Here is a 72,089-nt window from a genome sequence, read left to right as displayed (position 1 = left end):
GGTCACTGAAAATGACAGTAAAGCGGCCAGTCCACCAAATACGCTGGGGCATGAGTTTGAAGAATCATTGACACTGCCTTTTCGCATCAGGGGCCTTAGGTGTGCGTGGTCATTGAAAAAAGAAAAGAATGCCTTTTAAAATTGTTAATTGCTTTCAGTGCAATTAATGAGATCTTTTTGAGTGTTGTTTTGCCGTTCATACTCTCAGATTGATTGTCCAATGTGTCACACAATTTGCAGATGAGACGGGCCAGGGGGTGATTGTTAACTGGTCAAACTATGCAGAATGAGAGAGAGAGAGAGAAGAGAGAGAGAGAGAGAGAGAGAGAGAGAGAGAGAGAGAGAGAGAGAGAGAGAGAGAGAGAGAGAGAGAGAGAGAGAGAGAGAGAGAGAGAGAGAGAGAGAGAGAGAGAGAGAGAGAGAGAGAGAGAGAGAGAGAGAGAGAGAGAGAGAGAGAGAGAGAGAGAGAGAGCAAGTACTTGAAAGAGAAAAAAACAGGCAGGACAAACATCCATTGTGGTTAACAAGCTCATGAATGACTACATATTGTCACAGGTCAGTGCATCCATTTAAGGTTAAGGTCATTGCATTTGTGGAGCTGTTAATACAGCAGGTTTAAATAGAGCTTACAGGCAGTGGATTAAATGTCATCAGCATGCCACAGCTTTTTGTCAGTAGGCAATTTAATACCTCTGAAAGCCAGGCTCACAATACGAGTTTGCCTACACACCAGAATCACATTTAATTAGCTAATCTTCGAGACACCTGTACAGTGGCGGATGCTGAGGTGAAATGTGAGGAGGCAGAAAACAACCCCTTAAACCGATTGGTCTCTTCAGCTGTTTTCAATTATTTTCCTCGATTAACAAGTTTGCCAATGATCTGACTAATCCAATGGCATGTAAACACACAACTTCTTTCTTCACGCCATGTGAGGGAGATTCAATTTTTCAGTTTTATCAAGAGAAATGTTTTATTCACTAAGTACACAAAAATGATAAACTACTATTTTAAAGGCATTCTCTGCAGGAATTCTACTGGAATCACGTCTCATGATATACAAAACTCAAAATACAGCTATAGTGTCAGCTCATTCATAGCAGTAAAACAGTCAACTAACATTTCTGAGCAGCAAGACAGCAAAAACCACCAATTCGCTGTCATGTGAAAACTATTTTATTATAAATCCAACCACTAAGCTCTTAATTATCATTTTATATCTTCTGGCCATTTAGCTCATAGGCTGGATGATAACATTGTCCCAGATAGCCCAGCTATAGGAACCTCTTTCAAATAATTTTGTCTTAGTGAATTGGCTTTTTCGATGTAGCATAAATACTATGAAGTCAGTGGGAGAAGACGATCTCAACCCTTGCTCATCTCTTCTAAGTGCTCACATAATTACCAAACCACTTATATTTTCAACCAAAATATTTTTTCTGGTAAAATACCAAATTTGGAAGGCAGCTCAGGTAAATCATGAGCATAATGGTGGTGATACTCGTAATCTAAACAATTATGGCATTTATATAGCTCCTTCATCCAAAGCGCTGTGCTTCTCATTCTCACACACTCACACTCCAATGATGATTGCTGGTCATGCAAGGCACCAACCAGCTCTTCAGGAGCATTTGGGGGTTATGTGTCTTGCTCAGGGATACTTTGACACACCCAGGGCGGAATCAATTAATCCACTGCCTGTAAGCTCTGTTTAAACCTCCTGTGCCAGTGTCGCTTATTTTAAATTCAGACAAAACAATTGACAGAAAACAATTGGAGAATTGTCACGTTTCATGTTTGTCACGTCATGTTTCATGTTGAGTCATTGTCTTAGTTACGGTATTATCACGTCACGTATTATGTTTGTCTAGTCTCGCCCTGCTGTTATGCTTTATTTCTTGTTTCATTTTATTTTCATGTCATGTTACTTTTCATGTTGAGTTGTTATGATTTAATTGGTAGTCTTGTCTTGCCACGTTATGTCGTTTATTCATGTCATATTTTGCAAACTTATGTCACGATTTATGTTGTTTCATGTTATGTTGTTCTGTTCATTGTTTAGCATACACTTTTTCCATGTCTTTCTGCAAACCTCTCTCCCTTTCTGTCACTCACGCTTCCCTAATTGTTTCAATTTCCCTTGTCTTCTTACGTATCTACTAACTTTAGATCAGGATTGGGCAATACTTACATTCTAACCTTCTAATTCTAATCTTGAGCATGTCATTTACTAATTTACTAACGCTAGGGCAGGATAGGTTTATTACTAACGATTACTAATTATCTCGTTAACTTGTCAATTCTCCACACCTGATTTCCATTCTCATGGTGCTCTCAAGCTAATTATCTACACCTGTCTACACCTGCATATACAGCTCAGTTCCATGTCATCTTTTTGCGAAATCGTTGCCTCCTGTTCGTCAGTGCATGTTTTAGCAGTTTTGTCAGCAGTTTTTAGCAGTATTTTCTACCCGTTAAGCGCCAAGCCTATTTATTGACCATCGTTATTGACTTCTGTTTTGTTGACTATTGCCTTCCTGTACCACAAACTTTCCCTGCTGTCTTTGTGCTTCTGCCCCGCGGAGCGGACTTCGGTCTCTTGCGTCGTCATCGACCCCGAGCTTGCCTGCCGTCCATCTGCATGCCTGCCCCGCTGACAGCTTTCCTGGTTACTGGACTTTTTGCATGGTTTACCGATTTCGAGACTACCTTCTCCCTCAGTACTGTACTGGATTTCAGTGTATGAACTTTGCTTGTTTTTTGACTATGCTCACTGGACATTCCCTTTATTACATCCCTTTTGTCTGGGTCGTGCATTTTTGGTCCAATCCCCCACGCACCCGTCTCAAGAACACTTCTAATATCTGCATTCATACATACCCAAATTGAATCAGTAAAATATAATATTTAGGAATTTGGCTGGATGGTAGACTGTCCTTTAAGATTCATGAGGGACATTTGTCTCATACTGTAAGTTAAAAGCACAAAACTAAAGCACACTTCCCTTCAGCCAAGAGCAAAATAAACATTGTATAATCAACTGCCTTTTTAATATTTGATTATGGAGACACGTCTATGCATGCTGCGCTTTCTATTTTAAAGACTCATAGTGCATTGCAGTTTCATAAGGCATACTCATTTCTTACTCATCACTGTATTTTATATGAAAATGTAGGATGGTGCTCCTTAGGGAAAAGAAGGGAATTGCATTCTATTTTGTTTCTCTATAAGGCCCTACTTAAGCAACTTCCACACTATCTCTCATCTTTAGTTATCTTTAAATCCAGTAAATAGGTCTCAGGTCTTTTTAACGTTATATACACCACACGTAAACACTGTGCTATGCCCCTTACATGTGGAATTCATAGCAAAACAATACTGAAATTAGAATCTCTTGTCCTCTTAAAGCATTTTCAAGTATTAAACAGGGATGTTCATAATGTTGTATGTCCTTGCTTACAATAATCACTGTAGAGGCTTTCATACATGAATGTAAACGTGTGATTCAATTGTACTTGTATGTTTTTTTAGACATGTTTTATTTCTTCACAGGCCTCTCCTGTAAAATAGATATTGATCTCAATGAGACTTCCGGTATAAATAAAGGATAACTAAAAATAAATAAGAGCCGAAAAATGTACATTGAACATTTTGTGTTCCTGTTACCCGTTGATTTCATATTTTCAAATGTGTTACATTATTAGATTAGTTTGTGGAGGTTATGTACATTTTTATCAACTCTTTGGGCTCCAAACCTTACAACGAAAGCTACATGATGTTTATTTATTATTATTAGTATTAGTATTAGTATTATTATTATTATCACATTTTTTGTCCTTACCTCACTGAGAGACAGATGAAACCATTTGAGGTCCAGATGGAGCAGGTTCCCAAGGAGAGGCAGAGGTCTGGGTCCCGGTGGGTCGTTTCCATGGCCAGGGGTGGAGGAGAGGAGGTAGAGCAAAACCAGCACCAGCACCACCCCCAGAAGGGTCAAGGGTGGGGGCATCTGAGGTAATAGCCCCTCCAACATGGCTCCCCCTGAACTGATCAGCCCCAAACACAGGAGAGAGATAGAAAGGGAGTGATGAGGAGTGTATCTTCTCTTATTTGCTACAGAGGGAGGGAGAAAGACAGAGGGGATTTTACAAGCAGTAATAATAGCAGCGATTCTGTTTTGTTCTCGAAGGGAGAGAGGGAGGGAGGGAGGGAGAGAAAGTTTCAACAGCAACAACACTCCTAAGCAACAACGTAGCAGTGTGTCTCTACAACAAGGATCCTTCAACTCCTTCTGGAAGTCACAGCGTAAGAGAACTTCTCTCAGGCCAGTGGGTGGGACCAAAGCTGACAAATGACAAATCACAAACAAACTGCCTACATTTATTTAAGTCTCAAATCTGCCATCTACCTGGCTGGGATTGGATAGAAGAATATGTTTAGTAAAGAAAATCTGGGGACAGAGGAAACAAGTGAAATTGTTAAATTCCCACTCTTAATTTGTCACGTCCAATTATGCGCAACTGCTGCCGCGCTCATGTGCAAGCCCCATTGCCGATTTGGGAAAGTGTAGACATTTGTGGTTCACCTTCAAATTAAGTGTTTTCACTTGAAAGCATGAGGGGCCAGGGCGTGGCAGGAAGGGGTGGACATCACATTTCCGCGGAGGAACAGGTAGATCTGCAGGGGGTTACTGGAGATTACATTAATGGCATTTAGCAGACACTTTTATCCAGAGCAACATACAGTTGATTAGACTAAGCAGGAGACAAACCTCCCTTGGAGCAATGCAGGGTTAAGGGCCTTGCTCAAGGGCCCAACAGCTGTGCGGATCTCCCGAAGGGGGTTTTGCGTGCTTGTCCTTCTGGCGTTGCTGGGAGAACATTAGTAGGGTTAATTATTATCCTCCGTACAAGAACAGAGCACAATTATGTTTAAGAATATACTGGGTCCGTTGCCATGGGTCGGATATGGATTGACCTGCCCCATATCCCGCTTACAGCTGGCCAGAAACGGATCAGTACAATTCTTAATATTCTCCGTTCTCAAACGGGGCCGTATTGTACGCTTAGTGGTTACTATAGTTTTACTCGTTTATCTGACTCCATTTAAAATATAATTTAGAAATTTGGGTTTGCAACTTACGCGGACCTCGGGAGTGATTACATTCGACTTGTACCTGCGCCACCATTACTCAATATATGCTCTCGCAATTGTAAGCCAGTCAAAAGTAACATTTGGTCTCATGCACTGGTCAGCCTCCTGGAGCATACATTGTTAGCCCCCACCGTTGGCACACATGCCTGTGGGGGAGAGCTAGAGAAGGATTCTTAGAGGCGCCTTCTTGGGCCCTGGGGGCCCCCTTTTCTCACATTCCAGAACAGGAATATTGAAGATGGTAGTCAGCAAGCTGACCAGCGCATGAGACCAAATGTTACTTTTGACTGGCTTACAATAGGGTCCAAGTTACATGCAAAAATAAGGACAAAGGTTCCAGGACCTTTGTCTGGATATATGTAGGCTCCCTTAAGGTATCTGTCCACATGAATGTATGTTTTGGGAACATTCCAAAGGGCCCTCGCTTATCTTGTTTAGGTTCCCTGTCTCCAGGGAGAGATACTCCCCAGATCAACACTCTGTCGACGCAGAATGTTGATGATCTGTGAGAATCACAGGCACCAGCTCCTTCTCAAATAAACAGATACCATGCTGTTTCTATGCCTCGTGGTGCCTTGTGGCCTTCAAAGCCCGCAGGGCAGAGAAGGAAAAGAGACATCTCAACTCACACAGTTTCCAGAAAATAGTTTCCATTAATACAAAGCAAGTTATGATACTTTGTGTGTATGCTCTGGATCACTCCAGCATAAGCAACCAATAATAGTATAAGAAATTAGTAAAGGATAAGCAATTAATAATATGATAAGCAATTAATGATGAAATAATCACATGAATATATAATTTCAACAACACAATGAGTTTAGTTTTGAATATAATCTGTGCGTTTTCATGCAATTGCTGTTGTGTTAATGTTATTTCAATATTTTTCTATTGTTAAACACCAACAGATCCACATCATTAACACACAGAAAGCAAACATGCATGTATTTGCATGCATGCAACCACATAGAGATACATTTTTAAAAAACATTTTATTGTTATGATGCCTTATTCAACTAAAAATGAGATTTTTAGTTGAATAACACATCATAACAAGACTAACAGAAGAACATTTGAAACTGATTTTGAAAACGTCTCACAATAGCACGGTTATTTATTGTCTCTCCAGCTGTCTAGAAAGTATAGAGCTGTGTTCACTGTACACTTGGGCCCAAAGAAGGTGGTCGTCCTGGCAGGCTACAAGACAGTCAAACAGGTGCTGGTCAACTACGCTGAGGAGTTTGGAGACCGAGACATTGCACCCATATTTAGAGATGCTGAAAAATGCTGTGGTATGCAATCCATCCATATTTTATGTTGACTTGCTCCATGTACAGTGCAAACATAGTGACCAAGAAGATATCCGTCTGGATGTAGTCCATTAAATCTTACATGTTGAATTTTACTGCTTGGATCTTGCGTACATTGAAATGTACAAAAATAATAATTATTAAAGATCTGCAATACGTTTTTCTGAATGCATTTGGGATCCCATCCCTGGAACATAATTCAGGTCTGAAGCGTTTAATTAACATTTTCAACTGAGCCAGTCTCCCAGCTTGTGCCATCAACTCCTCCAGGTGGTCCAGAATGCTGCAGCCCACCTGATCACCAGTCAGCCCAGGTTGGCTCATGTCACCCCACTCCTCATTGGCCTCCACTGGCTTCCTATTGCCCCACACATCCGATTCAAGGCTCTAGTGTTGGCATTTCAGGCTGCTAGGGGGACTGCCCCACCTTACATACAATCCTTAATCACTCCCTACTCCCTAGCTAGACCACTCAGTCTGTCAGCTCTGGTCGCCTTATGGTTCCCTCAATACGAGCACCTAGCGGTCGAGCTGCACGTTCACACCTGTTTTCCATTCAGGTTCCTCAGTGGTGGAATGACTTGCCTATCACTGTCAGGACAGCAGAATCCCTCCCCCTATTTCAATGCAGACTAAAAACACACCTTTTCACCCCCCCCCCCCCCCCCTTCCGATATCCCTATCCCTCTTGTCTAACCCAAAAAATAATAATAATAATAAATTTGCACTTATTATGACTGTATGTTTAGAACTGCTTAGTTATGGATGTGATGCTTTAACATGTGGAAGAACCCATGCACTTGTAAATCGCTTTGGATTAAAAGCATCTGCCAAATGATTAAAATGTAAAATAGCTGTTTAGACTGACAGGAGAAATTAGGGGGTCTTAATTCCTAAATTTACTAAAAAAAATCAGTGACAAAGCAAAACTACAACCCAAATTGTCATTTTGAAAAGTGTGAAATGATTTTAAAGGGGGAGAAAAGTTATTTAAAATGCATGTTTTCAGCCGAAACTGATCCGGGTATTTGTTTTAACAAATGGCACACAGTGGGTCCTCTGTAATCATTGCATTGAATTATTGAAAAATATTGCGGAGACAGCAAGGATTAGTAATTCGATTTTTACTTTCAGTGCTTTCTGGGGGAAAAACTGTATTTATTCTTTATTTGGTCTTTTTACTTGGTGTTTAGGCAAGCCTTTTTGACACCACTGGGCCAGTAAATTACTCTGTCTCTAACATAATCTGTGCTATCATGTACGGCAGCCACTTTGACTACGCTGACACTGCCTTTCAAAAAATGGTTGACAGGGCCAGTGAATCTATCCAGCTGTCTGGTTCAGCTGAAATACAGGTAAAGGTACTATTCAGTAATCATCTGATCATAAATGTAAAAACTTTAAAACTTCCTGGGCAAGATAGTAATGGAACATTGGCATAGTGACATAGTTGGGAAAGGCTTGAGCCAAGCTGGACCCCATTGCTATTCCATGACACACTCTAGCCTGGGTTCTGGATTGTTAAGAACCTTTTAACTGCCAGCTCAGCTGTATTTAGTAACTATCATCTAGAAGTTCAACATAATTCCAGGATTAATGCTGGAATAATTCTGGAACTCTCCATTGCGGATTATTTAACCCCTTAAATGCAATGGTTAATAGTTCTAAACACCTAATTTCTTTCAATATTATCAATGATTTACGGGATGTTATTCTGGTGTTTATGTACTGGGTGGGGCTGGGTGGGGGTTAAAAGTGTGTTGTAGTCCTGATCCTGAGCTGTTTTTTGGTTTTGTGTTGGTTACTGCAGGTGTACATGTTCCCCTGGCTGCGCTGGTGTTGTGGCCGGTGGCTGGTGAATCGGACTTGAAGCACGTCAACAACAACGTTGAGGAGATTAAGAGGCTGGTGCAGGGACTGAAGGAGACTCTCAACCCCCAGGACCTCAGGGGATTTGTGGACTAGTTCAGCAGCAGGAGGTATGGAGCAGGAGAACTGGACCGGGACTCACCTGAACTGCACTCAGCTTCATCCTTTGCTACAGGCTTTCATTACACTACTTGGCAGACACTCTGAATGAGTTATTGAAGTTGATGCTGACTTATTGTCGTGTAATCGTATTATATTGGATTGTGTGTTGCTCTCCTGTGATTACTTATCAGAAACAACCTTTAGTGGAGAGTTCTTTTCAAGGTTTACTTGCCAGTGCATACAGAACGTGCAGTGCCTATTGCAGCCTCTCACCTCAACTCCTTTCTTTTGTCCTGGCTGCCCCAATCTATCCCAGCACACTGTCTTAGGCAACCTCAATCACAGCAGAACAGCACAGAAAAGCCGAGATTCATAATCAACATATTTTCTTATTCTTCTTTTCTTACTGGTATATTCCAAATGGATGGGATAGGCCTAAAGAGAAATGGGTGCTGTATTTATTTATAATGGTGAGAGTGATGCAATGCATATTTAAAATATACACTCACCGAACACTTTATTAAGAACATTTTTATTACATACTTTATTACACCTACTTATGTATGTACATGCAATTATCTAATCAGAAAAAAGCAGCGCAATGCATACAGTCATGTAGATTCGGGTCAGGAGTTTCAAATAATGTTCACATCAACCATGAGAATCTAAGTGACTTTGACTGCGGAATGATTGTTGGTGGTTTGAGTATCTCAGAAACTGCTGGGATTTCCACACACACTAGTCTCTAGTGTTTGCAAACAAAAACAAAAAACCCCAAAAAAACCCAGTGAGCAGCAGTTCTGAAACAACTTTTAATGACAGACATCAAAGGAGAATGGCCAGACTGGTGAAAGCGGACAGGAAGGTGACTGTAAGGTGGACAACTACACATTAGAACAGTGGTATGCAGAAGAGCATCTCTGAACACACTTCGCATCATAACTCTAAGTGGATAGGCTACAGCAGTAGAAGTCTAAAAAAATAAGTCAAATACCTAATACAGCGCTCGGTGAGTGGATATCTGTTGTCACGGTCAATATATCTATCCTCGGCGAAACAAAGAGTCTGGTTATTTTCATGTTTTTAATGCAAGTGGAGGTGGCACGGATGGTGCAATGGGTAGCACTGCCGCCTCACAGCAAGGAGGTCCTGGGTTCGAATCCTGGTCGGCCGGGGCCTCTCTGTGTGGAGTTTGCATGTTCTCCCTGTGTGCGCATGGGTTTCCTCTGGGTACTCTGGTTTCCTCCCACAGTCCAAAGACATGCAGGTTAGGCTGATTGGAGAGTCTAAATTGCCCATGGGTATGAGTGTGTGACCCACATACGAGCATATGCATACAGATACCAACTTGTAAATATTGTTGCTGGCCCTTGGATTGGTGGAGAATCTTTCATTGCTTATCTTTCTTTCTTTGTGCAGACCAGGTTCAGGAGGAGCTGAGTCGGGTCATTGGGGACCGGGAGGAACCTGCCCTACACAGACGCCGTGATCCACGAGACCCAGAGACTGGCTAACATTGTACCTATGGCCATGCTGCACACCACCAGCTGTGATATCACCTTCCAGGGATACTTCATCAAGAAGGTTCTTCTCCTCTAATGTCTATTTTTACATCTCTCCCTCCTCTCTCAATCACCTCCCTTCATCTATAGCCTTTCCTATCTCCTTTCCTCCTCTCTCAACTCCCTTCTATCCTTCACTCCATTTTCTTATTTCTGAAAGTCTATTGAACTTGAGTTTAGTGCTGGATTTCCCCTTTGCAAAGGGTGGCTTCCTGCACAAATTGAATTCCTTTTTCTTGATTTTGCTTATTTTGGATGACAGTGGGCCCAACTTATGTTGCAACTCTGTTGAAAATGCATAAAAATGACAGGAATGTACACCCAACCAATGTCAGCAATCTGCTACAAAAGACAGCACCAGATCGGCTACATTGCTAATACATGTTAACAACTAGAAGATCTTAAGAATATACAGTGGCAAGAAAAAGTATGTGAACCCTTTGAAATTTCCTGGTTTTCTGCATTAATTGGGAATAAAATGTGATCTGATCATCATCTAAGTCACAAGTGCAGACAAACACAATGTACTGAAGCTAATGGCATACAAACAATTATAATCTGCCATATCTTTATTGAATATATCCATTCATTGTGCTAGAGTTTAAAAACTGGTGCCAAATCTCTTGTTGACATCCCCCACAGACTGTGCATAGCACACAGATAGGAGTTGCGTACAGTGTGTATATTTTACCTATCAATTCCGCACAAAATTTTAAATATCTGTGTGTGTTACAGGGAACTATGGTGATCCCACTCCTGATGTCAAGCTGCAGGATGAGGAAGAGTGGGAGACCCCCCACAGCTTCAACCCTGGCCACTTCCTGGATGAGAAGGGCTCCTTCATCAAGAGAGATGCCTTCATGCCTTTTGCTGCAGGTACAGTACATGAAACCGAATAATACAGATATGACACATCATCAGCTTCCTGATCCACAGGTCATCCAGAGGAGAGACACTATGGAAGGATTCAAGGATTTCTACGCTTTCCTTTTGGTGTGAAAAAGCAGTGGGATTTTGTCTCCCCTAGTGCTGTGGAATTGCAATAACATTTTCTTTTCTGTTTTTTTCTTTTTTTATTACCATGAAAAACCTAACCCAATTTGGCAACAAAAAAAAACACCAAAAAAATTTCCGAGCTACAAAAAGTTTTCAATTTTTGTGATTTTAAATGAATGACCTGCTTAGAGACCAGACCACTGAGGGAATTTACAATCCCACTGGCTCTGTTGCATACTGGAGTATTGCCATAGTCATTTTCTTCCAGGATTCAGGCTCCAGGTTGCCACCTAGGTGCGGTGCTCTCTCCTGTAGCTGCATTTATGTGCTGTGATTATCTCTCTCCTGTAGCTGTATTTATGTGTATGTATCACAGCTGTGTGCTGTGAGCCGGGCCTAAACCCCACTCCAGCTGTGTGCTGTGAGCCGGGCCTAAACCCCACTCCAGCTGTGTGCTGTGAGCCGGGCCTAAACCCCACTCCAGCTGTGTGCTGTGAGCCGGCCTAAACCCCACTCCAGCTGATGGGTGTGAATCTCACCTTTTCTGTTCTTCACCAAACCTTTCTTGGTCATGAGTTACAACAAATGTTTGTAAGTCTCTCTGGATATTTGTGTCTGCTGGATATATGTTACTAAATACACATTCAGTGAGCACCTGTGTGTGTATGAAGTTCATGCCATTTGGCATTGAATTGAATTTTGGCATTGAATTCTGTTATTTTCCTGCGTTTTAATCAGGTTTAATTCAATTTGTTAAATGTCAAATCATGCAGATTTTCAGAGATTTAAAGCGAACGGTGAAAACTGTTTATAAACTTAAGCAAATAAATGTTGAAAAAGCCAAATGTCTGTATTGACTGATCTCGGGCAACTCAGTTTTCAGGCGTAATCACATGAGCTGAAGTACCTGGTAGAAAAACTGGAAGAAAAAGTCAAGCAGTTTCTGTTATTTTCTTTTTGTGATGTACATGTTCTTCTCGGTCCAAAAGATGCATTTGTTTTCCATAGTGTAAAGATTAGCACCATTCTTTGTAGTTGACAAAAAAGAAAATGGAGCCAAACACATTTCACGGGCCTAACGTGTATACAGGCCTAACAATAGGGGTTGATCTCTGGTGAAACGAGTCTCAGTGAGTAAATGAAGAAAGAAAAAAATAAAGCCACTCTTTATGGTGAAATAAAGGCATGATCTACTCAACAAAGACTTAGACAAATACTTCTTCAGGGAGTGGAAGATATTACATTACATTACATTATTGGCATTTGGCACACGCTGTTATCCAGAGTGACATACAACAAAGTGTAAAGTGCATACCCATAACCAGGGACAAGTGCGCTGAAAGACCCAAGAGGCAAGTACAATTTCAAGTGGTAACAGTACAACAAAGGACTAGGGCCTATTTGATTTATCTGATTAATAGATTATATATATATAGATCTAAAAACTGTTTTTATACAGCACAATGTAAATATATTAACAATTAACATCTTATCTAGCCAAACAAAACTAGCAATTCCATTTTATTTGTTTTTGGGTACCAAAGTTGGGTACCACTGAGTGTGTAGCTGGTCTGAACTGGACAACCAGCTCCCAGCTGTTTCAAAACCTAGCTGTTTTTTAGCTAACTGTCACCAGCTGGCACCCTGCCACAACGTTGTTTGCATTCCTCAATTACTGCACACACTACAGGAGATCTAAAGGTGATGCTACACAAATAGAGTAGTAGGCTAAAGGCATCAGTTGCCAGTACCTACTTTTGCCTTGATAATTACAGGTGTTGGGCAACTTTTTTTATCCAGAAAACGGCAGCAACTTGATGGTAAATGGTGAATGGTTGGCATTTATATATCGCCTTTATCCAAAGTGCTGTACAATTGATGCTTCTCATTCATAGACACACTCACACACCAACAGCGATTGGCTGCCATGCAAGGCACCGACCAGCTCGTCAGGAGCATTTAGGGGTTAGGTGTCTTGCTCAAGGACACTTCGACACAGCCCGGGAGGTGGGATCAAACGGGCAACCCTCCGACTGCCAGACGACTGCTCTTACTGCCTGAGCCATGTCGCCCCTAGATGAACAACTTTTGTGAATCATCCAATCACAATTCCGATATTTTGTCATGTGATCTCCCAGTCTCAAAAAGAAACATTTTTTTCAATCATGGCTGCCATTCAGTGCCTGTGAAAGCTTGCCATGACAACGTTTTACTCTGGTAAGGTGGTGATAGTATGAACAAGTGTTGTGGTACTGTAAAATGGATTTATATGCACAGAAAACACATTGGCGACAAATTATTCCAAGTGTGGTTGATGTTAAATGAATGTTGAAAGGGAAAGCATGTCAAAAGGAAAAATATGTTTTTCAAATAAGTGTCATGCCAACACTACGCCCTGGTTCATCTCCTGCCACCGCCTTCGATTCTTCCTCTTTCTTATCATTAACGGATGTTTTGTTCAGCTCATCACCATGAAAAGACATTCAGTACTCACTCCTCAGGTAAGATATCGTTGGACAACTCAACTCATAAAACCTCAAAGTAGAACAGAATGGTTGCCATTTTAGGAATCTGCACAAGGGGGTTTAACTCAGGTCTGATATCCTCTTGGTATCACATGCCATGTGATAGTTTGTCCCATGCGGGCTACAGGGCAGTTGGAAGCGATAGCACTGTTTGTTAACTGCTGTTAGCTGCACAGTGAATGTTGTTTGCATTCCTGGATTAGATTAGGTTATCTCTGTAGAATGGAGCCGGCTCCAAATGGGCAATTGAAATCTGGTATCCGGTAATCATGTATCTTGGGAATTCTTAGTGATATCGGACCATAAATGTGATTTTTTTTTTCTCCACATTTTCAAGGGGACATATCTAAAAAACTAAACACATGTAGAAGCCATTTGACTAATTATTTCTAGTAGGTTATTGTAGTTGTATAGTTTGATTATCTTTGGGCACTAGGGGACGCACCTTAAGCACTATAGGAGAGGCTGTAATTGGTTAACCAAATGCACCTGGCGGAGACACACTTTAATCAGGCAATATAGGTAGTGCAGGAGAATGGGGGAGGTATGCTTGTGGCTGGGAGAACATATGGTTTTTACCAGCAGCAGACAAAGCCAGCAGCAGCAGAATACAAGACATGTATGTTTGTTAATATGGATTATTTGGTAAACAACCAAAAAAGGCAAACTGGTTTGGAACTGACTTTATTGCTGCGTACAACCTGTTTTCGACCATGTGCATCAAATGGCATAAAAAGGAAGTAAGTTAGTCAAACAGAGTGCCACTACAACACATTTTCGCTGTCCAGTTTTAACAAATTCTTGTAATTGTTATAAGATATTGTTCTTCCTTCATGAATTCAAATACACCAGGTAATAAACAAGGAAGATATATCTAATTAAAAATACAATGAAGTTAATTTAGGCATAAGTTGATGCCCCAAAATGGGGTGTTAGAAGTGCGCCACCATCCTAAACTTTGGATAGGTTGACTCAAGATAAAAAAATAAATTGTTTGGTATAGGTATAAGACCGCAATGGTTGAGGTGATATGCAAGCTAGGGACAAGTCATTTCCATAGCTGTTCATTGTTCTACTATGTTCTATAACATTCATGTTTGTGATAAAAAAAATTGTGTTATATTGTTTTGTTGTTGAAAATAAATGGTTGACATTTATATAGTTGGCATTTATAATGGGGCTCTCCTTTTGGGGAAAAAAGATACCCCTTATCGGTCCCCTGATAGCATTCACCTAAAAAGAAGACGAAAGGTTAAACCTGAAAAAAGAATTGTAGAATTGATGTTAAGGTCAAATAGGAGGAAAAAAAAACAAAACAAAAAAACACACAAATAGATTTTTTGAAGTGCTATTTCCTAATGGGTACCATAGAGGGTTAAGATGAGGTCGATGAGAATAGTCAATGCAGACAGGGAACACAGACAGATTTAACCCTTTATTTCCTTACGTTCAGACACAGATTGCACAGTTCATTTTTACATTGATGGTCGTGAATTTAATAATAGTGTCTATTACCAAATTGACAGAAATGATAATTTCCTTGTGGTTGCATTTTTGTTGAGAGGAGCACAAGGGTTTGTGTGTCGAGAACGAGGGAGGTGAGGCCTTGTTTCCTTTGGTTTGAATCTGAATCAGCTGAACCCGTTAAATACTTATATTTATCATGATGTGCACAAGGAAGTGCAAATTGAACACAGGGACAAATTCGATGGAAAGTACAGTTCCGAGTCCTAGCGTGGCCACATGGATTTTGAACCCTTGAAGAACACATCAACTAACTTGGAGAATACATCAACGAGTATACGACAGTTGGCACCGAGAATATCCAGAGTAAAACAAGAACTGTATATGAATGCTATTATAATCTATGGCATATGGCATAGAAGTGCAGGTGCGGCGAGGGGGAGGTGCCAGGCATCCCGAAGTAGCGGAACTTCTGATTGCAGTGATTGAATATATGCAGGGGCTGATCACTTACGGAAAACATTAATACTTTGCATTCCAAGGGTCAGTGGAAATGACACTAAAATGCAAAATGACCTCAACTTTATCTCTATTTTAACCATTGAAGCACTTTCTGAAATAATCAAAGAAAGTCGACATGTAATCTACATGTATCGTAAAGAATTTAACATTTCAGTCTCATTGTTTCAAATTTGGCAGGAAGAGGATGAAAGTGCATATTATCCCCATGGTAGGGATGATGGTGAGGTGGAGGGCCATAAGTAACCCAAGGAAAGCAGTTTAAGAATTGAACAGATTGGTTGTGTCTTGGGGTCACCAAGTCAAATAAAAACCCATAAAATTGTACCTCTGTACCAGCAAACTCTTCCGAAGGGTGGCATGAAGACAGCCCTTACTGAGCACAGTAAACAAAGCCAAACCTCATTGGAATTATGACTGGAAGAAAATATAATGCATTCAAGGAGAAGCATCTCAGACTGTGAAATATAGTGGTCATTGATGTTTTGAGGGGCACTAATTAATATCAAATATCAAATCAAAAATTAATTCAACAAAGTAGAAAGGAATCTCGGCAGAAAATCTGGTTGCCTCTGCTAGGAAGCTTGAGTCTTGGTTATGACAGAAATGTGGATCTGTGTTCTTCAATGGCCATCTCATTATCCAGACTTAAATCCCATGTAAAACCTGTGGTCTGAACGAAAGTGCGGCATATGTTTTTTTTTAGATTACAGCACTTTTTGTGGCTATGATCAAGGGTGCCAATAATTTTGGAGCCCACTGTCTTCACGTGGGTGTGCTCTTAAATGTGCTCACCTGGGTGAGTTTGCCACACATGCCCATTCATACACACAAGGCAAACATGCCATTCATACAACGCAAACAGCACACCACTCATAAATGTCGTAACAAGCACAGGTAACGGTACTATAAAAACGGTTTGTAATGTCATTTGACTATGGGGATTCTGTACACAGGCGGCACGGATGGTGCAGTGGGTAGCACTGCCGCCTCACAGCAAGGAGGTCCTGGGTTCGAATCCCCGTCGGCCAGGGCCTCTCTGTGCGGAGTTTGCATGTTCTCCCCGTGTCTGCGTGGGTTTCCTCCGGGTACTCTGGTTTCCTCCCACAGTCCAAAGACATGCACGTTAGGTTGATTGGAGAGTCTAAATTGCCCGTAGGTATGAGTGTATGAGTGTGTGAGTGAATGGTGTGTGTGCCCTGTGATAGACTGGCGACCTGTCCAGGGTGTATTCCTGCCTTTCGCCCAATGTATGCTGGGATAGGCTCCAGCCCCCCTGCGACCCTGATCAGGATAAGTGGGTTCAGATAATGGATGGATGGATGGATGGATGGATTCTGTACACGGGAGACATTACGCAACTGAAACGATTAAAAGTCAAACTGAGTTGGAATTCACAGTTTAGGAAGGTGCACAGAGTCTTTATGTGTGTGTGTGTGTTTGTGTGTGTACGCATTTCCCTACCCTGTATGTGCGGGTACTTAGCCATCAGCAGCAGGCCCCATCTCAGGGTGGTTGCAGTGGTATCTGTCCCTGCTGCAAACAGGTTGTAGACAGTAACGTTCAGGTTGTCGTTGTGGAAGTAGGAACGAGGCTGGTCTGACTCCTGAACAGGTACAGAACGCCACGCACAAAATAAAGCATTAGTTGGACAAACAATTTATGAAAGATGTTAAAAATATATTTCAGTGCATGATAAATGTGGTACACAGCAAGGCTCCTTTTTTTAGTTAACATGAAATGATTGCAGGAGTGGAACTGCCATTTATCACACATTAACTCTTCAACTGATTCCTACAAACTTTGGTAGTGTAGTGCCAGCTTATTTAACAAAAGTACTTTCAATGCCTCTGTTAAGGCTATTTATGTAAATAAAAGTAAAAGAGCAGTGGCCCCAGCACTGAACCGTGTGGGACACCACTTCCCACAATACCCTGCTCAGATAAGGTCCCTCCTACTACTACTACTACTCTTTTTGTTCTGTCCTGTAGCCAGTTCCAGACCCACTCTGAAATTCCTATTGTCCTATTTAGCAAGAAGTATATTTACGTAGCACTAGTACCAGTATTTCCGCTGAACCATACAGCTGGATATTTTCATTGGTGCTGTCGACCATTTGTTGGAAGGCAGGGTCAGTGTCGTCAAAGCGGAAGCCGTATATGATGGCGCTGATTACGTTGGAGATGGAGTAATTCAGTGGCTGAATGGTGTTGAAAGGCTCACCTAAAGACCGAAAAAGTATGAACAAAAACCATGAAATAATTGCATACAGGTACGCTATTGGATAGTGGATTCTAAACCCACGGTCCCTGGAACCCAGTCTGCTGCTACCAATATCCCAATATCTGGATCAGTTAAGGCTGAAAACATGCATTTTGAGCTGCACTACATATTTGAATTTTTTTACAGATGAAAATAATGAAAACATTAGTTGACATTATGAGAATATTAGTTCATTTGAATCCCTGGGATGCAAATATGAAATAGATGTTTCTGACATATTATGGATTAAGTAGCTGGATATTGAAAGCGTATAATTAAGAGCAGTTAGCAGCTTGTTACAGTTCAGAGGTGACAATAATGGCTGAATGATCCGGGACAGAGTGGGAACAATTCTTGTGTGAAAATGTGATGTCCACTGGCCAGGATTCAGCTTACGTATTAAGTAGTTAGTGCTACTGAAAGGCCAGACTGCCTTCACTCCTTCTTTCTGAGAGTGCATAATCAACCAGGAATCTGAGGGTTTGGTTAGCAGGGATAATATAACACATCATGCACCATCCCCCTGGTCCGGACTGGTTGAGTGGAAAGCTCCTCAATCACATGAAGTTAGCACAATCTCCCCGAGTTTCCTCCCGATGCTCCGGCTACGCCCACAGACAGAGCATGTAGCCCTGGGACTGGCTAACTCTGGCACATTAGCAGAAATTGAATCCAGGCTAATTACATTAATCAACTGCCAATGATGTACAATGTTGATTAGACAAAGCAGGAGACAATCCTCCCCTGGAGCAATGCAGGGTTAAGGGCCTTGCTCAAGGGCCCAATGGCTGTGCGGATCTTATTGTGGCTACACCAGGATTAGAACCTTGCATGTCCCAGTCATTTACTTTAACCGCTATGCTACAGGCCACCCGTCATTTCGTTCTCACCTTTAAAATTCTCGAACACCTCGAGACATTCCTCAATGATCTTCTCCTCACTCCCCCTCTTGTCCATTCCAAAGTCTCGCAGGTTGGTGAGGGAGAAGCGTCTCATCTCCTTCCAGGAGTTTCCGTTGGAGAATACAATACCTGGGAGAGGACAGAACACAATGGGGGGGGGGGGGGGGGGGCAGAATGTATCTTGTGTCTTGGAATCTGCAGGTCTGTTATGTGTGCAAATGAAGACAGTTCAGCAAAAACACAAAGCAGAAACACAAGCAAGCACCTCTCAGAGCACTGTCACCTTCATCACTGTCACTGTCACTTGTTTAGAAGAGTCCTTCATGTGTATTTTACTACTTATGGATTTCATGCTTTTACCTGTGGAAGAACCTATGCACTTCTAACGTGTCGCTTTGAACGAAAAGTATGCCAAATGACTGAAATGTAAATGTAAAGCTCTCGTTCAACCCTGTGGCACAGAAGCAGGTCACAGACAACCTCCACAAAAAAGAAGAGGCGCAAGGAGAAACATGGGAGATCTATCCAGAACTCTCCGTCTCTCTCTCCGTCGCTTTGGTGGGATGACTGGCCAAAATCTGTCGGTGCTTGGTAAACTACATGCAGATGGTCAAAGCAGCAGACGAATAGGACTGGACATGATTGCATACCGTGTCCTTGCAAGCTCTCTCTAAATATGGGCGCAATTTCCCGGTCTCCAAACTCTTCTGCGTAGTTTACCAGCGCCTGTTTGACAGTCTTGCAGCCTGCCAGGACAACCACCTTCTTTGGGCCCAAGTGTAAAGTGAACACAGATCCATATTTCTTAGACAGCTGTGGAGAAAGGAAATAGATTAACACAATGTCAGTGGCACTTGCTCTGTGACTGTAGCCAAGCCATCATTTTGCAGTCAATAGTTTTTTTGTCCTGTTATTCATGAACATAAAGCACAACATCAGTGTACAGCCATGTGCAGTACAGCCATTGTGTGGAAACAAAAACCTGCATTGGCCAGAATTGCCCTCCTGATCTACGCATACGCTTCCTTTGGGTGAACTGGTGAAATTATGCTTTTTTTTTTACATTTGTGCCAGTGACACCCAGCTATATAATCCCCATTATATCTAACAATTATTTTAATCAGCTGTTTGCCAGAATTGTCTAATGGATCTCAATCACTAGATATCTACAGATTTCTCCAGCCAAACTTCTGATGATTCTGGTTAGAGTAGAACGTTTGCTAGTGGGTTTCCTGGAATTTGGGGAATTTTCAATCGCACAACACCATGAGAAGATTAAGGTAGCTCTGGTTCAGATAGATCAAATACTTTTTAAAAAATCTTTATTTTAGTCATAGGATGAAGTTAATGGGTACGCAGGCAAATGGGGTTTAGGGTTGGTTATGTAGAATAATAAGCTTTTGCACCTTACAGTGAGTAATACCTTACAGTATTTCCTGCTTTCTGGGGCATTAAAACCACCCCAAAAAAACAATAGGGGTTAAGAACTAGATTGTCCCCTGCTTAGTCTAATGAACTGTAAGTCAGCTAAATAACAAATTGTTATTATAACCTTGCATTTTCTCTGAACAAATAATTAAAAGCACCACAAAAAGACAGATTCATGAAGATAAATTCATGAAGATGAATTAAAATAAAATAAAAATCTCTTCAAAGTGCATGATTAAACAATAAATGAAAAATCCATACTAGGCTTAATGAGTGGCCAGTAGGGTTATAACCGTGAACAGATAACTTGATTTGGTGTACCTCTGTTTCGACTTCATGGTTCAGTAGAGCAGAAAAGAATGCAAAATCTAACTGCTTTGCATACATGACGAAAATATAAACAGTGGCTAAAATAACACACACACAAAATAAGTTATGCACATGGATTAATGCAAGACTGTAAATATTTGGTTAACAACGTGGGCTGAACCAAAAGTCCGGTACTGAAGGACAGAGCCCTGACAGACAAAAAAAGTGATGCTTTTTTTCTTTTGTTTGGTGTTTTTTCTACCTGTCTTTCATTAGTTTTATTCTTTGTGCATTTCTTTGGTTTTGTACTGCTTCTAATTCACAATACAAATAAAGAGTTTTAATGTGTGTCATGTTGTAGATTTATGTCCAGTATCTTCAACACCTAGTCATAAAGGAGGAGGGTGGTAGTGTCAGGGAGTGGGGTCAGAGGACCAGACGCAACCAAGACAGGTTCTAATAAAGTTACCCACTTTACGCAAGATAACCACTAATATTGTCAAGGAGTATCCCAGGAGACGGGGGTTATGCCCTAGAAGAGGTCTCATCTCCAACAACGATGAGACCGTCTACAGAGAGGTCAGAGCCTGGGCAACAGTACCTAAGAGACTCAGGAAATTTGGCATGTCTGCCAAAACTCACCAATTTCTACAGGCGCTCCATTGAGAGCACTACCGGAGCATCCAGGCAGGGACTACCAGACTCACAAACAGTTCTCAACCAGCACACGTAGGCTTCCTATGTACATCACGTCTACGACGTAGCTGTTGCCTGGCATGTCCCAAGAATTTCATTGTTCAGAATGACCTTGTGTGTTACTCTCAAAACTAATTAGCAAAAATCCATAATGGAGGAAAATCCATTCATTATTATTCTCTGTAAATATCCATATTGGATGAATAGTAGAAAAGAGAAAACATTTAATTCCCCAAATCTGGCATGATTTTTAGTGGCCATCATTTTTTAATCATAATTTTCTCATTTTAATCTTTCTTATTATTTTACATTCAATGGGAAACTGACACTTAAATTTACTGGTTCTCTCAGAACTGCAAACAAACTAAAAATAATAATTGGAAAGCCAACAGCAATAGGTTGCTTCCCTTCTTTTGCCCGTACCTCACAGAGAGACACATGGAGCCGCTTCAGGTCCAGGTGGAACAGGTTCCCAAAAAGAGGCAGGGGTCTGGGTCCTGGTGGGTCTTTTCCAGGGGGAGAGGAGAGCAGGTAGAACAAAAACAGCACCACCACCACCCCCAGAAGGGTCAAGGGTGGGGGCATCTGGGGTAAAATCCCCTCCAACATGGCCCCCCTGAACCGATCAGTCCCAAACACAGATAAAGAGAGAGAGAGCTATTAGTAGCAGAGTTACTATTTTAGTCTTATTTGCCAGAGACTACATGCCCCAAAGTCCCAGTGATATCTAATTTGGCTGCCACCGCCGAGTAGAGATTAGGTAGACACACCTGTATATCGTTAGTAAAGAAAATCTGGGGACAGTGGAAACTACTCTACACCTGCTTTCCTACCTGCTTAAAAAAACAAAAATAAGTATCTGACAGCAGAAATTAGCATTGTATTACCTTTCTGGTTTTATCAGGTGCTCATATCTATCTTTTTGCCTAAAAAATGCCTTTTGGGGTTCAAGTCTGGTGTTTGCTATTATGCTGCTCTGGAAAGTCTCTTTTTCTGACAGTCCAAATTTGCAGTTGTTTTTTTTTTTTTTTTTTTTTTTTTTAGAATTTCCTAAGCTTTTCCTTCTCTATTTCTTTTCCTCTGGGGCCACTGCCTTTCCCTTGCCCTGAGCTTGGGAAACACCATAGCCTTGTCTCTTATTCCCTTCCGTAAAGGCAACAGCTGCAAAACATTTAGCACCTCTGCTGGTTGGAACACACAATTCTTCCATATGACGCATGACGGTCAGGCACGGCTCAATTTTGTTCACCTGGTTCCAGAAAGAGGTGAATATATTTCACCTAAAAACTACTTCTTACTTAAGGGATAGAGGTTGGCAAAGGTCAAGATAGCAGGAAATTCAATGGCTAAATCAGCTCAAATTTCCCCTTTTGCCCTCCTGTTGCTCTGTAAAGCATCTTAGTGACAGTCTATGTAAAAAGCGCTATCCAAAAAAAATAAAAAAATTGAACTGAATGCTGAATAAGATCTGTAACAAAATTATAACGTGAGAGTCAGACGTAGCACTGCTGGCCAACGGAGCACTTCAGACTGAACACAACAGACAATGTACCATACATATTAAGTTAACAGAACTTACAGGATTCAGTGAATCCTCCTAAAGCCTTTACATTCGCCACGATCAAAATGTCACTCACTTTCAGTTTAACGTTAGCCATTAGTCATTGCCTGGCTGAAAAGCGCTAGCTACGAAATAAATCAACCTTGTTTTTAAACATTTGGTTTACCACTCTAAAGCTGAGGTCACGTTAACGCAGAATTCAGAGTTTTTCATGCAGACAAAAAGGGCAAAAAACCGTACTGTACAAAAAAAAAGAAAAGTACTGCGTTCTATAAACCACAGCAAAATAATGATTCGTGTTTCTTTGAGCCAATCGTCTTCGGTGTCTGATATTTGTATTGTTTATAGATCATAATATTTACACAGCATTTGATTGCATTGCGAGATTCAAAGCGAAAGAGCTTAATTTGAATGTCGAAAACTTGATATCACGCACTCTGCAGCTTTTTAAAGAATACTGAATTGTTTTCTGTACGTGTCAGTTTTGTATTGAAGCCTATTAAAACTCTGGAACATCAAAAAGTTACTGCGTGTGGTAAAACGCTAACTAGTATTTTTGCGGTAAGGTTGCCATTTGTAAAATGCACCTTTTGATTTACCTCCTTATCCATCACACGCTGTAGGCTAAGCAATATTGCTATAATAATGCGATCAGGTGCCGCTGTCTTGTACGGTACCAGGTCACATGGTTGTCATAGTTGGCATTTTAAAGCTGTGTTTTGGATCGAAGCAATGCGCAAACGCACCTCTCCCGGGATGTTCACACATTGCTTTCAAGTGTTGGGATGCAACGCTTTCTATTCCCTTTTGCGCCGCTCTTTTTAAGTCTCTACTCTAAATTCATAACAGTGTTGGGAGCTAAGATCGTATTGTGAACAGCCACCAAGGACTTCCTGGTATCCATCAGTCCATCAGTGCGTGAGCCGTTTCAGAGGTCTGTGAGTCTGTCAAGCGATGATGTATTTCAATTGTGATTTGCAACTATTTAGAAAAATTAAGGAATTATTTTCTGTTTAAAGCAGCCATCGTGTGTTAGATTAAGCGACCAAAGTTACAACTTATTACAAGCGGCAAGTGCGTGGTTAGCTAGATAAGTGAGTGCGGTAAGGTTTGTTTTATGTTAGATATTAGATTTTACGACTTCAATAGCTCTTTAACAAAACAGACAATAGCGCTCAAAAGGACAGTTTCGTAATCAGGGGGGCTCAGAGAACTCAACACAACGCCTTGTTTGATCTTTTATTGGACTTTCAATATTACGGAACATTTTCAATAACTTTTTTTTTTTTTTTACATTCATACACACTCACACCGATGGCGATTACACACACACACACACACACACACACACGCACACACACACACACACACACACACACACACGGCCACTGGCCGCCACGCAAGGCGCCGACCAGCTCGTCAGGGGCATTTGGGGGTTGGGTGTCTTGCTCAGGGAGACTTCGACACAGCCCGGTCGGGGATCGAACTGGCAATCCTCCGAGTGCCAGACGACTGCTCTTACTGCCTGAGCCATGTCGCCCCCGTTTTGAAAAAACAGTTGTAACACATGTTATGACGTGGGACCTTCCAACATCAAGGCACAACATTTCATTCATGCATTAGCCCCATTGTTTATAAAAAAAAGAAAAAAATGATTGTAATATATATGTTAAAACCCTCAATTAAAGACGAAATTCTGCATATAGTGATTGTTTTATTTAAAATATTTATTTGGTAGAGTACAGATTGAAAACAACCAAAAAAAAACTGTCCATATACTTGCAGACTGCACTGTAGACCTTGGACTTCAGTTGTTCCCACATTCTTTTGGTCAGGCTTGCCTTTGGTAATAGGACATCTGATGATAAGGCAATGCCCTATGAGTAGCTCTGTCCCTGTAGTAATGTTCCTGGGCTTATCTCTCTCCTGTAGCTGTATTTATGTGCTGTGATTATCTCTCTCTCCTGTAGCTACAGTCAGGTCCATAAATATTGGGACATCGACACAATTCTCATCTTTTTGGCTCTATAAACCACCACAGTGGATTTGAAATGAAACACCGACGATATGCTTTAACTGCAGACTTTAATTTGAGGGTATTTACATCCAAATCAGGTGAACGGTGTAGGAATTACGACAGTTTGTATATGTGCCTCCCACTTTTTAAGGGACCAAAAGTAATGGGACAAACTAACAATCATAAATCAAACTTTCACTTTTTAATACTTGGTTGTAAATCCTTTGCAGTCAATTACAGCCTGAAATCTGGAATGCATAGACATCACCAGACGCTGGGTTTCATCCCCGGTGATGCTCTGCCAGGCCTCTACTGCAACTGTCTTCAGTTCCTGCTTGTTCTTGGGGCATTTTCCCTTCAGTTTTGTCTTCAGCAAGTGAAATGCATGTTCAATCGGATTCAGGTCAGGTGATTGACTTGGCCATTACATAACATTCCACTTCTTTGCCTTAAAAACTCTTTGGTTGCTTTCGCAGTATGCTTCGGGTCATTGTCCATCTGCACTGTGAAGGGCCGTCCAATGAGTTCTGAAGCATTTGGCTGAATATGAGCGGATAATATTGCCCAAAACACTTCAGAATTTATCCTGCTGCTTTTGTCAGCAGTCACATCATCAATAAATACAAGGGAACCAGTTCCATTGGCAGCCATACATGCCCACGCCATGACACTACCACCACCGTGCTTCACTGATGAGGTGGTATGTTTTGGATCATGAGCAGTTCCTTTCCTTCTCCATACTCTTCTCTTCCCATCATTCTGGTACAAGTTGATCTTTGTCTCATCTGTACATAGGATGTTGTTCCAGAAAAGGCTTTAAAGGCTTTTTTAGATGTTGTTTGGCAAACTCTAATCTGGTCTTCCTGTTTTTGAGGCTCACCAATGGTTTACATCTTGTGGTGAACCCTCTGTATTCACTCTGGTGAAGTCTTCTCTTGATTGTTGACTTTGACACACATACACCTACCTCCTGGTGAGTGTTCTTGATCTGGCCAACTGTTGTGAAGGGGTATTTCTTCACCAGGGAAATAACACACACCTGGCCATGGAACAGCTGAGCAGCCAATTGTCCCATTACTTTTGGTCCCTTAAAAAGTGGGAGGCACATATAGAAACTGTTGTAATTCCTACACCGTTCACCTGATTTGGATGTAATTACCCTCAAATTAAAGCTGAAAGTCTGCAGTTAAAGCAAATCTTGTTCGTTTCATTTCAAATCCATTGTGGTGGTGTATAGAGCGATGAGAATTGTGTCGATGTCCCAATATTTATGGACCTGACTGTATATTTATGTGCTGTGATTCTCTCTCTCTCTCCAGTAGCTATAGCTATGTGCTGTGATTATCTCTCTCCTGTTGCTGTATTTATGTGCTGTGATTCTCTCTCTCTCTCTCCAGTTGCTGTAGCTATGTGCTGAAATTATCTGTCTCCTGGAGCAGTATGTTATTGTGCTGTGACTATCTCTTCCTCGCAGGGCGACGGGCCTGTCTGGGAGAGAGCCTGGCCAGGATGGAGCTCTTCCTCTTCTTCACCTTCCTCCTGCAGAGGTTCCGCTTTACACCACCACCAGGGGTGTCTGAGGATGAGCTGGACCTGACGCCGTCTGTGGGGGCCACCCTCAACCCTTCCCCCCACCAGCTGTGTGCTGTGAGCCGGGCCTAAACCCCACTCCAGCTGATGGGTGTGAATCTCACCTTTTCTGTTCTTCACCAAACCTTTCTTGGTCATGAGGTACATCAAATGTATCTCTCTGGATATTTGTGTCTGCTGGATATATGTTACTAAATACACATTCAGTGAGCACCTGTGTGTGTATGAAGTTCATGCCATTTGGCATTGAATTGAATTTTGGCATTGAATTCTGTTATTTTCCTGCGTTTTAATCAGGTTTAATTCAATTTGTTAAATGTCAAATCATGCAGATTTTCAGAGATTTAAAGCGAACGGTGAAAACTGTTTATAAACTTAAGCAAATAAATGTTGAAAAAGCCAAATGTCTGTATTGACTGATCTCGGGCAACTCAGTTTTCAGGCGTAATCACATGAGCTGAAATACATGGTAGAAAAACTGGTAGAAAAAGTCAAGCAGTTTCTGTTATTTTCTTTTTGTGATGTACATGTTGTTCTCGGTCCAAAAGATGCATTTGTTTTCCATAGTGTAAAGATTAGCACCATTCTTTGTAGTTGACAAAAAAGAAAATGGAGCCAAACACATTCCACAGGTAAATGGAGTATACAGGCCTAAGAATAGGGGTTGATCTCTGGTGTAACGAGTCTCAGTGAGTAAATGAAGAAAGAAAAAAATAAAGGCACTCTTTATGGTTATATAAAGGCATGATCCACTCAACAAAGACTTAGACAAATACTTCTTCAGGGAGTGGAAGATATTACATTACATTACATTATTGGCATTTGGCAGATGCTGTTATCCAGAGTGACATACAACAAAGTGCAAAGTGCATACCCATAACCAGGGACAAGTGCGCTGAAAGACCCAAGAGGCAAGTACAATTTCAAGTGATAACAGTACAACAAAGGACTAGGGCCTATTTGATTTACCTGATTAATAGATTATATATATATATAGATCTAAAAACTGTTTTTATACAGCACAACGTAAATATATTAACAATTAACAGCTTATCTAGCCAAACAAGACTAGCAATTCCATTTTATTTGTTTTTGGGTACCAAAGTCTCCTCTTCATGCAGTCAAGACAGCCCTTCTGTAAAATCCAGCTATGACCAGCTTGAAATGACCAGCTACCAGCTGTTTCAAAACATAACTTGAGATGGTCAAACCATACTGAGTGTGTAGCTGGTCTGAACTGGTCAACCAGCTCCCAGCTGTTTCAAAACCTAGTTGTTTTTTTTAAGCAGGGAGCACAACCGCACAGCACTAACTTTCCAAAAGGAATTACAAGCTTATTGCAATGTCATGCCGGCCAGTGGGAAGATCATTGAATGCTCACAGGGAGACAGTGGGTAATATCTCATGCAATCATGACAAGCGATGTGGTGAAGAGGTTGTCTCAGCCGTGAGTGCAGCCTCCTAGCGTGACAGTTTGTTCCATACGGGCTGCAGGGCAGTTGAAGCGATTGTCTGCTAACTGTTGCCAGCTGGCACCCTGCCACAACGTTGGTTGCATTCCTCAGGAAACTTGCTAAGTTTCAGGTGGATAAAACATTGATGACACTGTTCTATAGAGCTTTTATTGAGTCTGTCCTGACGTTCTCCATTATCTGCTGGTATGGAAACGTCACTATCAAAGACAAGAATGCACTTTCTAAAATTGTGAATGTGGCCAATAAGATAGTGGGAGTGAAGTTCAATAGTCTTACTGAGTATTTCAACAAGCAGGTGTTTAACAAAGCCATGAATATCTATCAAGATACAAGTCATCCTCTGTATACAGAATACATGTTGTTGCCATCTGTCTTACGATTTAACACTCCCATTGCTTTAGACCAGAGGTACTAAAATTCCTTTATCCCTCTTTCTCCCCCTACCCCCATCCACTACCTCTTTTTATATCTACCTTATATTTATTGAAACTGTATCTTGATTTTAAATGACTCAGTTTTTAATGCACTGCCAATATTTATCACAACTGAACTATTTATTATGCTTCTTGTGCAGAATATGTCTGTCTGTCTGTATTGTGTTATGCCTATTGTTGTGTGGTATGTGTGTGGTCCTGCTGCAAACAAATTGCCCGTTTGGGACAAAGAATAAACTGAACTGAACTGAACTGAACAAATAGAGGAGACGGCATCAGTTGCCAGTAACTACTTTTGCCTTGATAATTACAGGTGTTGGGCAAATTTTTTTATCCAGAAAACAGCAGCAACTTGATGGTAAATGGTTGGCATTTATATAGCGCCTTTATCCAAAGTGCTGTACAATTGATGCTTCTCATTCACCCATTCATACACACACTCACACACCAACAGCGATTGGCTGCCATGCAAGGCACCGACCAGCTCGTCAGGAGCATTTAGGGGTTAGGTGTCTTGCTCAAGGACACTTCGACACAGGCCGGGCGGTGGGATCAAACTGGCAACCCTCCGACTGCCTGACGACTGCTCTTACTGCCTGAGCCATGTCGCCCCTAGATGAACAACTTTCGTGAATCATCCAATCACAATTCCGATATTTTGTCATGTGATCTCCCAGTCTCAAAAAGAAACATTTTTTTCAGTCATGGCTGCCAATCAGTGCCTGTGGAGCGAGGAGAAAGAGCTTGCCATGACAACGTTTTACTCTGGTAAGGTGGTGATAGTATGAACAAGTGTTGTGGTACTGTAAAATGAATGTATATGCACAGAAAACACATTGGCGACAAATTATTCCAAGTGTGGTTGGCCACCGCCTTCGATTCTTCCTCTTTGTTATCATTAACAGATGTTTTGTTCAGCTCATCACCATGAAAAGACACTCAGTACTCATTCCTCAGGTAAGATATCGTTGGACAACTCAACTCATAAAACCTCAAAGTAGAACATAATGGTTGCCATTTTAGGAATCTGCACAAGGGGGTTTTAACTCAGATCTGATATCCTCTTGGTATCACATGCCATGTGATAGTTTGTCCCATGCGGGCTACAGGGCAGTTGGAAGCGATAGCACTGTTTGTTAACTGCTGTTAGCTGGCACCCTGCTAGCACAGTGAATGTTGTTTGCATTCCTGGATTAGATGAGGTTATCTCTGTAGAATGGAGCCGGCTCCAAATGGGCAATTGAAATCCGATTTTTAAATGACCATAATTCTACAAGCAAACTGCTAAATAATTTGATGTTTGGTATCTTGGGAATTCTCAGTGATATCGGACCATAAATGCGATTTTTTTTCTCCACATTTTCACTGTCCAGTTTTAATAAATTCATGTAAGTGTTATAAGATATTGTTCTTCCTTCATAAATTCAAATACACCAGGTAATAAACAAGGAAGATATATCTCATTAAAAATACAATGAAGTTAATTTAGGCATAAGTTGATGCCCCAAAATGGGGTGTTAGAAGTGCGCCACCATCCTAAACTTTGGATAGGTTGAAGATTGACTCAAGATAAAAAAATTAATTGTTTGGTATAGGTATAAGACCTCAATGGCTGAGGTGATATGCAAGCTAGGGACAAGTCATTTCCATAGCTGTTCATTGTTCTACTATGTTCTATAACATTCATGTTTGTGATAAAAAAAAAATGTGTTATGTTGTTTTGTTGTTGAAAATAAATTCAATAAATGGTTGACATTTATATAGTTGCCATTTATAATGGGGCTCTCCTTTTGGGGAAAAAAGATACCCCTTATGGGTCCCCTGATAGCAATCACCTAAAAAGAAGATGAAAGGTTAAACCTGAAAAAAGAATTGTAGAATTGATGTTAAGGTCAAAGGAGGGAAAAAAACAAAAAAAACAAACACACAAATTGATTTTTTGAAGTGCTATTTCATAATGGGTACCATAGAGGGTTAAGATGAGGTCGATGAGAATAGTCAATGCAGACAGGGAACGCAGACAGATTTAAACCTTTATTTCCTTACATTCAGACACAGATTGCACAGTTCATTTTTACATGGATGGTAGTGAATTTAATAATAGTGTTTTTTAGCAAATAGACAGAAATGATAATGTCTTTGTGGTTGCATTTTTGTTGAGAGGAGCACAAGGGTTTGTGTGTCGAGAACGAGGGAGGTGAGGCCTTGTTTCCTTTGGTTTGAATCTGAATCAGCTGAACCCGTTAAATACTTATATTTATCATGATGTGCACAAGGAAGTGCAAATCGAACAAATCGGGACAAATGCGATGGAAAGTACAGTTCCGAGTCCTAGTGTGACCACATGGATTTTGAACCCTTGAAGAACACATCAACTAACTTGGAGAATACATCAACGAGTATACGACAGTTGGCACCTAGAATATCCAGAGTAAAACAATAACTGTATATGAATGCTATTATAATCTATGGCATATGGCATAGAAGTGCAGGTGCGGCGAGGGGGAGGTGCCAGGCATCCCGAAGTAGCGGAACTTCTGATTGCAGTGATTGAATATATGCAGGGGCTGATCACTTACGGAAAACATTAATACTTTGCATTCCAAGGGTCAGTGGAAATGACACTAAAATGCAAAATGACCTCAACTTTATCTCTATTTTAACCATTGAAGCACTTTCTGAAATAATCAAAGAAAGTCGACATGTAATCTACATGTATCGTAAAGAATTTAACATTTCAGTCTCAAACCTGGAAGGTAGGGTCCATTTCTTCAGTAAATTCAGGAAATGGATGGATCAAGGTATTCACAGTGGTGGAGGGGAGAAATACATTGAATAATAATGACAATAATAAGCTGACACTTATACTGTGAGTCAAACAAAAGTTCCTGTAACTTGTGACCAAGAAAGGTTTGGTGAAGAACAGAAAAGGTGAGATTCGCACCCATCAGCTGGAGTGGGGTTTAGGCCCGGCTCACAGCACACAGCTGGTGGGGAGAAGGGCTGAGGGTGAGCCCCACAGCTGGTGTCAGGTCCAGCTCATCCTCAGACACCCCCGGTGGTGGTGTGAAGCGGAACCTCTGCAGGAGGAAGGTGAAGAAGAGGAAGAGCTCCATCCTGGCCAGGCTCTCTCCCGGACAGGCCCGTCGCCCTGCGAGCAAGAGATAATCACAGCACTTAAATACAGCTGCAGGAGAGATAATCACAGCACTTTCTGCAACAACAGGGGACAACAATCCCCATGTTTTTTCACAGCAGAATGAGAATGTACAGACCATAGGCCTTCAGTCATTAAAAAAATCTGCTGAGTCTGCAGAGTACCCTTAGTATAAAATGAAGTGTGTCTCGCTTCTGAAAACAGCAACCTGTGGATCGGAAAGCTGATGTGTCATATCTGTAGCATTCTTGCATTGGTTAAAGATTAGAGAGCTTTGATTTGCCATGTACTGCACTGTGCTGCACCTGCAGAGAAGGGCATGAAGGCATCTCGCTTGATGAAGCAGCCCTTCTCATCCAGGAAGTGGCCGGGGTTGAAGCTGTGGGGGGTCTCCCACTCTTCCTCATCCTGCAGCACTGACGTCAGGAGTGGGATCACCATAGTTCCCTGTAAAACACACATCCAATCATACATACACACAAAAAGAGTGAACATTTTGAAAGGAAATGCAAGGTATAATATGTACATGGCGGAACACAACCAGAAACACTCGTATCTGGCAGTCACTACCCGTGCATCTGGTCTTGGACCAACATACTCTCACTATCTGTCCCCAAGTCATTTTATCTATATATACACCTCTTGATATCTGTACATACAGTGCAGTCCATAAGTATTTGGACACTGACACATTTTGTCGTTTTCCCTATATGCTCCAGTGAACAAAGAGTTTAAATAAAACAGTCACTCTATGATTAATGACAGCGGAAGAGAGGGAGGGAGGGAACAGAGAATGAGAGAGGAAGAGAGGGAGGGAGGGAACAGAGAATGAGAGAGGAAGAGAGGGAAGGTAGAACTGAGGGAAGGTCTCTGAGTCTCTGAGGGGAGGTGATAGAACCTTCTTGATGAAGTGTCCCTGGAAGGTGACGTCACAGCTGGTGGTGTGGAAAAGGCTCATGGGTACAATGTTAGCCAGTCTCTGGGTCTCGTGGATCACGGCGTCTATGTAGGGCAGGTTCCTCCGGTCCTCCATCCGGGGTTCCCGGTCCCCAATGACCCGACTCAGCTCCTCCTGAACCTGGTCTGCACCCCAGAGACACAGAAACAGAGAGATATATAAAGTTGGTACACTGGATCATTAACCATGATTTTACAGAAACTCATTAATATTAATACACCACACCCATTAGAGTGAGGTTGAAGTGCAGCCACACTAATTGACACTGGTAAATACTGTGCGGAAAGACAGGGATTCTCTTCAACAATCGTGAAGGCCAAGAAAGACTATTTCATCTAATTAGGGTGTGCGTGCAACTTGGTGCACAAACTTATTTGTCTGTGTATGCACAAACAATGGGCTCCAGAATTATTGGCTGCAATAAGATCCACACAGCCATTGGACCCTTGAGCAAGGCCCTTAACCCTGCATTGCTCCAGGGGAATATTGTCTCCTGCTTAGTCTAATCAACTGTACGTCGCTCTGGATAAGAGTCTGCCAAATGCCAATAATGTAATGTAATTAATAAAAATGTCGAAAAAATGCTGCATATAAAAAACATGGATAATGATCTTTGTTTTATGTTCAGACATATGGGAAAACTACTTTTATTTTCATACATGCCTTTTATTTAGTCATCTATAATTTCTTTTTTTTTTCAGAAAAACACAGGTACTAAAATTATTGGCACCCCTAACAATTATTGTGAATAAAATCAAACTAAGTGAAATTGGCAATACAATTTTACTTTAATCTTGTTCATCTCAGTCTAAAATTGTGTCATTCCATTACACCAGAGTATAAAAATGAGGCAACAAGCATAAATAATCCCTTTGTCAACCGTCAGCATGGGGAAACCTAAAGAACTGTCAATTCAGAAGACACAGATGGTAATTGACCATCACAAATCGGGTAATGGCAACAAAAACATCCATAAACGGTTAGACATAACACTTAGCCCTGTAAGTGAAATAATAAAAAGGTGTAAAACACATGGAATTGTTGCAAATTTGCCAGGAAGAGGATGAAAGAGCAAATTATTCCCATGGTAGGGATGATGGTGAGGTGGAGGACCATAAGTAACCCAAGGATCGCAGTTTAAGAATTGAACAGATTGGTTGTGTTTTGTTTTGGGGTCACCAAGTCTAAAAAACCCCATAAAATTGTACCTCTGTACCAGCAAACTCTTCCGAAGGGTGGCATGATGACAGCCCTTACTGAGCACAGTAAACAAAGCCAAACCTCATTGGAATTATGACTGGAAGAAAATATTATGCATTCAAGGAGAAGCATCTCAGACTGTGAAATATAGTGGTCATTGATGTTTTGAGGGGCACTAATTAATATCAATGGCAAAATTAATTCAACAAAGTAGAAAGGAATCTTGGCAGAAAATCTGGTTGCCTCTGCTAAGAAGCTTGAGTCTTGGTTATGACAGAAATGTGGATCTGTGTTCTTCAATGGCCATCTCATTATCCAGACTTAAATCCCATGTAAAACGTGTGGTCTGAATGAAAGTGCGGCATATGTCAAAAAAATGTGAGTGCGCATCCATGTCGCAGAAGCGCGGCTCACCTGGGTGAGTTTGCCACACATGCCCATTCATACACACAAGGCAAACATGCCATTCATACAATGCAAACGGCACGCCACTCATAAATATCATAACAAGCACAGGTAACGGTACTATAAAAACGGTTTGTAATGTCATTTGACTGTGGGGATTCTGTACACGGGAGACATTACGCAACTGTGATGATTAAAAGTCAAACTGAGTTGGAATTCGCAGTTTAGGAGTCTTTATGTGTGTGTGTGTTTGTGTATGTACGCATTTCCCTACCCTGTATGTGCGGGTACTTAGCCATCAGCAGCAGGCCCCATCTCAGGGTGGTTGCAGAGGTATCTGTCCCTGCTGCAAACAGGTTGTAGACAGTAATGTTCAGGTTGTCGTTGTGGAAGTAGGAACTTGGCTGGTCTGACTCCTGAACAGGTACAGAACGCCACGCACAAAATAAAGCATTAGTTGGACAAACAATTTATGAAAGATGTTAAAAATATATTTCAGTGCATGATAAATGTGGTACTTGTTTGCAAACACAGCACTCAACACAACACAACACTCCTTTTTTTAGCTAACATGAAATGATTGCAGGAGTGGAACTGCCATTTATCACACATTAACTCTTCAACTGATTCCTACAAACTTTGGTAGTGTAGTGCCAGCTTATTTAACAAAAGCACTTTCAATGCCTCTGTTAAGGCTATTTATGTAAATAAAAGTAAAAGAGCAGTGGCCCCAGCACTGAACCGTGTGGGACACCACTTCCCACAATACCCTACTCTTTTTGTTCTATCCTGTAGCCAGTTCCAAACCCACTCTGAAATTCCTATTGTCCTCATTTTGATAATGAGTTTGTCATGTGCTACCTTATCAAATGCTTTTTTGAAATCTAAATATATACATCTATAATGTCATAAGCATAAGCCCTGCTAACATTAAAAAGCTTCTTCAAATAATGCAGAAAGGTTTGTCCAGCATGAAGTCCGATAGTTAAGGACAAAACCGAGGACAGTTTAACTGCCAGCAGTCCTAGTCCAGTTCTCCCGCTCCATACCTCCTGCTGCTGAACTAGGAAGGAGTCCACAAATCCCCTGAGCTCCTGGGGGTTGAGCGTGTCCTTCAGTCCCTGCGCCAGCCCCTTAATCTTGCTGATGTTGCATTTGTCCTGCTTCAAAATCTGGGTCCGATTCATCAGCCACCAGCCACAACACCAGCGCAGCCAGGGGAACATGTTGTACACCTGCAGCCCGCCAAAACCAAAAAACAGCTCAGGATCAGAACCAGAATTTTTTTTTTTTAAACAGAACATCAATCCCAAACAACTCCTTCCTCCCAGATTTGAGAAATCAACCTCACTGCCACCTGCAGTCCATATGAGGTTTAAATAGTGTTCAATGTAGACATGAGCTGGACCAATGTTTGGAAGGTAAAGAAAGCTATAGGCATCTCTGTCATTGGGAAAGTCCATTCAAAATCAACATTTTTTTTTGCAAGAATATTGAAGCTTGTCTTTAAGGAGACTACAAGCTACAATGAGGTCCATAAATATTTGGACAGTGAAATCTTTTTTTCTTTTTTTTTGGTCTGTACACATTGGATTTGCAGTAAATCAATGAATATGATGTTGAAGTGCAGACTGTCATCTTTAATTAAAAAGGGGATTTACAGTCCCCATCCAAAAGTATTGGAACAGAAAGGTCAATTCCTTTGCTCCAGCCTTTACCATGCCATTTAAGTGCCCCAAAAATGTTATAACAATGTCTACCTTTAGAAAGAAGTATATTTACGTAGCACTAGTACCAGTATTTCCGCTGAACCACACAGCTGGATATTTTCATTGGTGCTGTTGACCATTTGTTGGAAGGCAGGGTCAGTGTCGTCAAAGCGGAAGCCGTATATGATGGCGCTGATTACGTTGGAGACGGAGTAATTCAGTGGCTGAATGGTGTTGAAAGGCACACCTAAAGACCAAAAAAGAATGAACAAAAACCATGTAATAATTGCATACAGGTACGCTATTGGATAGTGGATTCTAAACTCCCAGTCCCTGGAACCCAGTCTACTGCTACCAATATCCCAATATCTGGATCAGTTAAGGCTGAAAACATGTATTTTGAGCTGCACTACATATTTTTATTTTTTTTACAGATGAAAATAATGAAAACATTAGTTGACATTATGACAATATTAGTTCATTTGAATCCCTGGGATGCAAATATGAAATAGATGTTTCTGACATATTATGGATTAAGTAGCTGGATATTGAAAGCGTATAATTAAGAGCAGTTAGCAGCTTGTTACAGTTCAGAGGTGGCAATAACGGCTGAATGATCCGGGACAGAGTGGGAACAATACTTCTGAGGGTTTGGTTAGCAGGGATAATATAAAGCTCCTCAATCGCATGAAGTTAGCACAATCTCTCTGAGTTTCCACCCGATGCTCCGGCTACGCCCGCAGACAGAGCATGTGGCCCTGGGACTGGCTAACTCTGGCACATTAGCAGAAATTGAATCCAGGCTAATTACATTAATCAACTGCCAATGATGTACAATGTTGATTAGACAAAGCAGGAGACAATCCTCCCCTGGAGCAATGCAGGGTTAAGGGCCTTACTCAAGGGCCCAATGGCTGTGCGGATCTTATTGTGGCTACACCAGGATTAGAACCTTGCATGTCCCAGTCATTTACCTTAACCGCTACGCTACAGGCCACCCGTCATTTCGTTCTCACCTTTAAAATTCTCAAACACCTCGATGAGGTGGCGACATTCCTCAATGATCTTCTCCTCACTCCCCCTCTTGCCCATTCCAAAGTCTCGCAGGTTGGTGAGGGAGAAGCGTCTCATCTCCTTCCAGGAGTTTCCGTTGGAGAATACAATACCTGGGAGAGGACAGGACACCATGGGGGGGGGGGGGGGCAGAATGTATCTTGTGCCTTGGAATCTGCAGGCTTGTTATCATGTGTGCAAATGAAGACAGTTCAGCAGAAAGACAAAGCAGAAACACAAGCAAGCACCTCTCAGAGCACTGTCACCTTCATCACTGTCACTGTCACTTGTTTAGAAGAGTCCTTCATGTGTATTTTACTACTTATGGATTTCATGCTTTTACCTGTGGAAGAACCTATGCTCTTGTAACGTGTCGCTTTGAACGACAAGTATGCCAAATGACTGAAATGTAAATGTAAAGCTCTCGGTCAACCCTGTGGCACAGAAGCAGGTCACAGACAACCTCCACAAAAAAGAAGAGGCGCAAGGAGAAACATGGGAGCTCTATCCAGAACTCTCCGTCTCTCTCTCCGTCACTTTGGTGCGATGACTGGCCAAAATCTGTCGGTGCTTGGTAGACTATATGCAGATGGTCAAAGCAACAGACGAATAGGACTGGACATGATTGCATACCGTGTCCTTGCAAGCTCTCTCTAAATATGGGCGCAATTTCCCGGTCTCCAAACTCTTCTGCGTAGTTTACCAGCGCCTGTTTGACAGTCTTGCAGCCTGCCAGGACAACCACCTTCTTTGGGCCCAAGTGTAAAGTGAACACAGATCCATATTTCTTAGACAGCTGTGGAGACAGGAAATAGATTAACTCAATGTCAGTGGCACTTGCTCTGTGACTGTAGCCAAGCCATCATTTTGCAGTCAATAGTTTTTTTGTCCTGTTATTCATGAACATAAAACACAACATCACTGTACAGCCATGTGCAGTACAGCCATTGTGTGGAAACAAAAACCTGCATTGGCCAGAATTGCCCTCCTGATCTACGCATTCACTTCCTTTGGGTGAACTGGTGAAATTATGCTTTTTTTACATTTATGCCAATGACACCCAGCTATATATCCCCATTGTATCTAACAATTATTTTAATCAGCTGTTTGCCAGAATTGTTTGCCAAACTTCTTTTTTTTTGTGATCAACATTTTTATTTTTTTTCCAAATGGAGGGGGGGGGGGGATTGTTACAGACATATCAAAAGTCGTATGTTAAATTGAGAAAAGAAAAAGAAAAAAAAAGAAAAAGCATCAGGTTGGTAAGACAATACATAAAGCAACAAAAACAGCAGATAGATCACAACAAAGATTGTCTAGTTGTTGTTGTCCCTAGCCCAGGAAATTATCCTGGATGAGAAAGAGTTCCAAGAATCCATTGTAACATGGGATGTGAGGGGAAAGGAGAATTCCAGGGAACTCCATATGTTTTTAAGGCAGATCTTAGTTGAAAGTAAACAAAATAAGCGGACGCAGGAAGAGAAAAGCGTGTTCTTAAGTGTTGTATGTAACAAAGACCTTGAGTGTCATATATATCACCTAATGTATTCACTCCAAGAGATGACCAAGATGGTTGATGAAATGGCTTGTTACCGCATAATAACCTTGGGTTATGCCATAGTGGAGTGTTCTGACAGAATTTAGAAGGGGCGCCCATCCAACGTTCTGCTTTCTTCCACACCTGTATAGAGTTTACAATGATGGGCCCAAAATTATTTTTTATTGTTTTGTTTGTTACGCTAGAGAATAGGATGTCTTGCAGCTTGTGTGGTAATATTTTAGCAGATTCAATCAATTTCCATGCAGTGGTAGACTGTGGGTCAACCCATGTGCTGAGTGCTCTGATCTGAAAAGACCAATAGTAAAGTTCAAAGTTTGGTACTGCCAAACCACCCAGCAGTTTGGGTCGTTGCAGTGTAGTCAAACGAACCCTAGGCCGTCTCCCATCCCAAATAAAACTGGAAATCATGGAGTGAATGTCTTTCAAGTAATTTGGAGGGGGACAGAGTGGTAACATAAAGAAAAGGAAATTGAGACGGGGCAATATGTTCATTTTAACTGTATTAATTCTACCTTGAAGAGACGTCTTTAGATTCTTCCATCTATGGATGTCTGATTTTATTTTGCTTAGCATAATGTTGAAGTTGTCTCTGTTAATTTTATGTATGTTTTTATAGACTGTAATGCCCAGATAGGTAAAAGAGCATTTGGTCTGAATATAGGTGGGAATAGGAGTATTTTGTCCAATTAATTCAGTAGCCTGACAGGCTGCTGAAATTATCAAATTCCTTAATGACTGGGTGAATAGAGGTGTCAAAGTTATCTAAGAACAAAATTCATCCGCATTCATCCGCATATAGAGATATAATATGATTATGATGACCAATTTTCATAGGGGAAGCTGTAGATTGCCTAATGGCTTGTGCCTAAGGTTCCAGAGAAAGACAAAATAAAAGTGGCGAGAGTGGACACCCCTGTCTTGTTCCACGCTGTAGGGTAAATGGAGAAGATATTATGTCCCCTGTTAGAATACTTGCTAAAGGTGAGTGGTATAGCGCCTTGACCATTGCTATAAAGTTATGTCTGAAACCAAAACGTTGTAATACTGCCCACATATATTTCCACTCTATCCTATCAAAGGCTTTCTCTGCGTCAAGTGAAAACACGGCACAAGGATTTGGGTGTGTCTCTGCCATATCTATAATGTGTAGCAGCCTTCTCATGTTATCAGATGCATAGCGTCCCTTGATAAAGCCTGTTTGGTCTTCATTGACTAGAGATTGAATAACTTTTTCCAGGTGCAGAGCAAGTACTTTGGCATACATCTTAAGATCACTTGTAAGTAAGGATATTGGTCTAAAACTAGAGCACTCAAAGGGATCTTTTCCCTTTTTCAAGAGTAAGGTGATGAGTGCTGTTTTTTGGTCTCTATGAAATGTCCCACTCTTGATTGCAAAGTTAAATGAATCAAGCATGAGTGTGTCCACAATGTCCCAAAGTTCTACATAAAGCTCTGGTGGGAGGCCATCCAAGCCAGGCGATTTGCCTTTATTGAGATATTTCAAAGCTCTATGTAGTTCATCCAGCTTTAACGCGGCTTCCAGATCATCTTGGTCTGTTTGTTCGAGGCAGGGAAGCTCCAATTTGTCAAGAAAATGCTTACAGGTAGCATCGTCATAAGCAATCTCTGATTTGTATAGATTTTCATAAAATGTTAAAAATGTATTTTTGATGGCCTGCGGATTGGTTGTAATTTTGCCATCAGGTTTATTTATTGCTGGGATGTGAGCTTTTGTTTCACATTCCTTAAGCATAAGAGCCAGCAGATGACTAGGCCTCTCTGATTCAAAGTAGTACTTTTGTCTAGTTCTATGCAGCATAAATTCGGCCTTTGATACAGCCAGTGTATTGTATTTATCTTTCAAAGATGTCAGCAGTTTAGACTGATCATCTGAGAAGCTATGTTTTTGTAAGTTCTCTAACGATTCTATTTTGTTTTCAAGATTTGTGATCTGGGAAGCTTTTGTTTTAGCTAGAGTTGAGGAGAATGAAATACAGAAACCACAAATAAAGCACTTTGTGGCCTCCCATAAAACTTGTGGATTGGAGCATTCCTTTGAGTTAATATCTAGCAAAGCTTTTAATTGAACTTTGAGTGAACTAATAAATCCAGAGTTAGTTAGTAAAGATGTGTTTAAACGCCACCTGGGGGCCTTTGTCTTAATGTTGGGCAGATCGACGTTGCATAATAATGCAGAGTGATCAGATAGGAGAATTGGTGAGATAGTAATGGACGTATGTCCGGCAATTAAGGTTGGGCTAAGAAAAATATAATCTATCCGGGAGAATGTCTTATGTCTATTGGAGAAAAATGTGTAATCCCTAGCAGTAGCATTCTGCATACGCCAAATATCAACAAGATTTAAATCTGTGATAAGTGTATTCAATAGGCTAGATGAAGGATTGACGATTGCATCTGAATTAGATTCATCAAGAGATGGATTAAGAACTGCATTGAAATCACCTCCCACCACTAAAGAACAGTCATTTTGTTCTAATAAAGTGTTTCCAATGTAAGCAAAGAAGTCTCTGTCAGGTTCATTTGGACAGTATATGGATGTGAACGCCAATTTATGATTGAGTATGCTAACACGGGCAAAAGCAAGTCTTCCATTCTCATCATTACCAGTGATATTTACATCGCAGGACATTTTTCGGTTAAGAAGGATACATACTCCCTTGGTCTTGTTTAGGGCGCACGATGATACAATTAATCTGTAACGTTTATTTTAAAATCGTGCCACATCGCATTGTTTTAGGTGCGTTTCTTGGATCAGGCAATGTCAATGTCCACCTTTTTACGATGTAGATACTCAAGAACACGAGTTCGTTTGATAGCGGAGTTTAGGCCATTCACATTGAGTGATAATATATTCAATGACTGCGTCGACATATTATACGGCTAAGATCTGTCTTAAAATATAAACGTGTATAAGATAGAACATATGCGTGCGATCGTCCTGCCAATTGCTGTACCGATGCCCCAATGTTGATGTTCTAACAAAGAATATGACTGTCTGTAACGGGGAAGGGGTGGGAAAAACTATGTACAAAAACAAACACAGACCGCACAGACGAAAAACCGTAGGTCTGGATCGGAAGCGTGATATTACTGCAAATCTACTATGGCTTCTGTTGATATAACCAATACAGGGACGACTGTCCCCCCCATGGACTCTCTAGTCTTCAACCCATTTGAGCGAAACATGGACAATGATGGTATTTATGATTTTCATTTTAATCCAGACATCAATCAAATTGACCTACATTCTTTAAAACTGTCTTGTAAGTACTATTCTGAAACTCAAATGAATCATGGATGCTAACCCAGATCTAAATGCTTTTTCCACCTTCCATTTGAATATTAGGAGTCTCCCTAAAAACTATGATACATTAAAAACCTATCTGTCTACTTTATCACATTCTTTCTCAGTTATGGCCTTCTCGGAAACATGGTTAACAGATGATAATTATAGCCTATACCCCTTCTCTCAATTTAATGCAGTTCATTCCTGTAGAAATGTCAAAAAAGGAGGAGGAGTCTCACTTTATACATCTAAGATGTACAACTTTATTCCCAGAAAAGAACTTAGTGTTGACCTTGATACTACTACTGTGGAATCAATATTCGTGGAAATACCATCATGTCAGAAACTTCTTGGAAAGAGCATTTTGATCGGTTCCATATATCGACCACCTGATTCGGATATAAATACTTTTATTGATGCACTTCATTCCACACTTGATAGAATCAACAATGAATCCAAACTATGTATTCTACTTGGTGACTTCAATATCAACTTGCTTAAAGGTGATCTCACAACTACAACTGACTCCCTAAATGTATTCTATTCTTATAATTTTTTTCCTTCAATTACTAAACCTTCCCGCATCACAAACTCATCAGCTACACTTATTGACCATATTTTCCTTAATTCAATGGATTTTGAGATCACTTCAGGCCTCTTGATATGCAATGTCTCTGATCATCTCCCTGTTTTTCAAATCATTCATCTTAATGAATCTTCCAGTGATAGTAGGCCTATGGCTCCTTTGAATATACCAATTAAATACCGTAAATTCTCGAGAAATAACTTTGACGCCTTCAAATCAGCCATTGGCTCCACCTCATGGGATGAGGTTCTCATGATGCAAGATGTCAATAAAGCCTATGAATTATTTATTGAATTATTCAATTTGGCCCTTGATTCATCGTTTCCTTTGATTACGACAACAATCAGAAATAATAACTCTAAAGGAAAACCATGGATAACAGATGAACTAAAGAAGCTATCCCGTAAAAAAAATAACCTCTATAGGAAATCCATTATAACCCCCACCCCCATAAATATTGAAACATACAAGAAACGTAAAAACCAATTCACAACCCTAGTAAGAAAAACAAAGAAAAAATTATATTCTGATAAATTCACATTAGCATCAAATGACATCAAGGCAACATGGAACCTCATCAATCATCTTATGAAACGCAATAAAAAATCATCAGCTACTCCTATGGAAATGAATGATACTAAGGGATCTCTTTCCAACCCAACGGATATTGCTAATGGTTTCAATGATTTCTTTGTAAATGTTGGTCCTGAACTTGCCTCTAACTTTAAGAACTCTAATGTTGATCCTTGTGACTCGATCAGGGGTCAGTATTCTTCACTCCAAAATCTCGATCCTCCAACTTCACAGGAAGTCCGAGACATCATCATGTCTCTAAAGAACTCAGCTCATGGTCATGATGGAATCAAGAGTATCCTTATCAAGGAGACAATTGATCACATCATCACACCTCTTACTCATATTCTTTCTTTATCTCTTCTGTCTGGCACCATCCCCCACGATCTAAAAATCGCAAAAGTCATACCCATATTCAAATCAGGTGATTCTAAGGAATTTAGTAACTACCGTCCTATATCAATTCTTCCTTGTATCTCTAAAATCTTAGGAAAACTGATCTATTCTAGACTATCCAATCACCTTGCAGTAAATAATATATTATACAAACACCAATATGGATTTCGTAAAAAATACTCTACCGAGTATGCCATAATACAGCTCGTAAATTATATCTCATCAGCTCTTGATAACAAAAAATTTGCCCTTGGTGTCTTCCTGGATCTAAGCAAAGCCTTTGACACGGTATGCCATGCTATACTGCTTGCCAAACTCAAAAGATATGGAGTGAAGGATACTGCCCTTAAACTGTTAACCAGTTACCTTGTCAATAGAGAGCAATATGTCCATCTAAATGGTGTTTCCTCAAAGAAATCTAAGATCACATTTGGTGTCCCCCAGGGCTCAGTCCTGGGTCCTTTATTATTTTTAATCTATATAAACGATATGGCCATGTCATGTACAAATCTCCTTCCAGTTCTGTTCGTGGATGACACAAATCTCATTGCTTCCCACGATGATTTTCACTCCCTGATCAGAATTGTTAATAATGAACTATCTATTGTAGCGCAATGGTTCCAACGAAACAAACTAACCCTCAATGTGAAGAAGTGCAACTTCATGATCTTTTGTAACATAAATAAACACTACCCAAAAGAACTAGCCAAAATTCTCATAAATAATGCTGAAATCAATCTAGTCCAGCAAACTAAATTCTTAGGCATCATTATTGATAGTGACCTCAAGTGGTCTAATCACATTGACCTAGTCACCAAAAGATCTTCAAGGATGCTGGGCATATTGAGGAAAGTTTGTCCCTTAGTTCACTCTTCAGCTCATCTTACTCTATATTATAGCTTCCTGTTCCCTTTCATTAATTACTGTAACATTATCTGGGCAGCGACCTATCCTACATATCTTAATAAACTACGTACAGCACAGAAGAAATACTTAAGGTTTATCTCCCACTCAAATAGATATGCACCATCCGCCCCCCTTTTTAAAAAATATAACATATTTCCGATTGAAAAAGTGAACACATACCATATATGCATATTCATCCACAAATTCATGTATAGAAAACATGAACTTCCAGACACCCTTCAGAATCTATTTATTTCCACCTCCAATGTCCATTCACATCAAACGAGACACAGCAACAATAATCTATTCCTATCGCGCTCACAAACATCAAGACACCAGTATAATCTTTCCTTTAGAGGCCCAAAGCTGTGGAGTGAACTAAGCCCTCAACTGAGATCTATGTCCTCACATACTGTGTTTAAAAAACATTTGAAAAAATATCTAATGTCTACCTAAACTGCTACTCAATATTTATCTGTTATTTGTTTCTCTTCTTCTTGTATCATCCCATGTTTAGTCATCATCCTATGTTGTCCGTTTCTTTTTTCTCGTATCATCCCATGTTCAATCATCATCCTATGATGTCTGGTTCTACTTTTTCGTATCATCCTATATTCAATCATCCTCCTATGTTGTCGGTTTCTTCTTTCTGATATAATCTTATGTTTAATCATCATTCTATGTTGTCTGTTTCTTCTTTCTTATATCATCTTATGTTTAATCATCATTCTATGTTGTCTGTTTCTTTTTTCTTATATCATCTTATATTTAATTATCATCCTATGTTGTCTGTTTCTTCTTTCTCGTATCAACTGATGTTTAATCCTTAAACATTCTATTTTCTTTTATTTCTCGTATCATCCTATGTTGGATTTGGATTGGCTACATTTTATTTCGCCCGCTAAATGTACTAAATGTAATAAGTGTTGGCTAGGTGTGGAGCTCTGTACAAGCCTGTAAGGGCTTCGCTCCCACCTTGCACAAATTTGTACTAAAATTTGTGCTAAATAAATAAACCTAAACCTAAACCTGTAAAAACATAAGCATTGTCTGATTTGTGACCAATCCACACCAACTCATAGCTATAGTAACAGATAAGCCCACACAGTCATAACAAAAAAGATATATCACCTCTCAAACTGGTGGAGCTAGGCTAATTTAGCATGCTAGTGTTAAGTCAGACTGGAAGCAACTAGTAGCCTAGCTCATCTTACATTCCAAATATTCCAAAATACTTTGTAGTAAGGATCCTGCGACTGTCTATTGCTACAACTTGTATATGTTAAGTCATGAAAGTTCATTCCTTCATATCCACTAAATTGCCTTCTCTGGATGGACCACGGCGATGGAGGATCCCCGTGGTTCTTCTCTATGGTTGGATTTGAGGTTGTGGCAGTAGCTCCACCATCGCGCCGTACTGGTGTAGAGGTGGACCTCCGTGGAAGAGAGTTGATGAAATCTTTGGCGGCTTGAGGGGACTGGCCCAGAGCAGCACGCTACGGCAAACAGACACACAGCAGCGCGAAGAGAAAGTTCTACATACAGATAGGGTGATTGGTGAACATTGTCTTATCACTTATGCTTGCTCCAAGCTGTAGGGAGTCTGGGCCAGTCTTTTAATTACAATGTTACGACCGCTCGGAAATCATAAGATAAAAGGGACACACCAGTTTAAGGAATAACAAAAATTGCATTTATTTAGTCAAACAAAGTTCAGGTCTACAGGGGACAAAAAAAAAAAAATAAAAAAAAAACCTTGAACTGCAGGAGTGGCAGAAAGTCATTTAAGCACCCAGTGCATGAGGCGCAGGTGCTCGCAGTTTCCACTGATGACCCTCCAGTTCCCGTCCTCCGGCTGCTTGAACAATAAGCAAAATAGAAAACCCAAAACGGACGGAAACAGGAGGGCCGTCACAGCATATGAGAGCAAGTGTACAGAAAAGGGGACAATTAATTCAAACCTTAACACTTTGCCCAGACAGGAGGAAGATTCAGGCCGTGACCTTATGGGCCAACACCCTCTCGCCACGACAGGTAAATGAATATCGTCAGTCACACACCTCACATTTTTTTTGCACAAATGAAAATAAGAGTCAAACGTGAAATGGAAAATAACATTAACTGTGTCAAAGAAACCCAGGGCTTAAATAGAAAGGCACACAGCTGACTCAACTGGGAATCAGACTTCACTCGGAAGACAATAAGAGTCAGTCATCAGCACAAGGGTACTAATTAGACCTGCGCACCACTGATTGCCAAAGTGAAACTTACCAAAATACAAATGTGGCAAGAGTGACACCAATGGGTAATACCTGGAAATTCACCAAAACATATTACCAGAACAGTGACAGGTTGTGCAGTAAAGGAGAGTGCTTTTTTTTTTTTTTTTTTAAATTGGGCCAGACCCCCTGTTTAGAGTGGCAGCCTCACCACCATCGTTTGGGCCTTCCTTTCCCATCTTAAAATTGAACATTTTCATGCTTCAGTCTTCAGAGAATCCATCAAAGCAAGTTTGGTTCAAATCAGACCATTACTCTCAAAACTAATTAGCAAAAATCCATAATGGAGGAAAATCCATTCATTATTATTCTCTGTAAATATCCATATTGGATGAATAGTAGAAAATAGAAAACATTTCATTCCCCAAATCTGGCATGATTTCTTTTTTTTGACAACCGATAGTGGCCATCATTTTTTAATCATAATTTTCTCATTTTAATCTTTTTTATTATTTTACATTCAATGGGAAACTGAAACTTCATTTACTGAATCTCTGTTGGAGTTCTATTAGTGTGCCAAGTTTCAAAAGTTACCAAGTGGTTCTCTCAGAACTGCAAAAAAACTCAAAATAATAATTGGAAAGCCAACAGCAATAGGTTGCTTTCCCTCTTTTGCCCTTACCTCACAGAGAGACACATGGAGCCGCTTCAGGTCCAGGTGGAACAGGTTCCCAAAAAGAGGCAGGGGTCTGGGTCCTGGTGGGTCTTTTCCAGTTCCAGGGGTAGAGGAGAGCAGGTAGAGCAAAAACAGCACCAGCACCACCCCCAGAAGGGTCAAGGGTGGGGGCATCTGGGGTAAAATCCCCTCCAACATGGTCCCCCTGAACCGATCAGTCCCAAACACAGATAAAGAGAGAGAGCTATTAGTAGCAGAGTTACTATTTTAGTCTTATTTGCCAGAGAGCGAGTTGAGTTACATTTTTAGAGATCAAGGGATGGCGAGGAAGAAAGTTTAGAGAGTCTCTCCACTCCAGAGAAGGACTGCAGCACTCTTTCCCAACAGCAGTGATCCTCCTGCTACTTCAGGGAAGTTCAGAGTCAGTGGAACCAAAGCCAACCAATCACAAACAGTCTGACTACATGCCCCAAAGTCCCAGTGATATCTAATTTGGCTGCCACCACCGAGTAGAGATTAGGTAGACAGCTGAAATTAGCATTATATTACCTTTCTGGTTTTATCAGGTGCTCATATCTATCTTTTTGCCTGAAAAATTCCTTTTGGGGTTCAAGTCTGGTGTTTGCTCTTATGCTGCTCTGGAAAGTATCTTTTTATGACAGTCCAAATTTGCAGTTGTTTTTATTTTTATTTTTTATTTTTTAGAATTTCCTAAGCTTTTCCTTCTCTATTTCTTTTCCTCTGGGGCCACTGCCTTTCCCTTGCCCTGAGCCTGGGAAACACCATAGTCTCTTATTCCCTTCCGTAAAGGCAACAGCTGCAAAACATTTAGTACCTCTGCTGGTTGGAACACACAATTCTTCCATATGACGCATGACGGTCAGGCACGGCTCAATTTTGTTCACCTGGTTCCAGAAAGAGGTGAATATATTTCACCTAAAAACTACTTCTTACTTAAGGGATAGAGGTTAGCAAAGGTCAAGATAGCAGGAAATTCAATGGCTAAATCAGCTCAAATTTCCCTTTTTGCCCTCCTGTCTGTAAAGCATCTTAATGACAGTCTATGTAAAAAGTGCTGTCCAAAAAAATAAAATTGAACTGAATGCTGAATAGGATCTCTAACAAAATTATAACGTGATAGTCAGACGTAGCACTGCTGGCCAACGGAGCACTTCAGACAGAACACAACAGACAATGTACCCTACATATTAAGTTAACAAAACTTACAGGATTCAGTGAATCCTCCTAAAGCCTTTACATTCGCCACGATCAAAATGTCAGACTCACTTTCAGTTTAACGGTAGCCATTAGTTTTGCATGCAGAGAAAAAGGGCAAAAAACCGTTCTGTACAAAAAGAAAAGAAAAATACTGCGTTCTATAAACCACAGCAAAATAATGATTCGTGTTTCTTTGAGCCAATCGTCTTCGGTGTCTGACATTTGTATTGTTTATAGATCATAATATTTACACAGCATTTGATTGCATTGCGAGATTCAAAGCGAAAGAGCTTAATTTGAATGTCGAAAACTTGATATCACGCACTCTGCACCTTTTTTAAGAATACTGAATTGTTTTCTGTACGTGTCAGTTTTGTATTGAAGCCTATTAAAACTCTGGAACATCAAAAAGTTACTGCGTGTGGTAAAACGCTAACTAGTATTTTTGCGGTAAGGTTGCCATTTGTAAAATGCATCTTTTGATTTACCTCCTTGTCCATCACACGCTGTAGGCTAAGCAATGTTGCTATAATAATGTGATCAGGTGCCGCTGTGTTGTACGGTACCAGGTCACATGGTTGTCATAGTTGGCATTTTAAAGCTGTGTTTTGGATCGAGGCAATGCGTAAACGCACCTCTCCGGGATGTTTACACATTGCTTTCCAGTGTTGGTATGCAACGCTTTCTATTCCCTTTTGCGCCTCTCTTTTGCGGACTCACCGGGCGCTCTTTTTAAGTCTCTACTCTAAATTCATAACAGTGTTGGGAGCTAAGATCGTATTGTGAACAGCCAACAAAGATTTCCTGGAATCCATCAGAACTAGATTGTCCCCTGCTTAGTCTAATTAACTGTAAGTCAGCTAAATAACAAATTGTTATTATAACCTTGCATTTTCTCTGAACAAATAATTAAAAGGGCCACAAAAAGACAGATTCATGAAAATAAACTCCAAACGAAAATAAATATTAAAAGTGAAAGTGACTCTCTTCAAAGTGCATGACTAAAAGCTACAACAATAAATGAAAGAGTGACCAGTAGGGTTATAACCGTAAACAGAAATCTTGATTTGGTGTACCTGTGTTTTGACTTCATGGTTCAGTAGAGCAGAAAAGAATGCAAAAATCAAACTGCTTTGCATACATGACGAAAATATAAACAGTGGCTAAAATAAAATTAGGTCAAAATAAGTCACTATAATTCAAGTTCCACACACACACAAAAAATAAGTTATGCACATGGATTAATGCAAGACTGTAAATGTTTGGTTAAAAACGTGCGCTGAACCAAAAGTCCGGTACTGAAGGACAGAGCCTTGACAGAGACAAAAAAAGTGATATTTTTTTTTCTTTTGTTTGGTGTTTATTCAACCTGTCTTTCATTAGTTTTATTCTTTGTGCATTTTGTGAAACATTTGGTTATGTACTGCTTCTAATTCACTATACAAATAAAGAGTTTTAATGTGTGTCATGTTGTAGGTTTATGTCCAGTATCTTCAACACCTAGTCATAAAGGAGGAGGGTGGTAGTGTCAGGGAGTGGGGTCAGAGGACCAGACGCAACCAAGACGGGTTCTAAAAAAGTTACCCACTTTACGTAAGATAACCACTAATATTTTCAAGGAGTATCCCAGGAGACGGGGGTTACGCCCTAGAAGAGGAAGGGGATAACCGATAAAGGGAATAAATAAATCCCTGGCAGGAAATATCAAACGGCAGGGAAACTCACGGCCTACTGATTATGATGATCGTAAAACGAGGCGAGTAAGGGAAGTAGGCGCGCAAGCAGTGCCAGGGAGGAAACTATGCAGGCTCCCAGCTGCTTTATAGCCTACCATGGAAAATACACACAAGACATCCCGCCTCTAATTCAACTGATAAAGCAGGATTGCTTATACAGAGGCGGGAAGTTTACACAAACAGCGACGGGTGTCTCAGACACGGAAATCTGGATTTATCAGCAAGTTCGCTAATCTCTCCTCTGAGAGGGGCGATACTCCAATGGCCACGTACACCACTTGACTTTAGCCAGAAACCCACAGAGATTCACTTGATGCTCACCTAGGCTCAACTGTCCATGCAGGAGACTTACAAGTGTGCCAACTATATACACATACTGCTGTCAAACAGAGCCCTGGGTGGCGGGTGAGTTTCATGAAGCTCTCAACTGAGAGGTGCGGTCTCCTCAGACCTCTCTCATTAGCAATGCATTTCTATGTGGAGAACTGCTGCTCACTGGATGTTTGTTTGTTTTTCGCACCATTTTCTGCAAAGTCTAGAGACTGTGACCGTGAAAATCCCAGGAGATCAACAGTTTCAGATACTCAAACCATCCTGTCTGGCACCAACAATCAAAGTCACTTATATCACATTCCTACCCTCCTGCCACATGATTGGCTGATTAAATATTTGAATTTACAATCTGGTGTACAGGTCTACCTAATAAAGTGGTCACTGAGTGCATGTTCAGTGATTATCTCTCTCCTGTATCTGTATTTATGTGCGGTGATTATCAGAAAGGGAGTGGGGTCGAAGGACCAGACGCGAATGAGAGGGGTTCTAAAAGTTACCCACATTATGGACGATAACCACTAATATTTCCTCGGAGTATCCCAGGAGACGAGGGATACGCCCTAGAAGAGGAAGGGGATAACCGATCAAGGGAATAATTAAGTCCCCGGCACTTAGCCAACCAAAAGAAGGACCTGGCCAAGGAGCCTAATCCGACTCCAGTGAGGAAATAACAAACGTCAGGGGAACTCAATCTCACGCCCTAGTGATTGCGCCGATCGTAAAACGAGGCGAGTAGGAAGTAGGTACGCAAACAGTGCCAGGGTGAAAACTATGCGGGCTCCCAACTGCATGATAGCCCACCTAGGACCGGGAATGGCAAAGTGATAATGAGAAGACACACAAGAGATCCCACCTCTAATTCAACTGATGAAGCAGGATTACTTATAGTGGCAGAAAGTGTGCACAACCAGCAACAGAGGTCTCAGAAATGGAAGTCCGGGCTCATCGGCGAGTTCGCTAAGCTCTCCACTGAGAGGGGTGAGACGACATACTCCACTTGACTTTAGGGAAGTCAGAAACCCACAGAGATTCACCTGACGCTCACCTAGGCTCAACTGGCCCTACAAGTGTGCCAACTGAATACACATACTGCTCCAAGGGGTGTCAAACACAAAACCCTGGCCGGTGGTCGAGTTTTGCAAAGCTATCAACTAAGAGGTGAGGTCTCCAGCGACCATATATTTAGCTTTTGTGAGAAACATCAGAACGGCTGTCAAACTTGGGGAAGGTCACACTGACAATGGCTCCGCATTTAACTTGTAGTTTGGTGTTCATTATTATTAGTATTGGTTTTATTTTTGTTCTGCACTGTCACTCATACAGTATGATCGACAAGAAAATGGGGAAATAACACACAAGGTCAGGGCTTGAATAGAAAGGCACACAGCTGACATCAATTGGGAATAAGACTGCACCCGGAAGACAAGAAGAGTCAGTCGTCAGCACAAGGGTACTAATTAGAATGAGCACCACTGATTGCCAAAGTGAAACTTACCAAAATGCCAGAAATATGGCAAGAGCGACACCAACGGGTAATGCCTGGAAATTCACCAAAACAGATGACCAGAAAAGTGACAGGTTGTGCAGTAAAGGAGAGTGCATTTTTTTGAGTATTGGGCCAGACCCCCGGTTTAGAGTGGCAGCCTCACCACCATGGTTTGGGCCTTCCTTTGCCATCTTAAAATTCAACATTTTCAGTGTTTGGTTCAAATCGGACCATAACTCTCAAAACTAATTAGCAAAAATCCATAACGGCGGAAAATCCATTCATTATTATTCTCTGTAAATATCCATATTGGATGAATAGTAGAAAAGAGAAAACATTTCATTCCCAAAATCTGGCATGATTTTTCCTAGCTCATTGACAACTGATAGTGGCCATCATATTTTAATCATAGTTTTTTCATTTTAATCTTTTATTTTTTATTTTACATTCAATGGGAAACTGACACTTGATTTACTGAATCTCTGTTGGGGTTCTATTAGTGTGCCAAGTTTCACAAAAAGTTACCAAGTGGTTCTCTCAGAACTGCAAAAAAACTAAAAAATAATAATTGGAAAGCCAACAACAGCAATAGGTTACTTCCGTTCTTTTGCCCTTACCTCACAGAGAGACACATGGAGCCGCTTCAGGTCCAGGTGGACCTAAATTCATAACAGTGTTGGGAGCTAAGATCGTATTGTGAACAGCCACCAAGGACTTCCTGGTATCCTGGTGAGCCGTTTCAGAGGTCTGTGAGTCTGTCAAGCGATGATGTATTTCAATTGTAATTTGCAAGTATTTAGAAGAATTAAGGAATACTTTTCTGTTCAAGCAGCTATCGTGTGTTACATTAAGTGACCAGAGTTACAACTTATTACAAGCGGCAAGTGCGTGGTTAGCTGGATAAGTGAGTGTGGTAAGGTTTGTTTTATGTTAGATATTTGCGATATTTTCCGACTTCAAAAGCTCTTTAACAAAACAATAGCGCTCAAAAGGACAGTTTCGTAATCAGGGGGCTCAGAGAACTCAACACAACTCCTTGTTTGATCTTTTATTGCACTTTAAATATTATGAAACATTTTCAATAACTTTGAAAGAACAGTTGTAACACATCGCAGGTGTGTTATGACGTGGGACCTTCCCACATCAAAGCACAACATTTCATTCATGCATTAGACCCATTGTTTATAAAAAAAATAAATTCAAAAATAAAAATTTTATGTTCGCAACAATTCATTTTTGTGGTTTAAATTGGTCATATTTAGGGACCGTCTGAAAAGTGCGGTATTGTCTGAAAAGTGGTAATCAAATGAAAATGTTAATAGCTTTCTAACCACAGCACTCAGTGGGATCAAATAATGTATTGAGGATCAGCAGGACATGGACATACGGGCGCAACTTCTGGATCCTGGCTTCATGTTGATTTTTCACAAATACGTTAATATTTGAATAGCTTCCATGACTGGCAGAAATAATCAGGGAGACATGGGGATAAGGGGACAATGCTTGGATTTCACTGGGACTTGATATTTTTGGGAAATATTTCAATTATTATACCAATGCCAATTCATTCTACAATTAATCCTTCATGGGGCACACCTCTTTTTACAGCCATTATATGTTTCTTTGTGTTTTTAATAAATATTTAAAGGGAAATAATATACTTCTATTATTTCAAAGGATTTTTGTCAATAGCTTCCAGGTCATATGACCAATAGGAAATAATCAGGGAGGGAACCTGTGCCCACTGCAGCCTCAGCTTTCTGTTTTTGGCTGACAGAATTGGATCCCGACATGGTCTTCAGTTGTTGTAGCCCATCCGCCTCAAGATTTGATGTGTCAAGCTGCTTTTTTACTAACCACAATTGTACAGTAGGGACGGCCTGTAGCGTAGTAGTTAAGGTAAATGACTGGGACACGCAAGATCGGTGTTTCTAATCCTGGTGTAGCCACAACAAGATCCACACAGCCGTTGGGCCCTTGAGCAAGGCCCTTTACCCTGCAATGCTCCTGGGGAGGATTGTCTCCTGTTTAGTCTAATCAACTGTATGTCGCTCTGGATAAGAGCGTCTGCCAAATGCCAATAATGTAATGTAATGTACAGTTGTTATCTGCATTACTGTAGTGTACCTTTCTGTCAGCTCTGCCCATTCTCTGTTGATCTCTCTCATCAACAAGGCGTTTATGTCCGCAGAACTGCTGCTCACTGGACGTTTTTTGTTTTTTGCATCATTCTGAATAAACTCTAGAGGTTATTGTATGTGAAAATCCCAGGAGATGTGCAGTTCCATAAATACTCAAACCTGCCCAGCCCATCTGGCACTAACAGTCACGTTCCCATTCTGATGCTTGATGGGAACATTACCTGAAGCTTCTGACCCACATCTGCATGATTTTATACATGCACTGCTGCCACACGATTAGCTGATTAGAGAGTCGCATGAATAAGTAGGTGTACAGGTGTTCCTAATAAAGTGCTAAGTGAATGTAGTTTCCCATGCAGCCTACTTGAGGATATGGGAAAATAGACTCAATTTCTAAAATCACTCTTGGCATTCCACAGAAGAAACTGTAGTAAAAGAAATACATATTCAAAGGACTGTATGCATATCGGCATCATATCTTCCTCAGTGTGCAGGATGATAACGTTACCCATGAAAGCGTTGCTGGAGACAGTGAATTATTTCGGACAAGGGAGGTAGTGGGTTCTTAAAGAACAAAAGTGCCCTGTCACACACACACACAGGTAATAACGTACCTCTGGTACGTACCTGGACCCAATTGGGACAACCAGCATTTAGGACAACTGGCATTTAATTTCAGGTACATGGTACGGTATGAAGCTTGTGCTGCATTATAACTGATCTTCCATGTATTGTTCAAATTGTTCATGATTTATTTTGCCTTGTTAAAACTAGTTAGACACACTTTATAACAATAATTCTTACTTTTACACTCAGGCTGTTCTTTGTGCCATGACACTGTAGTTCCCTGGCGGAGGAGAAGGGTCTTTGTTGAGACAGACTGCTGTGCTGCTCTGGAGTGGTGTTGCTGTCGACTCTTTCTCTGTCTCCACCTCTCAAAAGTAGGAGAAAACCCAAGTTCTGCTGTTATTGCTGCTATTAAACTCCACCCTCTCTCTTTCACTCTCCCTCCCTCCCTCCCTCCCTCTCAGAGAAATAAGAGAAAATAGAGTCTCTGCCACAACCACAACTACTAATCTCTCTTTTTGCCTCCCTGTGTTTGGGGCTGATCAGTTCAGAGGGGGGCCATGTTGTGTTTTTTACCCCTGATGCCCCCTCCCTTGACCCTTCTGGGGGTGGTGCTGGTGCTGTTTTTGCTGTACCTGCTCTCCTCCACCCCTGGGCCTGGAAAATACCCACCAGGACCAAGACCCCTGCCTCTCCTCGGGAACCTGCTCCACCTGGACCTGAAACGGCTCCAAGTGTCTCTCTGTGAGGTAAGGACAAAAAGGGCATTATTATTAGTGTTGTTGTCACTAATTGTACTACTATTACAAGTAATGATAATAACTAGGGATGGTATTGCTATTGCTGCTACTGTTAATACTTAGGTGTATCTGGTGTTTGATTGGTGGTTGCTAGGGTGGTGCTAGGTGGTTAAGTTGTGTTAGATAGTTGCTGAATAGCTGTTAGGGTGTTGCTCGCAGTTGCTAGGGGGTTGCTAGGTGATTTTGAGGGTGTTGCTTGGTGTCACAAACCCAATTTTCAGGTGCCACAACCTGGCCACCTCCTCCTATCCGGCTATCTAACTACAGTTACAAGACTGTTACAATATTGGGTAATATTCAAAGCAAACAACCCAGTGGCATAAAAATAGGGTTCTGACCTGGTGTATGATGTGTGATGGTTGTGTTGGATGCACAAAACAAAACAAAAAAACAATCTAAAGAAAATAAAGTAGCAGTCTGTATAAGGCAATCCTGCCCCCTCCAGTCACAGTGCTTTAGATGACCTGAGCGGACCTTTGGTACAGCAGGATCGCACAATCTCACTGACACCATCCCAGGTCTCTCATTGTAGGTAATTAAATAAGTCATACAATCAATTTCAAACTGAACTACCAGCCAGTGCAAAGGAACTAAAATGGAGATTGACCACAATGGCCAGTGCTTGACGACAACACTAAAATTAGCTGCAGTAGTCCCATTGCAAAGAACGAAATGCTTATTAATATACAGTTTTTCATGTTTCCAAAGGATAAATATTGACATTATTTGGAGAAAGGAAGACGACAAATATTTTTTCTGTTTTGATTAACATTGAGATTCAAGATTACCCCCCAATTTTCTGACTTGGCATTGGGAGCGAGGGAGCCATCATTTGACTTAAGAGGGATGTGCCATGTAGCCCAAATAAGGATTTTTTTCAGTTTAGCTGTAGAAATTAGTTAGACAGTCATCTTTCACATATATAAAACTATTCTGTTAAACAGCTCAAAAATCATAATGCTAGATATAATGGGGAGATAAAGTGTGGTGTCATTGGTGTAAAAGTGAAAAGGAACATTCACATATATTCACAGATAATGTCACCCAAAAAACTAAATTGGCACTCAAAGTCCTTGAGGAATGCCACTAATAGAAATTGCTGACAGAGACAAGGAATTGTCTGTTAAATAGTAGAAAAGATAACTATTTCAGAGCCATGGCCAGCTTTTCAGTCTGCAAAATGCTTAATGGTGTCAAAGGCTGCACTATAATCTGAAAGGTCATGTACAGAGCATTCACTGTAGTAAGTGAGTAATAGGTTTACTTATTACTATAATTGTCAGTGATGCTGTGGGTTCTTGTGTTTTGTCTTTTTGACTACTGTCCCAGATCCTGTTAATTTATTTCCTGTCTCTCCAGCTGTCTCAGAAGTATGGATCTATGTATACTGTGCATTTGGGCCCAAAGAAGGTGGTTGTCCTGGCAGGTTACAAGACAGTCAAACAGGCACTCCTAAACTATGCCGAAGAGTTTGGAGACCGAGACGTTGCACCAATATTTAGAGATGCTATGCAAGGGCATGGTAGGCAATCCAGTTCATTCCCGGGTGTCTGTTGGTTTGACCATCTACATGCATGTACACTGCAAATACGACCAAGAATATTTGTCCTCCCCCCCTTCTCATACACACACACACACACACACACACACACTGATCAAAGAGCAAATAGTCTGTCCCAGTTAAACAGCCCTGAAATGCCCGCTAGCAGCCGCCATTGCCACAGCTGTTGGTCACTGGCATTTTGCAGATCATGAAATCAACAGAGCACCACAGTGGTGCACTGTTGGACAATGCAATGCATTCCAGACTAGGATCAGATGCTAATATAAGTAGTTGGGTTCTGTGCCAGAACTGAATATTACCAGGTTTACAGATTTCAAGAATGCAGTTGCTGTTGCTTTGCACAAGATTCAACAAATATGAATTTTATTCATATCTTAGTTTCTACCCCCCATGCCACCTCCCAGGTGTTGTTTTCGCCAACGGAAACTCCTGGAAGGAGATGAGACGCTTCTCCCTCTCCACCTTGCGAGACTTTGGAATGGGCAAGAGGGGGAGCGAGGAGAAGATCATCGAGGAATTACACCACCTCATCAAGCTGTTTGAGAATTTCAAGGGTGAGCGAGAAATTGTGAATTTGTGAATCAATATTTTAGCTGATTCCTGGCCAGAGAACATCACATATTCCATTTCTTACAGGAGTGGTTCCCAAATGTACTACTGTGTGCTAGTTTTTATCCACTCATTATTGCAACCTCTAAATTGATGGGGGGGTGGGGGTAGTCTGGGGTTCTGGGGGTCTCAGGGAATTTTGAAAATAATTTCCAGCAATTTAAAAGTTACAAAGTTATTACATTAGTATAAGTACTGTATATTTATTTTTATATTTTATTTTAATTTCTGCTCTTGTATAGGCTACCTGTGAGAACATTACTAGTGTCAATGCTGATGGAAAAACATACAATTTCCTCCTCCCTTCATCATTGCTGTTTTACTGTATAGTACTTCTTCATGAGTAACAGGACCTCCGGCTGTTTCTTCCCGTTTAAACAAATAAAGAGAAAGAAAATCCAAAAAAACTAGGACTGGACAACAGTCACCATGACTGGCACTCATACATTCATAAAATGAATGTGCACTCTGATGGATAGGAGACAGCTAATGAATGTAAAACAATGAAATTGTTACGGCAGGGAGGACAGAGGAACCAGAAGCAGACACAGGGGTGTGGAAAATGACAAGTTTACTCACAGGTGATGGGGCAGACAGAGCGTAGTCACAAAACAGGCCAAGGTAAAAAACCAGGGGGTCAGTCCAACAATGCAAAGGTACAGAAATCCTCAACAACGAAATAGTCCAGGGAAGCAGGCAGGGGTGAAAACCGGAAATCCAATCAACAGGGGCAAGGGCAAGGGCAAGGGCAAGGGCAAGGGCAAGAATACAGGAACAAGGGCTCAGGAACAAGGGTGCTAGAACTGGGGGAAGGAATAAAGGGCTCGGGAACAAAAACAGGACAAGACAGGTATAAATACACTGGATTCACAAAAACACACATGAAACACAAACGGCTCCGGACTAGGGAGTAGACAATTTGCAGAGAATCAGGAGATGCAGAGATAAGGAGAGACAGGCGCAAAAACTAAGCAAGTAATCAGTGATAGAATAGGGAGGCGGAGTTACAGAACAGAATTGAAACTGGCGATGCATTAGTTTAAGTGATTTAAAATACAAATACCCAAAACTAGTGAATGTTAGTTTGTTAGTTTGACAAACATATTAGTGTGTTAGTATAATTAGTACTGTACAAATGCTATGTTAGTTGGGATTAGTATATTAGTGCTATGTACAAACATGAAATGGAGAGAAAGCAGGAAGTAAGGAATGCAAGATTGGAAGGAAGGCTGAACCCCAGAACTACCGTAAACACCCGAATAGTGGGGCCCGCAGACAAGGGAGTGACTGGGCTAGTAAACATTCAGACTCAGACATCACAGGGGAAGACGAGTGCAAAGACTAATGACTATAAACAGAACACCAGACATGAATATGAAAAATAATAAATTACAAGACTAAAGATTATAAACAATGATAAACAAACACACAGAACACAGGAACATAACAGAAATGTACATTAGCAGAACACATAACTATTTCTTTATAGTAATGAATAATGTGCTAACCACTCAACAATTATCAGAATTGTGCAATGCTCTTTGTGGATCTATCCAAAGCTTTCAAAACAGTTGATCACTCTAAACATTTAAATAGGCTTTCATCCATTGGTTTTGGCTCTATAGCTTGCAGTTGGTTTAAGTAATAATACATTGATTATTAATTAAATAATTGTTTATTAATTAAATAAACACAATATTACAGACCCCGAATGAGTGTAAAACAATGAAACGTCCATTTTCCTCCAAACTGACCTTGTGCTAAGTGGAGTGATTAAGGTAGAAGGATGAGGTGGAGGAGGTGTGGTGTTTTCTTGATGTTTTCTATTATTTTACCGTTTTCACGTTTTTATTGCCCGAGTTTGGGCAGGCACATGATTTTAATCCTTTAAACAGGAGCTTTCTGCTAAATATTTATTTTTTATTTTGTCCTTAGGCAAGCCTTTCAACACCACTCAGCCAGTGAATTACTCTGTTTCCAACATAATCTGTGCCATCATGTACGGCAGCCGCTTTGACTACGCTGACCCTGCCTTTCAAAAAATGGTCGACAGGGCCAATGAAAATATACGCCTGGCTGGTTCAGCTGAAATAAAGGTATTGGTCTTGCTAAGTAAATCTGTATAAAGGTAGACATTTTAAGCTTTGTTATTCTTCCCAGGCAAGGCCATAGTTGATAAAGGCTGGAGCTACAGGTACATTGACAAGACACTAAAAGCTCTGGCCTGGGCTCTGAGCCTTTAAGAACTGACAACAACTAAATTTAAATCCAATGGATCCTGAAATAAGACCACTCATTATGTTGGTAATTCATAAATATGCATGCTTCTTCTAATGTCATGACTGTAATTCAGAATTAGGCCTCAAAATTCTACATTTTGACGATGAATTGTCAATAGACTTGACATGGGAAGCCATGAATGAGGCTAATTTAATGTTCGAAACAAATATGATGCTGTTATGTTCAGTAACGTTATCGCCTGCAGGTCATCACTAGATGACATTACATAGCACACAGACAGGCTAACAGCAGCCAGTCTGTCCAAAGTTTTGCTGAAAGCCTCAAAAGACAGGAAATTAAATCAGTTCTAATGCTAACGTCAGCCTGTTCTCCATCAAGGTGTATCAGTACAGATATTTGACAACATGCTACAGCTCTGTAGTTTATATTCAGTTTGTGCAGAACAAGATTTCTCATTTATATCCAATTATTGGCACCGCATTAACATGGCAGCATATTGTTATATTGATAAATTCAACAGATTGTAAGTTATATTACATGCAACATTATAACATTTATAACATTCGTGAAAAAAAAGTGATTTGTGGGTGACACTATCATTGAGTGGCTGTGAATGAACAGTAGTTAGCCACGACTTTGTTTAATTGGTCAAGTACTCTTGGGCAAATATTAATAATTATATATAGGCCCATATATGCGTACATACTGTAGCCTATCTGCTTCTATACCTTTGTCCAGAACGGCATACAGTATACCTATGTGAATGAGATCAAAGCAGTACACGCTCTACACTCTACAATATGCACCATACTGCAGGATCAGTCAATTAATCGCTCTAGTTTAAAGGTTTTTACAATAGACATACAACAGTTGTCAGAGATTTCTGTTTGATGGAGAGCATGCTGATGTTAGCGTCACTTTTTTGTGTGATGAGTACATACGACCTTTCAACAGCCAAATTCCCTGTCTGCAAGAAAAAGGCATTTTGACCTTTGTCTCTTGCAACTTCTTTTTGCACCTGGCTAGTACCTGAACTCTTCAACATCTTCAGACATTCTTGCATTATTTTGCAACTTGTTTATACACATTTGACTTTTCATGTACTGTAAGTTCTTCCTTCTCCTTTGTATGATCTTAGTAGGCCTACTATCTTATTTGTGTTAATATTTCTGTACTTAATTCTGATTGACTTCACAACATTCATTATCCTGAAGTGATTGTGGCATAAAGCTAAGGAACCTGGGCTTGTCACTCCAATGTTATGGGTTAGATTCCCAGCTGGTGTGCTGGTGTGGCTTTGAGCCAAAGCTACATAACCTGATTTGTAAATATCTATAAGTAACTGGATTGTGTAATGTAATGTGGCCAACTTCTGAAATGTAAAGGTAAGGGATAACCTTGTGAAATATGCCCACAAAGTCCTCTTTTTACACAGCCAACTTATTTTTTTAATAGAATGGTGTTATATAGCCATGAACAGTTATAATGAAGTCTCTGTTAAACACATCTAGCAACGGTTTAGTGTGGCTATCAGATTAGAGAAACAGATATCCTGTCTAGTTGAGACATGCAAACATTCACTGTCCTGGCAGGGTGCCAGCCCTGTATATCTTGCTCTTTCCACTATCTAATCGTGTTATGTGCTTTTGAAAAGTTCCAATGTTGTCCTGACTTGACTTTGCGAAAAAGAAGCTTCTGTTCCTAACAACGAGTGAAATCGAATTGATTCAATAATGCATCACACACATTTAATAGAAATCACAGAACAGCTTCAGTTCTCTGCGTAGCGTGGTGTGCGCAAAAAAAGATATTGCAGAGTGGCCTTTTCTGTTCTGTTGTGATTGGATTTCTTTCTAAATTGTCAGTGATTTACAGAATATTATTCTGGTGTATCAGTATTTGTCACAGGTCTGTCTTCATTTGTCCTGCAGGTGACAGAGAGGTGAACCGGGAGGTGCTATTGGTGATGTGGAGATTCTTTATGAAGTGTTTTGTAGTCCTGATCTGAGCTGTTTTTGGTTTGGGGCTGGTTACTGCAGTTATACAACATGTTCCCATGGCTGCGCTGGTGTTGTGGCTGGTGGCTGGTGAATCGGACACAGATTTTGAAGAACTTCTCCAACAACCTTGAAGAGATTAAGGGTCTGGCGCAGAGACTGAAGAACACACTCAACCCCCAAGACCTCAGGGGATTTGTGGACTCCTTCCTAGTTCAGCAGCAGGAGGTATGGATGGAGGGCACCAGGACTGAGTTACTGTATTTGACATACTATATTTAAAGAATGTAAGCTTTGTAAGTCTGGAAGCCAGTTCCACTCGTGCAATCATTTGATTTTAGCTGAAAAACTGAGTCTTGCTGTGTTTGCAAACTCCTGCATAAGCTTTCTGAGAAGTGACAAACCAGCAACTCGTATATCATGTGTTGAAATACATCTGCTTCATCATTAATTGTTTAATTAATGCTTCTGTTTTGTTAATTGTCTGTACCTGTTCCCGCTCAGGAGTCAAACCAGCTGGGTTCCTACTTCCACAACAACAACCTGAACTATACCGTTGCCAACCTGTTTTCAGCAGGGACAGACACCACTGCAACCACCCTGAGATGGGGCCTGCTGCTGATGGCCAAGTACCCGCACATACAGGGTGGGGAAATGCATACACTCATTACAGTATCTTTGTTGGCCCTGAGGATTGTTGATCAGAAAACTATACCTCTCTCTTCCACTCTCTCTTTGTCTCTCTGTCTCTCACACTCGGGGTGCAGACCAGGTTCAGGAGGAGCTGAGTCGGGTCATTGGGGATCGGGAACCCCGGGTGGAGGACCGGAGGAACCTGCCCTACACAGACGCTGTGATCCACGAGATCCAGAGAGTGGCTAACATTGTACCCATGAGTGTTCCCCACACCACCAGCTGCGATGTCACTTTCCAGGGATACTTCATCAAGAAGGTTCAAACACCTCCCTTCATCTGTATCGTTCTCTCTTTCCCACCCTCTCTCTTCTCTTTTTCTCTCACTGTTCTATCCCTCCCTTTCTTCTTCTTTCTGGTTTAAAGAAAGGTTTGAGGCTCAATTATCTGTTGTCATGAGCATGAATGATCTGATTCAACTAATTAACTAATCATGGTCTTTATTTAAGACACTGATAAGTACACTGCCATGAATAAGTATTAGCCCCCTTACTGATTTCTGCTATTATTGCATACTTGATCGGTTTCAGATCTTGAAAAGGTCTTGAAAAATGAAAGGAGTTTTGGAGTGCCCCAAGCAAAATCTTTACTAGAACCCAATAGATATGCTGTGGCAGGACCTGAAACAAACTGGTAAAACCTACCAATGTGTCTGAATTAAGTCAGTTGTGCAAAGAAGAGTGCGCTGACATTCCTCCACAGTGATGAGAATAACTGATATCAAATTATAGGAAGTGTTTGATTGCAGTTATTGTTGCTGAAGGTGGTGCAATCAGTTATTAACTTTCAGGGGGCAGTTACTTTTTCACTTGTCTGTGTGTGCATTTGTGTGTATTTGTTACAGGGAACTACAGTGATCCCACTCCTGATGTCAGTGCTGCAGGATGGGGAAGAGTGGGAGACCCCCCACAGCTTCAACCCTGGCCACTTCCTGGATGAGAAGGGCTGCTTCATCAAGAGAGATGCCTTCATGCCCTTCTCTGCAGGTGCAGCACAGTGCAAAGCTCTCTAATCTTTAATTAATGCAAGAATGCTGCAGTTATGACTTGTCAGTGTCCTGATTCACAGGTTGCTGTTTTCATTCAGATGAGAGGCATATTCAGTTTGTACTAAGAGTATAATCTGTTGATTTTAATGTTTTTCCAGAGGTCCGTAGAGGTACAGTACACATAACTCAAACAGCAGACTCAAAACCCACCTTTTCAAACTCTACTTTAGTCCTCCCTCCTGATTTCCCCTGCCCCTCCGTTCTGATATCCCTATCCTTGTCTAACCTATGTTTAGAACAGCATTTCCTGTGTATTTTGCTAGTTTCTGGATGTGATGCTCTGACTTATGGTAGAACCTATGCACTTGTAAATCGCTTTGGATTAAAAGCGTCTGCCAAATGACTAAAATGTAAAAATAACATGAATGAAGGGCTACAGTCTGTACACTGTCCTGGTGTGAAAAAGCACTGGGATTGTTACTGTCACTCTACCCCGTAGTTTCAGAAAGGGACTAGAATAATTTCTGTACAGTTATGTAAACGGATTATTATTTAAAAAATGGTTTCCTGAAGGTCTGGGGTTATCTCTTTCCCCTGGAGTACAATACATATATATCTTTCCCCTGGAGTACAATATATATCTCTTTCCCCTGGAGTACAATACATATTCTAGGAGTGACTACTCTCTCTCCAGGAGCTATATACATATTGTATTTTTGCCCTGTTATCATCCCTTTAGCTGTATGTATCTGTTGGGATTATCTCGCTCCTGTAGCTGTATTTATGTGCTGTGATTTTCTCTTCCTCGCAGGGCGACGGGCCTGTCTGGGAGAGAGCCTGGCCAGGATGGAGCTCTTCCTCTTCTTCACCTTCCTCCTGCAGAGGTTCCGCTTCACACCACCACCGGGAGTGTCTGAGGATGAGCTGGACCTGACGCCGTCTGTGGGGTTCACCCTCAACCCTTCTCCCCACCAGCTGTGTGCTGTGAGCCGGGCCTAAACCCCACTCCAGCTGTGTGCTGTGAGCCGGGCGTAAACCCCACTCCAGCTATGTGCTGTGAGCCGGGCCTAAACCCCACTCCAGCTATGTGCTGTGAGCCGGGCCTAAACCTGTTTGACCTAAATAAAGTTTAGGTCATTTTGCATGTTACTGTATTTACTGTAATCTCCAGTGATTTAATTCTGTTCTTGTACTGCATTTTAATCAAGTTTCAGTACAGCTAGATTCTCAGACATGTAAAAGTGAATTTTAGAAACTGTGTATAAACTTAATAAAATACTACTTTTCAACAGCCAAATTCCCTGTCTGCAAGAAAAAGGCATTTTGACCTTTGACTCTTGCAACTTCTTTTTGCACCTGGCTAGTACCTGAACTCTTCTACATCTTCAGACATTCTTGCATCATTTTGCAACTTGTTTATACACTCATTTTTATTTGACTTGTCATGTACTGTAAGTTCTTCCTTCTCCTTTGTATGATCTTAGTAGGCCTACTATCTTATTTGTGTTAATATTTCTGTACTTAATTCTGATTGACTTCACAACATTCATTATCCTGAAGTGATTGTGGCATAAAGCTAAGGAACCTGGGCTTGTCACTCCAATGTTATGGGTTAGATTCCCAGCTGGGGTGCTGTCGTTGTGGCTTTGAGCCAAAGCTACATAACCTGATTTGTAAATATCTATAAGTAACTGGATTGTGTAATGTAATGTGGCCAACTTCTGAAATGTAAAGGTAAGGGATAACCTTGTGAAATAAGCCCACAAAGTCCTCTTTTTACACAGCCAACTTATTTTTTAATAGAATGGTGTTAACAGTTATAATGAAGTCTCTGTTAAACACATCTAGCAACGGTTTAGTGTGGCTATCAGATTAGAGAAACAGATATCCTGTCTAGTTGAGGCATGCAAACATTCACTGTCCTGGCAGAGTGCCAGCCCTGTATATCTTGCTCTTTCCACTATCTAATCGTGTTATGTGCTTTTGAAAAGTTCCAATGTTGTCCTGACTTGACTTTGCGAAAAAGAAGCTTCTGTTCCTAACAACGAGTGAAATCGAATTGATTCAATAATGCATCACACACATTTAATAGAAATCACAGAACAGCTTCAGTTCTCTGCGTAGCGTGGTGTGCGCAAAAAAAGATATTGCAGAGTGGCCTTTTCTGTTCTGTTGTGATCGTGCCTTGCCATTTGTGACATGGGTCCCATATGGGCGCCATTTATGCTTTATTAGTTATTTTATGGGTGGGAATATATTCTTGGTGATTCATTAGTTGGACCTCTTGCCCCTCATTTGCATATACACCCATCCTAACATTGAGTGTGTTGATCCAGACAACACTGAGTATTTGCAACTGGAGCAGAACACAGGCCAGATACCAAAGATTCCTACTGGTGATCTGACCCTTCTGTAGAGGAGCAGAGAAGAGACCATACTGCTCCACAAACATCATTCACTTGATCCTCTCCTCACCCATGACACAACACAAACATCCGGAAATCACAAACTGCCTCATAGATCAAAACTTTTTTTTAAAACAACATTCTTTTTAAAGATTATTTGTCAACTAAAGCCGATCCATTTTCACGTCATTCCTAATAGTAATATTATTATTCAAATGCCACCAGACCCATTTGTGGCATCCTCACGTTGGATCAGCCTCTGTGCAAGTTTGTGTGCAAAGCACAATACGATTTTCTCCAGAGCTGACTATACACACTAATCAGTGTCAGCCTCTCTCTCACCCTTCAGAAGTGCGGTTTGTATCTTGACCAGGTTCCCCTAGGCCTGAGGCTTGTGGGATAATCTAATGCTTTGCATTATAATTGCTTCGAATTGCCACAATGTGAATTGGTTTAAGTAATTAAATGTATTGCACAGTATGTATATAGAATATCAGGTAGACATGCACTGCATGAAGGCCCCTTCAGGACAGCCTGTGACTAAAATGAACAAAAAAGGTTTTTACACAAATCTCACTGAGCCTTTGTCCAATCTGGTGATAGCTCATGTAAGCCACACACCCTTGCTTTTCCGTTGGCTGTAGACCCATCAGGGCCGTGGTGTTTTGGTTCCTCTGAAACGAGCATGAAATGGGGCCCAGCATTAACAGCTCAGCATTCCATTCATGCCCATATGCATGCTCACACACACATGTTCAAAGTACACGCTTGCACGCACATACCTGATCTACTTTGAGCTGCAGGCATGCGAGGGAAATCAGCTGTGTCCATCTTTCCATCTCATTGTGCCATTCTCTCTCTCTCTCAAAAGAATAACACCAATCAACTGGTCTCTCCATTCCAAAGCAGTGTCTGTTCAAATATGAGCTGACATGTTTAGGTGTGGTCATATGAGGTGAATTCTTCAGGTCGTATGGTGTGAAGTGCACACAGAAAGCTGGTTGAACAAGTCTAACAGTTTGTGTTATTTTTCATTTTGTGATACAATTGTTGGTCTTGGTCCAAGTGTTCTTTGTAGCTTGTAAACAAAAAAAAGATAAAAGTTGAGCTAAACTCATTCCACTGGTAAGTATATAGGCCTAACAAAGAGAAGATGCTCTTTGGTGTAAGGAGTCTCAGTGAGTAAATCTAGAAGAAAGGAAAAATAAAGGCACTCAAATAAAATGATAACCCTTTCCAATTTACCCCTCTAGAGGGCAATTTCCACCTATTTTGTACTAGTCCTATAAAAGTGTCAATATAAAAAATAAAAAAAACATTTACTGCACACACATGGTTGAAGACTTAAAAAAGAGGCTTGTACCATTCAGGAATTTGAGACAGGATACATTTATTTCACAGCATGCACATACATCCATCTATTATCTTAACACGCTTATCCTGAACAGGGTCGCAGGGGGGCTGGAGCCTATCCCAGCATACATTGGGCGAAAGGCAGGAATACACCCTGGACAGGTCGCCAATGATGTTTGTGGAGCAGTAAGGTCTCCTCTCTGCTCCTCTACAGTAGGGTTGGGTCACCAGTTGGGATCATTGGTATCTGGTTTGTGTCCTACTCTAGTCTTGTCTGGATCAACACACAGAATATTAATATGGGTATAGCTCCCATATTGGCATACAAAGAGGTCCATACTCGAAACCGGGTGTGTGGACCAACTGACACCAACAATGATTCCAACTCATTGCTCACTAAGTTAGATTTCAAAGAAAGCTGAAGCTAACTGCTGCCAGCTGGCACCCTGCCATCACAGTGTTTACATTCACAGAAAATCTGCTTCTGTAATCTGTTAACCACCCTAGCTGTGCACAAGACCATTAATCAGAAGAAGACTTAATTTTTACTGTTGACAACACAACATTGGAGTGGCAAGCCCAGTACCCTAAACTGTATGCTACAATTCCTTCAGGATAAGACATGTGAAGTAAATCAGAATTAACAACAGAATTATGATACGAATAGGAAAAGATACAAAAATCACAGAAAGGAGAAGGAAGAGAGGGCTTACTGAATGGGAAACATGAAAAAAAATTGATTGATAATCCTGTGAAATATTTACATTCAACATTTAGCACGATTGTTTTCCAATGTGCTACAGCCAGCATGGGTATCTTAAATTTTCTGGGAAACATCATTACTTTGTTTCAGCACTGTTTATGAGCCTCGGTGTCAATGTCATCCTAAGAACCAGAAGAAATTTACTTTTGAGTCATTTAGCAGACACTTTTAATCCAAAGTGATTTACAATAAGTGCATAAGTTCTTCAACAAGTTAAAAGCATTAAATCCATAGATTGCATGCAGCACAGACATAAACAATAGTAATAGTAAGTACATGCAGATTTTTAGTAAATCAGGAGGTAAAAGGTGTGTTTTCATATTCCATCAAAATAAGCGGAGGGAATCTGACGTTCTAACTGTGGTAGTCAGGCCATTCCACCACTGAGGAACCAGAACAGAGAATCCCTTCAGAAACAGGAAGTTGAATGTTGCCTTCTTCAAGTGTGGTCCAATCTGTTAGAAATGCAAGTGAAGTAGGTAAAACAAGTCTCTTGACCATCAAATTGGCTTGAGGGAATGAGTCTACAAAGCTGCAGACTTTACAGTGAAATTACCAAGAATGCTGTCCTGTATTCCCAAACGTCCTGTTTCAGAAGTTTAAATTTCACCCTTAACCTAACTGTCTCCCTGGAAGAATTGTAAAATTGGAGAAACCAGCATAGATCTTTTAAAACTGAACAACATGAATTTCCGAGTTTCCACCTATTGCCTTGCCTTGGGGTTTAGGCCCGGCTCACAGCACACAGCTGGAGTGGGGTTTAGGCCCGGCTCACAGCACACAGCTGGAGTGGGGTTTAGGCCCGGCTCACAGCACACAGCTGGTGGGGAGAAGGGTTGAGGGTGAACCCCACAGACGGCGTCAAGTCCAGCTCATCCTCAGACACCCCCGGTGGTGGTGTAAAGCGGAACCTCTGCAGGAGGAAGGTGAAGAAGAGAAAGAGCTCCATCCTGGCCAGGCTCTCTCCCAGACAGGCCCGTCGCCCTGCGAGGAAGAGATAATCACAGCACATAAATACAGCTATAGGAGAAAGATAATCACAGTAAATAAATACAGCTACATGCAAGAGAGATAATCACAGCGTAAATACAACTACAGAGGAGAGAGATAATCACAGGACCTAAATACAGTTACAGGGAAGAGAAACAGTAACAATCTCAGAGCTTTTTCACACCAGAAGGAGAGTGTACAGACGGTATGCCTTCATTCAGGTTCAGTGTACTGCTAAAGACCCCTGGAAAAACATCAAAGTCTGTAGGCTACTCTGGGTAAAATCTGAATTTCTGAGTTTCTGTCTTCTGAACGAAAACAGCAAAGAAAATCAGTAAAAGCTTTGCTTTGCCATGCACTGCACTGTGCTGCACCTGCAGAGAAGGGCATGAAGGCATCTCTCTTGATGAAGCAGCCCTTCTCGTCCAGGAAGTGGCCAGGGTTGAAGCTGTGGGGGGTCTCCCATTCTTCCTCATCCTGCAGCACTGACGCCAAGAGTGGGATCACTGTAGTTCCCTGAAAATGGATATTAAAATAACACATCTCATTCATCAATATTTTCATGGATTTATACTCTCTAGACCAGGGATGTCCAGTCTTATTAGAAAATGAGGGGCGATGGGGTCTGGCAGTCGGAGGGTTGCCAGTTCGAGCCCCCGCCCGGGTGGTGTCGAAGTGTCCCTGAGCAAGACACCTAACCCCCAAATGCTCCTGACGAGCTGGTCGGGGCCTTGCATGGCAGCCAATCGCCGTGAGTGTGTGTATGAATGGGTGAATGGAGAAGCATCAATTGTACAGCGCTTTTGATGAAGGCGCTATATAAATGCCTGCCATTTCCCATTTACCATGATTCAAGTACATATAATGAAGTTACATAATCACGGTCCATAACCAACATATTGAACAGTGTACATTATAGAGCCCTGCAACCTTTCTTTAAACCAGAAAGAAGAGAAATAGAATATAAGGTGGGAGAGAACAGAGGTACGAGAGTAAGAGGTGGGGAAGAGGGAAGAATACAGATCAAACCTTCTTGATGAAGTATCCCTGGAAAGTGACATCACAGCTGGTGGTGTGGGGAATGCTCAAGGGTGCAATGTTAGCCAGTCTCTGGGTCTCATGGATCACGGCGTCTGTGTAGGGCAGGTTCCTCCGGTCCTCCATCCGGGGTTCCCGATCCCCAATGACCCGACTCAGCTCCTCCTGAACCTGATCTGCACCCCGAGGAGGTTGGGAGGGAGAGAGAGAGAGAGAGAGAGAGAGAGAGAGAGAGAGAGAGAGGAAGAGAGAGAGAGATTTTTTTAAACTTTTAGTTCTCCTTTATTGAACAGAACAAAAAGGAGAAATAAATAATACCTATATGTTCACAACATTCAAAACACAACCACAGTTACAGAGAGAGGCTCTTCTGATCTGTACTTCAAGCAGCAGTTCCAATGTCCCCTCCTTGTTCACCGAACATAAACACACACCACACCAAAAACCACAAAAAAAATCCTTGTTCACAAAAGTAAAATATGCCAATTCAGCGAGCAAACGCTTATGAATTACTCCCCTTAAAACATGTATTCAAGCCAAAGAACTCATACCAACTTCCCTATTTGTTTCAGTCAGCCAAATAGCTTACCTTTCCCAACAAGAGGTTTAGTAGCACCACTCGTTTCTTTGTAGAGACACTGTATTTTGGCCCATAAATAAAAAGTGCATGAGACTCCCCACACACAACACCATACACCATTCCCTAACTGTGAGTGTGACTCCCTCCAGACGTGCACACTCAACAAAAATCTGGAACACTGTTGCTGACACCCCACAAAAAGAGCTACCGTTCGGGCGAAAGTCTGACCCTAAAAAAATCAGTCCACTTAGGACTCTTTAAGGCCCTGGAGAGCACGCAGCACATTCACGCAGATGTTTAGCCTTTTTTCCAATGTCACTGTTCCAATTTGCCCAGCTGTGGTATTCTGAAAGAGAGAAGCAGCCCCTCCCCCTCCTGCCACTCTCTGAGCTCAGGAGCCACTACCACTTCACGGAAAAGTCCCTCTCCCAGCTCCAGACTCCTCATAGGCTCATACTCATTCTCATTTAGGTAAAAACAGACCGACCAGGCACGCAATGTGACTGGTCCCCATGCATCACGGTGTCCAACCGCATCTTTACCCTATTAGCTATACGCTTGGATAAAATCTTATATGCCTCCAATTTTTAAGGAGACCAGGTCCCCCTTCTGGGGGAGAAGTGTCAGGATGGCCTGCCAATAGCTCCTGGGAAGTGCCTTTGTTTTAATACTGTCCTGCAGAACACCAAAGAAATCCTCACCAATATAAGTCCAAAAATACTCAAATTAGTTATGTGGCTAGGAAGGTAGCCCGCTTCCCACCACAACCCCCCATCTACCCCGTTCTTACAGTCACTATGGGAGAGAGAGAGATTAACATCCGGTCCAGTGTTGGCCCTTCTGCAATAGATATGAACCTACGCTTGCACACCTGACAGTGTGTGTGTGTGTGTGTGTTTTTCCCTACTCTGTATATAGGGGTACTTGGCCATCAGCAGCAGGCCCCATCTCAGGGTGGTTGCAGTGGTGTCTGTCCCTGCTGCAAACAGGTTACTGACAGTAAAGTTCAGGTTGTTGTTGTGGAAGCAGGAACCCAGATGGTCTGACTCCTGAGAGGGAACAGGTACAGAACACCATGGAGATCATGAATAATAAAGCAGTTAAATAAACAATGTATGGAAGATGATGAAGATGCATCTCAGCGCATGTTACATATCTAACATGTCTGACTCTTCTCCAAGAAACCTATGCAGGAGTTTATCAACCTGCATTGAATGACTGTAAGAGTGGAGCATAATAGTAGAGTCTCTGCTAAGTGAATCTACTGTAATGTAATGAAGGCTTGTGGTTAAGTACGAAACTGAGGACAGTTCAACTGAGTCCCGGTCCGTTTCTCCCTCTCCATACCTCTTGCTGTCGAACTAGGAAGGAGTCCACAAATCCCCTGGGGTCCTGGGGGTTGAGTGTGTCCTTCAGTCCCTGCACCAGCTCCATAATCTCCTCAATGTTGTAGTCGATATTCTTCAAACTCCGGGTCCGATTCACCAGCCACCGGCCACAACACCAGCGCAGCCAGGGTAACACGTTATACACCTGCAGTAACCAACCCAAAACCAAAAACAGCTCAGGATCAGGACCACAACACACTGGATATTTTTAAGCAATCCACCCCAACTTATTTCTCCCTTATTCCAGAAATAGCCAATTGTGTTTCTAGAGTCACAGCTCTGTCACTTGCAGTCCAAATGAGGACAGATCTGGGTCAG

General features: G+C 41.2%; 4 protein-coding genes and 1 pseudogene across 7 annotated transcripts in view; 2 read left to right on the top strand and 3 right to left on the bottom strand.

The window, feature by feature from the left end:
- LOC133118764 (cytochrome P450 2K1-like) overlaps positions 1–4,033 on the bottom strand; it is a 12,923-nt gene extending 8,890 nt beyond the window's left edge. The window contains exon 1 of the mRNA XM_061228966.1: positions 3,842–4,033. Coding sequence (XP_061084950.1) covers positions 3,842–4,033 — 192 coding nt within the window. The remainder of the gene's footprint in view (positions 1–3,841) is intronic.
- Positions 4,034–4,614: 581 nt separating this feature from the next.
- Positions 4,615–26,522, top strand: LOC133121329 (cytochrome P450 2K1-like; annotated as a pseudogene).
- Positions 26,523–30,196: 3,674 nt separating this feature from the next.
- LOC133118687 (cytochrome P450 2K1-like) lies at positions 30,197–47,268 on the bottom strand. Of its 2 annotated transcripts, none has more exons than XM_061228838.1 (9): positions 46,888–47,268; positions 37,291–37,453; positions 36,621–36,770; positions 35,691–35,851; positions 34,945–35,130; positions 34,170–34,311; positions 32,231–32,415; positions 31,638–31,779; positions 30,197–31,326 (listed from the first exon to the last, which is right to left on the bottom strand). In XM_061228838.1, exons 1-9 carry the CDS (start codon positions 47,077–47,079, stop codon positions 31,139–31,141), a joined length of 1,509 nt encoding a protein of 502 aa, XP_061084822.1. In that variant the 5' UTR covers positions 47,080–47,268; the 3' UTR covers positions 30,197–31,138. The 2 variants fall into 2 exon arrangements, with proteins under 2 accessions (XP_061084822.1, XP_061084830.1); XM_061228846.1 differs by lacking the exon at positions 30,197–31,326 and adding an exon at positions 31,381–31,540.
- Positions 47,269–52,285: 5,017 nt separating this feature from the next.
- On the top strand, positions 52,286–64,525 carry LOC133118749 (cytochrome P450 2K1-like). Of its 3 annotated transcripts, none has more exons than XM_061228953.1 (11): positions 52,286–52,399; positions 54,612–54,736; positions 55,038–55,111; positions 56,522–56,684; positions 57,131–57,280; positions 59,271–59,431; positions 61,616–61,801; positions 62,078–62,219; positions 62,341–62,525; positions 63,111–63,252; positions 64,066–64,525. In XM_061228953.1, exons 4-11 carry the CDS (start codon positions 56,543–56,545, stop codon positions 64,251–64,253), a joined length of 1,296 nt encoding a protein of 431 aa, XP_061084937.1. In that variant the 5' UTR covers positions 52,286–52,399; positions 54,612–54,736; positions 55,038–55,111; positions 56,522–56,542; the 3' UTR covers positions 64,254–64,525. The 3 variants fall into 3 exon arrangements, with proteins under 3 accessions (XP_061084937.1, XP_061084924.1, XP_061084931.1); XM_061228940.1 differs by having other exon boundaries at positions 54,909–55,111; XM_061228947.1 differs by lacking the exon at positions 52,286–52,399 and adding an exon at positions 52,454–52,567 and having other exon boundaries at positions 54,909–55,111.
- Positions 64,526–67,032: 2,507 nt separating this feature from the next.
- The window catches only part of LOC133118675 (cytochrome P450 2K1-like), a 20,213-nt gene continuing 15,156 nt past the window's right edge, over positions 67,033–72,089 (bottom strand). The window contains exons 5-9 of the mRNA XM_061228827.1: positions 71,731–71,916; positions 71,291–71,432; positions 69,795–69,979; positions 69,140–69,281; positions 67,033–68,759 (exon numbers count right to left, since the gene is read on the bottom strand). Coding sequence (XP_061084811.1) covers positions 68,572–68,759; positions 69,140–69,281; positions 69,795–69,979; positions 71,291–71,432; positions 71,731–71,916 — 843 coding nt within the window. The 3' untranslated portion in view covers positions 67,033–68,571. The remainder of the gene's footprint in view (positions 68,760–69,139; positions 69,282–69,794; positions 69,980–71,290; positions 71,433–71,730; positions 71,917–72,089) is intronic.

This window comes from Conger conger, chromosome 2, assembly GCF_963514075.1.
Source record: "Conger conger chromosome 2, fConCon1.1, whole genome shotgun sequence".
Lineage (NCBI taxonomy): Eukaryota > Metazoa > Chordata > Actinopteri > Anguilliformes > Congridae > Conger > Conger conger.
Note: the sequence above shows the minus strand (reverse complement) of the source record. Positions and strands in the feature narration are given on the sequence as shown.

Bases quoted from the DNA above. Each gene is read 5' to 3' on its own strand.
- LOC133118687 (XM_061228838.1), bottom strand. From the start codon at position 47,079: ATGTTGGAGGGGATTTTACCCCAGATGCCCCCACCCTTGACCCTTCTG. The intron at 32,416-34,169 runs GTAGGGAAATGC...TCTGGGGTGCAG, and splicing joins TAAGTACCCGCACATACAGG to ACCAGGTTCAGGAGGAGCTG. The intron at 31,780-32,230 runs GTTCTATCACCT...TGTGTTTTACAG, and splicing joins AGGGACACTTCATCAAGAAG to GGAACTATGGTGATCCCACT.
- LOC133118749 (XM_061228940.1), top strand. From the start codon at position 54,923: ATGTTGTGTTTTTTACCCCTGATGCCCCCTCCCTTGACCCTTCTGGGG. The intron at 61,802-62,077 runs GTATGGATGGAG...GTTCCCGCTCAG, and splicing joins TCCTAGTTCAGCAGCAGGAG to GAGTCAAACCAGCTGGGTTC. The intron at 63,253-64,065 runs GTGCAGCACAGT...TCTTCCTCGCAG, and splicing joins CTTCATGCCCTTCTCTGCAG to GGCGACGGGCCTGTCTGGGA.